The sequence below is a fragment of the Cervus canadensis genome, chromosome 2, assembly GCF_019320065.1.
Source record: "Cervus canadensis isolate Bull #8, Minnesota chromosome 2, ASM1932006v1, whole genome shotgun sequence".
NCBI classification, from domain to species: Eukaryota; Metazoa; Chordata; class Mammalia; order Artiodactyla; family Cervidae; genus Cervus; species Cervus canadensis.
This window is the reverse complement of record NC_057387.1, coordinates 73,254,457-73,326,545: the sequence shown is the minus strand read 5'-3', so window position 1 is coordinate 73,326,545 and position 72,089 is coordinate 73,254,457. Positions and strand designations below refer to the sequence as shown.

The 72,089-nt window shown below is 41.3% G+C and overlaps 1 pseudogene; it reads right to left on the bottom strand.

Annotated features, from left to right (window-relative positions):
• Positions 1-15,817: 15,817 nt before the first annotated feature.
• On the bottom strand, positions 15,818-55,279 carry LOC122429003 (annotated as a pseudogene).
• Positions 55,280-72,089: the final 16,810 nt, after the last annotated feature.

Sequence of the window (72,089 nt, the reverse complement as noted above, 5' to 3'; positions counted from 1 at the left end):
GGCATTCAGATTTCAGCTTTCTTCATTTTGCTAAGTCAATTGCCTTGTCACTTGTTCATCTACTAAAACTTCCTATTTTTTGTCTGCTTTAGTTTTCTCTCCCATTTTCCTTTTTCTTGTTACTTATACCTTTTTGTTTTTCATTGAATATTATTTTAGTGTAGATTTGGGGAAGGAATAAAGAGAATTCTGTGTTCAATCAACTTTGTTTAGTCACAAACCAGCACCTCTCTCTATGGGCACAAAGTTGCTTGTTTGACAGGTAAAAATGGTGCCACCCTGGATGGTGGCAGGATCAGGTCCTGATTTTCTGAGAGTCACATATCTGTGAAGGTGTATTGTTTTAATGACAAGAAGATCAGACGCTGTTTTGGGGCCTCTATTATCATGGCTCATTTTCTTTCTCTATTTCTCTTGGGCCTTAGAACATGTCTCATTTAACCTTCTTGTCCTTCAAATCATATTTTCATTTTCTTGTATTTCTATCACTGATCATCACCTTTTTCTTGCTTTGATACCCATGGTGAGAAAGTACTGCAGACTAAATTCCTAGTTATCACACATATGTGTTGTTATACAGTAAAATAGTGCTTTTTTTAAAAAAAAGTTCGAAGAAAATAATAGGAAGACAAGTAGCTAATATTTACCAAGCTCTTGCTGTGTGCAAGACACTGTCCTATGAGTTTTACATGCATTATCTTATGAAATCCTGCTCTTTCCCATGAGATAGGTATCACTGTCACCTCTGCTTTGGATGAGGTATCAGACTCTATCACCTTATTTTACAAATACAAGACTAAGATTAAAAACTTGCCTAAAGTCTTAACAGAAAATGAGTGAAGTTTTAAAATCTCCATGAAATGAATCTGGTTTCTTTATCATCAGAGTCACAGAGACTCCTTATTAGGAGTTTGCAGTGGAGTTTTGGTGTCCCAAATCTCCAAGGCTCCCAGCAGAGGGAACCACATATCAATAGCCAATTAGAAAGCAGAAAACCAGATTTATCTGATAGAAGAGCAGGGCTGTCTGGTTAGCTGTGCTGGAGGGTTGGGTCTAGAAACCAACAAGGGCTTCCCTGCTCCCTCAAGTGGAGACTGGCTGAGTCTAGAAGGGTGAGACCTGTGCAGCAGGTTCTAATCCATTCACCTAACCTGCTGTGCAAGAGAGAAAGGCTGGCTGCCTCACCCTCCTCACATTGCAGATCAAAAAGCTGGGTAGAGACCACAAGTATTGCTCGGCCTACCTCCAACGGGGACACCCGTGCCCAGGGTGTGATTGCCACTGCTCAAGAGCACACGGAATAGAGGAGAATGCTGGGAATAGATCAGGCAGTCATTAAGAAGTGACTCAGTGTGAATTAGACCCCAACCTTTTGGATTAGCACCTGCTAGTTTCCTCCTTCAGAGAAGGCAATGGCACCCCACTCCAGTATTCTTGCCTGGAAAATCCCATGGACGGAGGAGCCCAGTGGGCTACAGTCCATGGAGTCGCTGAGAGTCGGACACGACTGAGTGACTTCACTTTCACTTTTCACTTTCATGCATTGGAGAAGGAAATGGTAACCCACTCCAGTGTTCTTGCCTGGAGAATCCCAGGGACGGGGGAGCCTGGTGGGCTGCCGTCTATGGGGTTTCATAGAGTCGGACACGACTGAAGCAACTTAGCAGCAGCAGCAGTTTCCTCCTCACTGAGTCAATGGACATGAGTTTGAGCAAACTCCAGGAGACAGTGAAGTTCAGGAAAGTCTGGCAGTTCAGGAAAGTGCTGCAGTTCATGGGGTCACAAACAGTCAGACATTACTTAGTGACTGAATGAGTTTCCTCCTTTAGGCAACTGTGAAGTTGCCCGGAAGTGGAGGTGGAAATGTTCTTTCTCCCCGAAGCTAGGAAAGAGCAATTTCCTTGCTGTGGGTCGAGGTGGAAATGTAGGGAGAAGAAAACAATAGGCTCTTTTCTCAATATTTTTGTTTAGTGGAGATTAAAATGGCACTATTTTAAACATCATTTGTAGTTATTCTAGCTTATCCTTTATATCAGTGCTAGTTGCAATCCACTCAATGAGTTTCTTGACCCACTAATGGGTTGGGACCCTCAAATTGACAAAAATTGTTCTAGGAGGTTTGTTGACAGTTTTAGAGGAAACAATGGCTCTTATTTGCAGAGCACTTCAGTGGACCCTTTTGTTTTGCATGAAACAGGAATTAGAGACCAGAATAGACAGGAGTGGTTGACAAAGACATGTAGCTTGGTACACCTGTGAAGGATAATTCAATTTAAAAGATGTGAATAGATATGGGTAGAGAGATTATTAACACTTCATAATGCTGAACATCTTTTCATGTTCCTATTCGCCATTTGTCTTAGTCCAGGCACCTATACCAGAATAACATGGACTGGGTGGCTAAATGAACAGACATTTATTTCTTACAATTCTGGAAGCTGAGTCTGAGATTAGGGTGCCAGCATGGTTGGGTTCTTGGTAAAGTCCCTCTTCCTGGTACAGAGGGTCATCTTCTCTTTGTAGCCTTACATGACAGAGAAAGAACTAGCTCTCTTCCTAAAAGGGCACTAATCCTATCATGGGGGCAACATCCTCATGACCTAATTATCTTAGAAAGGCCTAGCTCCTAATTCTATCCCATTGGATGGATGCTAAGATTTAACATATAAACTTTGGGAGGACAAAAATATTCTGTCCTTAGAACCGTCTGTATATCTTCTTTGGTAAAGTGGCAACAACATTTTTAATAAGTCATGTGCTAAAGGCAAGTGGGATTTTTTTAATTAACAATAGTAGTAATATTGGTAAAAATAAGCTTTCTTTTAAAAAAATCTCCTATGCATAAAACTCTATGCTAGGTACCAGAGATACAAAGTTTAACCAAACACATATGGCTCTTTCCCTCATGGAACTTATACTCACGAGGTATGTGAGGAATTGGAAAAGTGTTTTAAAAAAACAAATACACAACTGTATAATTATGAAAATGATGTCCCCTAAAAAAAACCGAGATGTCCTAAAAAAGAATACAGGAGACTTAATTTACAGTGAGAGTTAAGTATTTCCAATTCATAGCTGTAAAATAAATGGCGTTATTCAAGTGCTTTAGGGCTAAGAGCATCTAAGTCCATGAGAACAACATGGTGGTAAGGTCCTGAGGAAGGAAATTGCTGAGAATGTTGTATAAATCCAAAAGCAGGCAAGTATAGCTGGGATGCAGAGCAACAACTGAAGAGTGATGTGAGAGGAGTTTAGCAATATAGGCAGGACCCAGATAAGAAGAAAGAAAATCAGTTAGGAAGTTACTATATATAGTTCAAGTGAGAGACAGTGGTATCAATCGGCATTGTCGCCAAGGCAGTGGAGAGAGACGTAGATAGTCTGACGTATAGCTTGGATATAGGATGGATGAAACATGGTGAGGGACTGTATGATGTGGGGCAGAGAGACCAGGTGAGGAGGAAGAAGGTATCAAAAATAACTCCCAGGTTGATGGAGAAAGATGGTGAAAACAAGAGGAGGGCTTGATTTGCGTGGGGGTTGGGAGGCAGTGGATAGTGGTCATGTTCCTTTTAGATGCATGTGAATTCTGAAGACAGGCATGTGTTTACCAAAAAAAAAAGTCTATTTAATAGCACAACACCAACAGGAAACCTACAACTGAATCTGAAAGGGTTGAGGCTAAAAGAACAACTCACGTTCAAAATACATCACCCTTCCCCTTGCTTTTGAAATTTTTTCATGGAGATTTTTTAAAAAGTGTGGGCAGGTGTCCACCAGATGGCAATATTTCTTTATAAAAGCCCAGATTTAGAAACCATACCTTCACCGCCGCTACGTCAAGGTAGATTCTTGAGGGGCACAGAGTCAGAGTCTAGTCCAAATTGTTCAAAGTAGAGCCCCATCTGCTGCTACTACTTCTAGTAATGTGCACAGGCAGTGGCTGTTTTATGAGTACACTTGCGCTAAGTGGGACCAGGTGTTTCACATCATGAAAAGTCCCTTAATCCTGAGTGCTAGCACAGGAGTGACATTGGAAACCTCACATCACCTCTCCCAGCCTCTTTCTCACTGTAGAGTGGTGAACACATTAGTACCAACCTCACTAGGTTACGGTGAGTATGAGATTAGATGATGCATGCCTACAAGGTCCCTAGCATGGTCCTGGTACGAAGTACAAAGTAAGCACTTCATAATTGGTAGCTCTAATTACCATATTATCCCCATAGCAACCCTTAATTCCCCACCCCAGGCTCGACCCATGGCCAGCCTTGGACTGCCTCCAGGCATGAACCTCACAAGGGAAGCAGGTGAGTCCCAGCCAGATGGTGGACTCCCTTTCATGTCCTCTCGGGTGGTTCAGGGTTAAAGAATCTGCCTGCCAAGGCAGGAGATGTGGGTTTGATCCCTGGGTGTGGAAGACCCCCTGGAAAAGGAAATGGCCACCCACTCCAGTATTCTTGCCTGGGAAATCACAAGGGGAAAGGAGCCTGGTGGACTATAGTCCATGGGGTCGAAAAGAGTTGGACATGACTTAGTGACTAAACAATAACCTGGCAGGTGCTTCTCTTTGATAATCCTTCCTCCCCACTGCATTTACAGGATGATACAGTCCTTCTGTAATTGACTTGTCTGATTGGACAGGCAAGCCACAAAGATGGAGAGGGAGGAAGCGCCTGAATGGAACACAAATGCCAGAAAATCAGCCCCTCCTAGCACACCGCGTTGAATTCAATTACTCCCTGTTTAGTTGCTTTTCCTAATCTACTGAAACATGTACAATTGCTATCAGCGGACTTATAATTATATATTCCCATCCTGCCAGGTGGGATAGGTCCAAGAACTCGTTTTGTTTGGAGGCTGATGCAATATGAATGCAGCTCCAATTTGTCTTGGGAGGAAGTCAGCTTAATGCTAGTGTCTGTGGTTCAGCTATAGGGAATATTTCTTTGGCAGGGGTCAGCCAGCACTCCCCTCCCACTGTATTTATCTTCCTCTTAATCTACTAGTTCGACCCACCAGATGCTTCATTTTCTCTTATAAAAGCCTAAAATATTTGTATGCTTTAAAAATATGTTTTCAGAAAAACTACTAATTATTATTATCATTGTCCCATAACATTGTTTTATAGGTGTTGGTTAGCTTCTTTTTATTTCATATAGGGTTTTGAGAAGCAAGTAATGAGAACATAGTGAAAAGAGGATTCGATATATAACTTCTTGGAGGGAAGGAAAAGATATTCTTGGTCTCTAAAGAATCTGTCTGCCAAGCAAGAGATGCAGTTTCGATCCCTGGAGAAGGAAATGGCAACCCATTCCATTATTCTTGTCTGGGAAATCCCATGAACAGAGGAACCTGGTGGACTACAGTCTCTGGGGTCGCAGCAGGGTTGGACATGACTTAGTGACTAAACAACTTGTACTGCAAAACAAATTTTTATGTTTTCAGTCCACACAGAGTGCTAAATTAGCAGAATGTCAAATGTGGCCACATGGAACAAAGGTTCTCAAACTTTCTTACATTTATACAGCCTAGCTTGGTTTACAAGGCACAGTATTTCATTGGCCTCTTAGGTTAATCTTATATTGTAGGTGTGGGTTATTTCTCACATTTATTCAATTGATATTCAGAAAGATTAGGCAACTTGATTCATTCAAAGAATATTTACTGAAAGCATGCTGTGTGCCAGGCAATGTTGTAAGAAGTGACCGGAAGCCCCCCCCCCCCCCTCACAAAGTTTACATTCTAATGTTAACACATTCTAATGTGTCAACACACATGTAGATAAAATATATAATATGCCAGATAGCAATGAGTGGCATGGAGGAAATCAGATGGGGAATTCGGCAGGAGGTTGTGCGTGGGTGTGTTTGGGGGTGGTGTGTTATCGTTTTAACTTTGCTAGTGACATGGTGTTTTGTTAAAGACCTAAAAGGGAGAGGGAGGAAGCCATATGAAAGCCTAGAGGAAACAGCATTCTGGGAGGAAGCAAGAGCAATTGCAAAATGTGGAGGAAGAAGTCCTGCTAGAGCAGAGTGGATAAATAAGAAAGAGCCAGGGGATAAGATTTGGAGAGGGTTGAAGGAAGATTGTTTAAGGGCTTATGGACCATCCCAAGACTTTGAAGAGGGGTCCATAATCTGATCTAGGTTTTTAAAGGATTACAATGCATTGTGCTACAATTAGAATGTAGGAGGGTATGAGGAGAAACAAACTGGCTGGCCAATTAGGAGGCTATTCCAATAGTTCAGGAGAGATGAGTTTAGCTTGGACCAGGGTCCTGTGATGGGGTTGCCAGAAGTGGTCAGATTTATTGGCTTTGCCAATGGATTAGCTGTGGGGTATAAGAGATAGACAGGAGCCCAAGGCAACACAAGGTTTGTGGGAGGATTAGAGTTTCCACTGCCTGAAATGAAGAAGACTATGGGGCAGGCTTGGCAGAAAGAAGATGAGAAATTAGATTTAGACATGATCAATTTGAGCCTGTGATTAGACATCTCAATGGAGATACTGAAACATCAGTTGGATATATAAGTCTGCAGTCCATGTAGAGGTTCTGACTGGAGAAATAAATGTATCAGTCTTCAGTGTACAGATATTATCAAAAACTTTGAGATTAGATAGATGCCCCATGGGAGTGAGTGTAGATGGAGTAGAGGTCTGAGGTCTGAATGCTGGGACCCGCCAGCATTGGAGGGTTGGGGAGATGAAGGATCTAGCATAGGAGAAGCAATGGCTAGTGAGGAAGGAGGAAAACCACGAGGACAGGATCTTCTCAAGGCCATGTAAAGAAAATGTTTCAGAGGGAACAGTCAGTTGCATCAAAAAACTGTTGACAGCTCATGTGAAATGAGGATGGAGAACAGGGTCATTGGATTTAACCAAACAGGTCTCCCCAGTTATCCTCTCATAGCAATCTCTTTTCTTCACTGAAAAAAGATATGGTAATGCCTGCCTCCTTCACTGGGTAGTGCATGTGTGCTCAGACACCAGTCATGCCTGACTCTTTGTGACACTATAGACTGTAGCCTGCTAGGCTCCTCTGTCCAAGGGATTCTCCAGGGAGGAATACTGCAGTGGGTTGCCATTCCCTCCTCTGGGGGGAATCTTCCTGACCTAGAGGTCGAACCCATATCTCCTATATCTCCTGCATTGCAGGTGGATTCTTCACCAACTGAGCCACCTGGGAAAAATATGTTAAGGACTCACTGTGAAATTTGTCTTCCTTTTGCTTTTTGTTTTGCTACGAAACATTCCTCCTTCCTTGCCTTCCCAACAGTGTCCCAAATCACTTTGGGGAATTCTCTGTCTCCTGTTGTATGTACCTTTGATAGGATGGAAAATTCAAGTGCTTGTCTTCTACTTTGGAAGCCAAAAGGGGCAGATGCTGGTCAGGACCCCTACACCAGGGGGCAGGCTCCATCCATCAGAGGCTCCTGAGTTTATCCAATGCAAGAGAAAGTGTTAAGCACCAGAGTCTCTATCCTAACCAGACCCCTCCTGGTGGGAGACCGTTGCCATGGTTCCTGTTTCCTAGGCCTCTTGTTCCTCTGGGTCTTGCTTCTCCAGCCGCTCTTTAGTTTTCTGAGCTCCCAATACCTTTCCTTAAGTAAATCTCGATTTGTTTAACCAGAGCCAGTTCCTGTTCCTTTTAATAAAAAATTGTAACATTTAAGCATGGATAAATGTTTGTTGAATAAATGAAAAAAGCCTGGTTTTCATAAATGGAAAGTCTGAATTTCAAAGAAGTTTAGCCTCTAGTCTAAGTCCTCATAGCTTCCATTATTTCATCATTTCTTTGATGAATCCTTTTCACATTCTCAGGTTTCTGCAATCAGGATGCATTTTATACTTGATGGTGTCTTATAATTAATGGGCAGTATTTTTCTGTTTTTACTGGTATATAAAATAATGCTGTGTCTTACATCAATTTTGATTCAATGAAATACATTACTAAATACTGGAATCAGGATTCAAACATATCTCAAAAGAATATATACATTTGTTTCCCAAGAAGTTTACTATCTAGTTGGAGGGGAAAAAAAAGTGGAAAAAGAAAAGTCTCTTTAAATCTGGAGAGAAGAGCTAACAAAGGCTTCAGGGCTATATAAACTCTGAGGGGTTGGACAGAGGAGCCTCTGGGTGGGCATTTAAATTGATCCTAAAGGATAAGGAAGATTTTGGGAGTTTGGGATTAGCAGAGTTTGGGATGATATTACATATAGAATGGATAAAGAGCAAGGTCCTACCATATAGCACAGGGGACTATATTCAATATCCTGTGATAAACTACAATGGAATATACATATGACTGAATCACCTTGCTATACACCATAAACTAACACAACATTGTAGACCAACTATACTTCAGTAAGAAATAAATTAAAAAAGAAAGATCTTGGTTGATGGAAAGGCGGGAGGAGAGGAGAGATGAGAGGCTATACTCTGGATGTTGGCGACGAAACAGGCCCTTTAAATGCACGTCCGAGACAAGAGGCTGAGGTCAGTGAAGGTCATTGCTTGGTGTTTCCCTCTCACTCTCTTCCTCTTTTCTAGAGTTAGTGATTTCTCCACCTCTCCCTGTTTCCTATCACGATTCTTTTCTGCTGCAACCTTTTTCTGGCAAGCTTCTCCTTCCCGCTTTCTGTCCTTTCCTCCCAGTTAGTTGCACTCGTGTCTGGTAGACAGCATCCCCCTGGGCACCATGAACAGATGAACAGGGGAGAAGATATCCTAGGTGGAGGGGCAACAGTGCATGAGGGCAAAGATACACACACACACACACATACACACGCATATACGATATGTCAGATGGTAGAAGAGCAGTGAAGGGTTAGAGAACCCTTAGAAGGGTTAGAGAACTGAGGATGCTGCAGTGGGAGTTGGTAATTCAAAGAGAATGGCCAGGGAAGCCCTCTTTGATAAGGTGACCTGAGAGGAGGAAGGTGGCAGGTGCACCAGGATGAGGGCAAAGCATAGACAAACACAGTGGTGTGGGGGCGGGGGTCACTGTTAAACACACAGGTCTACAGAAGAGCAGGAGAGGGGCAATGTGACAGCAGATGCCTGTGGGGAGGTGACGTCATTCAGATTCTATAGGCTTTGCCAGTGTCATAAGGGTTTGGGGGTTTTATTTCACGTGGATGTAAAGCCTTTGGAAAGATCTGAGCAGAGGAAAGAGAATGGGAGATAGATGGTGTATGATCGATCACAGAGGAGTTGGAATGCCACCCTAAAAAGTTTGAATGTGATTCTCTAATGTCCCTGTGATGTTCATTTTTGAATCATTTAAAGAGCATGAAATATACTCTAATATATAAATATGATTTTTATTTTGTGGAACCCAGAGAGGCCCCCCCACCTAGAAGAGATGCAGTATGTGATAGTTTGTTTTGACAGAAACAGGCTACAGAAGGTTACACTCCCTCCACTCTGCCTTTGGTTGTCAAGGAGACACCTCTGGAAACCTCTTCTCTTGTATCTAAATGTCACTGTGTAGCACTTAGATTTTTCATGTTCTCCTTTTATTATGTTATTGTAAAGTTCACCATGTAATTTTGTGCAGAAGTTAACAATTTCATCACCGATGTGTCTATTCATGGCAAATTCCCTATTCTGCTCCTTAGTCCTTCTCCATCTTTCTGAAGCTAGTTTCCCAGAGGGGGTTGCACCTGAGAAATAATCCTGTCTCCAGGAGGTCAGACAGGCTAAAAGAGGCCAGTTCATTCTGAGACGCAGACGGCAACGTGGTGAATCAATGAATTCAGCTACAGAAAAATGTTTGGTGCTGGGTTGTTTTCAGTAAAGTGCATTATTTCAACTGCTTATTAATCAGGGTAGATTCTGCTGTGTTCATCTTATAGAGAAGGATATTGAGAGGTGGTGGTAAAGAGACTTAACCAGGTAGTTGGTAGCCTTGAAACTAACATCTCCTCACTGAGTGTGATTTCTACAACACTGCACTTTTTCAAAGATAGGAATCAGAGGTGATAGATTAATTAGTTCATCCATTTATTCATTCACACACTGACTGAGCACCTTCTGTGAGCGGCGTACTGCTCAAAGCCCTGGGAGCAGGGAGGTGAATGAGTCAGACCACAGCCTACGCATGTCCCTCCAGTGCCTACGCAGACATTACTCTTGGCTGTCGGCTGGATGTAGATGCGGAATCCGTTATTGATCAGAGTTGGCCCTTTAGATGAAAATCTGTTTGCTCTCCCTGGCTCAGGCGGACATGATTCAGAGTCCGACAGAGCTGACTCCTAATCAGTTCTCCCTCTGAGAGGAAATTGAGGTTTTTCAATAAGCTTCAGACTAAAAGACGTACGGAGACGAATCTGGAGATTAAGACGGTCATGGATATTGTTGGCCAGGGATCAGACTCTCCCAAAGTGTTGTTCCCTAAACTGTTTAACAATTCTGGTGAGTGGAATGTATTCAAATTGCACATCTTAAAGCCTTACGTCTCTGCGCTGTGATGCACAATCAAGAGTAATGACGCATGCTGCTATCGCTTCCTTTCAGCGCAGAGAGGAAACAGGTTGATGTCTATGGACCTTGTGCATCATTTACCCACAGTAGCAACACTTTCCTCTTGCTGCGGGAGGTCTTGAGGGCTTCCATCTGCTAGCAATTTGCTTTTCACAAATATTTTTAACCAAGGAGAGATTAGAATTTCTATATCAAAATATCTCTCTCAAAGCTCTGTCAGTAGCCAACATATTTAAAGAGGAGTTACACTATCTATGTTACTGTCTGCACATCTTAATTACTCAAGTCTTCCAGGGCTCACCCAAATTAGACAAAAGAGGAGATTAATGAAATGGATTATATTGTTTAAAAGTGAAAAGTGAAAGCTGCTCAGTAGTGTCTGACTCTCTGTGACCCTGTGGACTATACAGTCCATGGAATTCTCCAGGCCAGAATACTGGGGTGGTAGTCTTTCCTTTCTCCAGGTATCTTCCTGACCCAGGGATCAAACCCTGGTCTCCCACATTGCAGGGGGATTCTTTACCAGCCGAGCCACAAGGAAAGTCCAAGGATACTGGAGTGGGTAGCCTATCCCTTCTCCAGCGGATCTTCCCAACCCAGGAATTGAACTGGTTTCTCCTGCATTGCAGGCAGATTCTTTACCAGCTGAGCTATCAGGGAATGTTTAGACAGATCAAATAATGTGTCAGATATAAATAGCTCACACTGCATTATCTGATTTTATCCTCAGCCTTTGCTTTTTCATCTGAAATGTCTGGATGTACATATTATCAACAGTGGCTCATCTGTCATGCTGTTTCTTGAGTGGCCCCTATAATGGTTTAATATAGAGCTCAGAAGCAGTCATTGTTCTGGGGGTGGGAGTTGGGGTAGATCTGAATTTTGTCAATCCAGCAAGCCTGCTACTTGGGGAAATTGATTTGGAGGCAAGGGAGCAGATGACAATTGACTTGTATAAGAGCCCAAGGCATTTTGGAAGACATGAGGCCTACATTCCAAATTCTGTTCCCTGAGGTCTGGTTGGGTAGAGATGCTGAAGAAGGGGAGGTGGAGGGCTCCCATTAAGCCCAGGACAGTGAAGGGTTATGAGATTCCTAAAATAAAGTCAATATTATGGAAAGGAGACGTCTAGGCTGAGGTTCTGGGACTAAGATCTTAAAGTTTGTGACCCAGGGCTAGGTCTTACATAGTGCATCGCTCATAAAAATAGCTCTTCTGGGTCAGCTATCCTAGCACAGTGAAAAGAATATAGGAGAGAATTCCTGAGAACAAGGGTGTCATTGGAAAGACCTGTAATTTCAGAGTAAAAATAAGGGGACAAGCATGGGAAGGAATGGGCAGAACCAGTCTCCATGGTGACACTGGGGAGATGACATGGCAGCTCTAGGCTCATCCATCCACTTGTTTCAACTTGGTGTGGAGGGGCAGGTCTGAACGCTGGTGCATTGTGTAAGCTCTTAGGAGATCACTGGACTAGTTAGAGTTGAGGATGTCCCAAGATATCACTTCTTGCTAATAGGGCATGAGGGTGTTTGAGTATTCAAATACAAAAGAAAGGTGATATGACCATATTTATGCTCTGAACTTGTGGGACAGGACATCCTAGTAGTGTGTGTGTGTTTGTGTGTGTGTTGTGGGATTCAGTAGAGATGTTACAATGCTTTGGGCACCCCATATCGCAGATTGAATACCTTCCCCTAGAAATGGAGCTGCTTAGTGACTGAAATAAGGGCCACCACACTTATCATGGAAAAGGTACTGCTGATTGGGAGGATTCTAGTGGACTGTGCTGAGCACAGCCTAGAAAAAGCTCTAGGGAAAGCTCTAAAACCCCTGGGTAAGCACAGAGTGGTGGGCAGGATATTTAGGGAAGAAGGAAAGATAAGAACTGCAAAGGAGAATGGTAGAAGATGTAGCTTTACCTTCAATCTCCAAGGCAATATATGGAGGGTAATAAGGATTCTCACTCAAACTCTGAATTTCTAAATTATCATGAAATCATTCCTTGGAGGAAGAGCATTCAAGATCTGATGTTGTAGGTGCTGGGTGCGAAAGGATCCCTGTCACCCCAAATCTGGATATCTCCAGAGATATGGGCTCATGCAGGAGTGAGGACATGCAGGTCCCAGTGGAAACCCCGAGGTACTGAAACATTCTAAAAGGGTGTTTTGGGGAATGAATTTATAGCCCTGGTCGGGGGTGGGGGGGACATTTTGACTTTATTCATAAGACATACTTCTAAAATAATGGTAAAAATAATAGGTTTATATATATTTACATATGGCAACCCACTCCAGTGTTCTTGCCTGGATAGTCCCAGGGATGGGGGAGCCTGGTGGGCTGACATCTATGGTATCAGACAGAGTCAGACACGACTGAAGTGACTTAGCAGCAGTAGTAGCATATATATATATATACATTTATATATATATAAAATTTAAAACCATATGCCAGCCCTTGCTTTAAGGGTTAGGATTGCTGCTAAGTCACGTCAGTCGTGTCTGACTCTGTGCGACCCCATAGACGGCAGCCCACCAGGCTCCCATCCCTGGGATTCTCCAGGCAAGAACACTGGAGTGGGTTGCCATTTCCTTCTCCAGTGCATGAAAGTGAAAAGTGAAACTGAAGTCGCTCAGTCGTGTCCAACTCTTCTCAGCCCCATGGACTGTAGCCTACCAGACTCCTCTGTCCATGGGATTTCCCAGGCAAGAGTACTGGAGTGGGTTGCCATTGCCTTCTCCAAGGGTTAGGACTAGGGTCATTCAATTAAGTAATTAAATATAATCCATGTAATCCTTGCAACTATTCTCTGAGGCAGGCCCTAGCATTGTTTCCTCATCTCCCTTCACTCCAGGCTCACTTATGCTCCTCACGGTGCCCAGGCCAGGCCAGATATGCTCTTCCCTGAAAGTTGTCACTCTGCTCTCTCTCTTCCTCCCCATGTGCCCACACGCCCTGTTCCCTGACCTTCCTCGGGTCCTTTCTCCAATGTCTTCTTCTCAGTGAGACTTCTCTTGTCACATTTTCAAGTTGACATTCTCTCTCCTCCTTGCCTGCTACATTTCTCTCCATTGCACTTATTACCCTGAAAAATCTGTCTGTCTCAATCTATCTATCCATTCATCTGTCCATCCATTCATCCACCTACCCATCCATCCATCCTTCCATACACTTATGTGCCTTACTTATTGTCTGTCTCCTCTATCAGGATCATAAAGGCATTTTTTTCCATTTCTTTCCCACTGTTGAACCCAGAGGTCATTATGAAAGCGCCATTAATGATTTCACCCCCACAGGGACAGATGCAGGTAGAAGCACTGGGGCAGGCGTCTGCAGGGCCCCCACTCTGCCAAGCTTCATCCTTTTAGTTGTTAGATTGTGGGAAGTCCAGAGGGTCCTGGGGTAGAGACCGAGACAGACATGAAGTTGGGGCTGAGAGTGTCTGAATTTCTTAATAACCAATGACAATGTCCATGTGTATTCTGGCTGAGTCCCCAGTGGCTAGAATTAGGATGGCTTATAGTAAGAGCTCAATAAACACTGGTCAAAGGAATAATTCATTTTATGGAGGAGGCTAAGTCACAGAAGTAGGGAATTTGACAGTGCTGGTCATGGGTCCAGCCCCTGCTCCAGTCTAGCTCCAGAACATGTACTGTGAACTGCTAGGTTTTACCTTTGCAGGACGGTTTTTATGAAGAGAAAAATAGAGGAGACTGTCATTCCAAAAGTACCTGATCCATCATCCTCATCATATTCTTAAGGACCCATAAGAGTCCTTAAAGTCCTCTTAGAACAAGTTGGGGATATGCATAAGTGAAATAAAATACATTTCTAAAAAGTTGAAAATAAAATCATTTAAGTCAAGTTTATGATTTTTCTCTTCCTCCTGTGACTGAGTAGCCACTAGGAGAATCCAGCTTCAAAACAGAGAATAGGCACCACTTTAAAAACATTACTTCTAATAGATAATAACTCATGAGGATATCAGAACAATGGGCCTCCAAAGATGTCCATACTCTAACTGCCAGAACGTGTGAATGTTACTGTACATGGCAAAAGAACCTTTGCACACATGATTAAGTTAAGGACTTTGAGGTGGGGAATTATGCTGGATGCTCTGGGTGGGTTCAGTCTAACTACAAGTGTCCTTAGAGGTGGAGAACCTTTTCCAATTGTGATCAGAGAGAGAGAGAGTCAATCATGGAAATAGGGTCAGATAGGCACAGAACTGCTGGCTTTGAAGATGGAGGAAGGGGCCACAAGTTGTGGAATGTGGGCAGCCTACTGGAACTGGAGAAGGCGAGGAAATGTATTCTCCCCTATAGAAAGGGGAGCTCTCTTACAGAGCTCACAGAAAGGAAAGTAAGCCTGCCTAGATGGTGGTTTTAGCCCAGAGTCCCACCTGTGTGGGACTTCTGACTTACAGAACTGTGTTTAAGCTTCTAGGTTTGTGATAACTTGTTACAGCTGCAGTAGAGAACTAATAGACCATACCAAGTTCAGGTAAAGTAAAAAGTTAACCAAGTCATCCAAGTGTTAAAAAGACTAAAAAGACTCAACTGTTGGTATTGATTGAATTCATTCAAAATGATTGTATTCATATAGTAAGTACATAGCTATGATTACGGTAACATTTTTGATTGATGTGTTATTGATATCAAATAAGTCTTTCCAGTCTTTTAAAGGAATGCATGATATTCATGACTATCATGTAAGGAAAATCAAATTATAAGGGAACATTCTGCTACATCAATTTATGAGTCTATATTTCTCTATTAAATCAAGCAGCTTGTCATTTACATAAAGCAGACTTCATATAAGTGGGAGAAGATTGTTGCCAAGATTTTGAACTCCCAGAGGTCCACCCTTGTAGCTCTCTCCACAAATTAATCAGCCTCCAACCCTGTTAGTTCTTCCATCACCATAGTCCTTGCATCTGTTCCTCTCACAACCACTGATTCAGGCTCCAGCACTCCACATCTAGACAAATAGGTATCTAACTGGCCCCTTTGTCTTTTACCCTCTGATCTGTCCTGCATGTGCTATCCAGATTCATCTCTCTCAAAAACATTTTTTTTTAGGTCCCAGGCTTCTTTATTTAAGAACAAAGTGATGAGTGATGTGGGGGTTAAAGTCAAGAGCATCATTGAACTTCACCTTCCCTCCAACCAGTTTCCCCAAACTCCCTGCCCCTACACCCATTGTGTTCCCAATTCCTTTCTTAGTGAATGAAAAACTTAATCCCAAAGCCCTGGCACAAACTCCAGGGTTCTCTCCCTAGCTCTCCCCTTCCTCTGCCCCCCCATTCCTGGGGTAAGCAGGCACCTCAGTTTGAATGCCTAGGAGAGCCAAGAGCAGTGACAGACACCGAGGGAAAGGCCTCACCCTCAGGGAATGGGACCGAAGAGTACAGCATAGTGAAGTGAGGGCCCCCCGTAGCCTGGGGTACCAAAATGGGGCTCTGGCACTAGAGGAAAGTATACGGGTCGCCCTGCAAAAGGAGACCCAGCAGCCTCAAAATCCTCTTGTTGGGAGTAGTCACTGCTTGATCGTTTGCCCTTCTGGTGACGGTTGCAGAACCACACTCGGACTACGTCCTTCTCCAGCCCGAGCTGCTGGGCGATGTGGCTAATTTGCTGCAGGGTGGGCTTCGGGCACTGCAGGAACATGCTCTCCAGGTTGCCTCTCACTCAGTTCTCGATACTCGTCCGCTTTCTCTTCCGGGCCTGCACCAGGGTCTCTGCCTTGCATATCTCCTGCAGATTCTCGTTGTTGTCAGCTTCCTCCACCCAGAAATATCTCACTGTGTTAAATACAAGGCAAAATATTCAGACAGGGGGAAGAAATAGAATGACTGGTGGCTACTTTGGACTAAGTAATCAGAGAGGACTTCTGGAAGGAGATGACATTTGAGCTGATGTCTGCAAAGATGTGTGAGACATGAGTATTCCAGGAAGAGAGAAGGGCAAGTGCAAGGGGTCTCAGACGGATGTGATCTTGGAGTGTTCAAGGAACAGAGAGAAGGACAGTGTAACTGGAGGGGGGTAGGTGAACCGGCAAGGAAAGACAAATCATATCTTAGATCTCAGGAACAGAACACTGAGCTTTGATTTTTCTCTTATTGTGATATAAAGCCACTAGAGGTTAAGTCCAAGAATTGGCGTATATTTGTCTTTAAAAGCTCACTTAGATGACTGGGTTATTGTGGAAGGCAGTCAGGAGCCATCGCTGTGTCCCGGCAAGAGACTATGGTGGCTTGGACAAGGGTGATGAAGGTGGAGGTAAAGAGCGGTGTGTGAACAAATCCAGAACACATCTTGAACTTACAACTGATAAGACTTGCTGACGGATTAGACTTCTAGAATGAGGCAAAGAAAGTGACCTCTGATTTTTTTGGCTTGATCCAGTGGGTGATACTATTTGTTTTGATGAGGGGACTCAAAATTATCCACCATGCTTTCTTGGTTTACAAGACATCTGGGGAAATTTGCCCTGGTATGAAATAATCAAGACAGCTTTTCTTTATAGGACTAATCTTTTTTTCTTTTTTCATTTATTAGTTGGAGGCTAATTACTTTACAATACCGCAGTGGGTCTTGTCATACATTGACATGAATCAGCCATGGATTTACATGTATTCCCCATCCCGATCCCCCCTCCCACCTCCCTCTCTACCCAATCCCTCTGGGTCTTCCCAGTGCACCAGGCCCGAGCACTTGTCTCATGCATCCAACCTGGGCTGGTGATCTGTTTCACCCTTGATAATATACATGTTTTGATGCTGTTCTCTCGAAACATCCCACCCTTGCCTTCTCCCACAGAGTCCAAAAGTCTGTTCTGTACATCTGTGTCTCTTTTTCTGTTTTGCATATAGGGTTATCATTACCATCTTTCTAAATTCCATATATATGCGTTAGTATACTGTATTGGTCTTTATCTTTCTGGCTTACTTCACTCTGTATAATGGGCTCCAGTTTCATCCATCTCATTAGAACTGATTCAAATGAATTCTTTTTAATGGCTGAGTAATATTCCATGGTGTATATGTACCACAGCTTCCTTATCCATTCATCTGCTGATGGGCATCTAGGTTGCTTCCATGTCCTGGCTATTATAAACAGTGCTGCGATGAACATTGGGGTGCACGTGTCTCTTTCAGATCTGGTTTCCTCAGTGTGTATGCCCAGAAGTGGGATTGCTGGGTCATATGGCAGTTCTATTTCCAGTTTTTTAAGAAATCTCCACACTGTTCTCCATAGTGGCTGTACTAGTTTGCATTCCCACCAACAGTGTAAGAGGGTTCCCTTTTCTCCACACCCTCTCCAGCATTTATTGCTTGTAGACTTTTGGATAGCAGCCATCCTGACTGGCGTGTAATGGTACCTCATTGTGGTTTTGATTTGCATTTCTCTAATAATGAGTGATGTTGAGCATCTTTTCATGTGTTTGTTAGCCATCTGTATGTCTTCTTTGGAGAAATGTCTGTTTAGTTCTTTGGCCCATTTTTTGATTGGGTCATTTATTTTTCTGGAATTGAGCTTCAGGAGTTGCTTGTATATTTTTGAGATTAATCCTTTGTCTGTTGCTTCATTTGCTATTATTTTCTCCCAATCTGAGGGCTGTCTTTTCACCTTGCTTATAGTTTCCTTTGTTGTGCAAAAGCTTTTAAGTTTCATTAGGTCCCATTTGTTTATTTTTGCTTTTATTTCCAATATTCTGGGAGATGGGTCATAGAGGATCTTGCTGTGGTTTATGTCAGAGAGTGTTTTGCCTATGTTCTCCTCTAGGAGTTTTATAGTTTCTGGTCTTACATTTAGATCTTTAATCCATTTTGAGTTTATTTTTGTGTATGGTGTTAGAAAGTGTTCTAGTTTCATCTTTTACAAGTGGTTGACCAGTTATCCCAGCACCACTTGTTAAAGAGGTTGTCTTTTTTCCATTGTATATCCTTGCCTCCTTTGTCAAAGATAAGGTGTCCATAGGTTCGTGGATTTATCTCTGGGCTTTCTATTCTGTTCCATTGATCTATATTTCTGTCTTTGTGCCAGTACCATACTGTCTTGATGACTGTGGCTTTGTAGTAGAGTCTGAAGTCAGGCAGGTTGATTCCTCCAGTTCCATTCTTCTTTCTCAAGATTACTTTGGCTATTCGAGGTTTTTTGTATTTCCATACAAATTGTGAAATTATTTGTTCTAGTTCTGTGAAAAATACCGTTGGTAGCTTGATAGGGATTGCATTGAATCTATAGATTGCTTTGGGTAGAATAGCCATTTTGACAATATTGATTCTTCCAATCCATGAACACGGTATGTTTCTCCATCTGTTTGTGTCCTCTTTGATTTCTTTCATCAGTGTTTTATAGTTTTCTATGTATAGGTCTTTTGTTTCTTTAGGTAGATATACTCCTAAGTATTTTATTCTTTTTGTTGCAATGGTGAATGGTATTGTTTCCTTAATTTCTCTTTCTGTTTTTTCATTGTTAGTATATAGGAATGCAAGGGATTTCTGTGTGTTAATTTTATATCCTGCAACTTTACTATATTCATTGATTAGCTCTAGTAATTTTCTGGTAGAGTCTTTAGGGTTTTTCTATGTAGAGGATCATGTCATCTGCAAACAGTGAGAGTTTCACTTCTTCTTTTCCTATCTGGATTCCTTTTACTTCTTTTTCTGCTCTGATTGCTATGGCCAAAACTTCCAAAACTATGTTGAATAGTAGTGGTGAGATGGGGCACCCCTGTTCTTGTTCCTGATTTTAGGGAATGCTTGCAATTTTTTCACCATTGAGGTTAATGCTTGCTGTGGGTTTGTCATATATAGCTTTTATTATGTTGAGGTATGTTCCTTCCATTCCTGCTTTCTGGAGATTTTTTATCATAAATGGATGTTGGATTTTGTCAAAGGCTTTTTCTGCATCTATTGAGATAATCATATGGTTTTTATCTTTCAATTTGTTAATGTGGTGTATTACATTGATTGATTTGTGGATATTAAAGAATCCTTGCATTCCTGGGATAAAGCCCACTTGGTCATGGTGTATGATTTTTTAATATGTTGTTGGATTCTGTTTGCTACAATTTTGTTAAGGATTTTTGCATCTATGTTCATCAGTGATATTGGCCTGTTAGTTTTCTTTTTGTGGCACTTTGTCTGGTTTTGGAATTAGGGTGATGGTGGCCTCATAGAATGAGTTTGGAAGTTTACCTTCTTCTGCAATTTTCTGGAAGAGTTTGAGTAAGGTAGGTGTTAGCTCTTCTCTAAATTTTTGGTAGAATTCAGCTGTGAAGCCATCTGGTCCTGGGCTTTTGTTTGCTGGAAGATTTTTGATTACAGTTTCGATTTCCTTGCCTGTGATGGGTCTGTTAAGATCTTCTATTTCTTCCTGGTTCAGTTTTGGAAAGTTATACTTTTCTAAGAATTTGTCCATTTCATCCAAGTTGTCCATTTTATTGGCATAGAGCTGCTGGTAGTAGTCTCTTATGATCCTTTGTATTTCAGTGTTGTCTGTTGTGATCTCTCTATTTTCATTTCTAATTTTGTTAATTTGGTTCTTCTCCCTTTGTTTCTTAATGAGTCTTGCTAATGGTTTGTCAATTTTGTTTATTTTTTCAAAAAACCAGCTTTTAGCTTTGTTGATTTTTGCTATGGTCTCTTTAGTTTCTTTTGCATTTATTTCTGCCCTAATTTTTAAGATTTCTTTCCTTCTACTAACCCTGGGGTTCTTCATTTCTTCCTTCTCTAATTGCTTTAGGTGTAGAGTTAGGTTATTTATTTGGCTTTTTTCTTGTTTCTTGAGGTAAGCCTGTAATACTATGAACCTTCCCCTTAGCACTGCTTTTACAGTGTCCCATAGGTTTTGGGTTGTTGTGTTTTCATTTTCATTCATTTCTATGCATATTTTGATTTCTTTTTTGATTTCTTCTATGATTTGTTGGTTATTCAGAAGCGTGTTATTTAGCCTCCATATGTTTGAATTTTTAACAATTTTTTCCTGTAATTGAGATCTAATCTTACTGCACTGTGGTCAGAAAAGATGACTGGAATGATTTCAATTTTTTTGAATTTACCAAGACTAGATTTATGGCCCAGGATGTGATCTATTCTGGAGAAGGTTCCGTGTGCACTTGAGAAAAAGGTGAAATTGATTGTTTTGGGGTGAAATGTCCTATAGATATCAATTAGGTCTAGCTGGTCCATTGTGTCATTTAAGGTTGGTGTTTCCTTGTTAATTTTCTGTTTGGTTGATCTATCCATAGTTGTGAGTGGGGTATTAAAGTCTCCCACTATTATTGTGTTACTATTAATTTCCTCTTTCATACTCGTTAGTGTTTGCTGTACATATTGCGGTACTCCTATGTTGGGTGCATATATATTTATATTGTTATATCTTCTTCTTGGATTGATCCTTTGATCATTATATAGTGTCCTTCTTTGTCTCTTTTCACATCCTTTATTTGAAAGTCTATTTTATCTGATATGAGTATTGCGACTCCTGCTTTCTTTTGGTCTCCGTTTGCATGAAATATTTTTTTCCAGCCCTTCACTTTTAGTCTGTATGTGTCTCTTGTTTTGAGGTGGGTCTCTTGTAGACAGCATATATAGGGGTCTTGTTTTTGTATCCATTCAGCCAGTCTTTGTCTTTTGGTTGGGGCATTCAACACATTTACATTTAAGGTAATTATTGATAGGTATGGCCCTGTTGCCATTTACTTTGTTGTTTTGGGTTCACGTTTATACAACCTTTCTGTGTTTCCTGTCTAGAGAAGATCCTTTAGCATTTGTTGAAGAGCTGGTTTGGTGGTGCTGAATTCTCTCAGCCTTTGCTTGTCTGTAAAGCTTTTGAGTTCTCCTTCATATCTGAATGAGATCCTTGTTGGGTACAGTAATCTAGGTTGTAGGTTATTCTCTTTCATTACTTTAAGTATGTCCTGCCATTCCCTTCTGGCCTAGAGGGTTTCTTTTGATAGATCAGCTGTTATCCTTATGGGAATCCCTTTGTGTGTTATTTGTTCTTTGTGTTTGATCTTTGTTAATTTGATTAATATGTGTCTTGGGGTGTTTCACCTTGGGTTTATCCTGTTTGGGACTCTGGGTTTCTTGGACTTGGGTGGCTATTTCCTTCCCCATTTTAGGGAAGTTTTCTGCTATTATCTCCTCAAGTATTTTCTCATGGCCTTTCTTTTTGTCTTCTTCTGGGACTCCTATGATTTGAATGTTGGGGCATTTCACATTGTCCCAGAGGTCCCTGAGTTGTCCTCATTTCTTTTGATTCTTTTTCCTTTTTTCCTCTCTGCTTCATTTATTTCCACCATTTTATCTTCTACCTCACTTATCCTATTTCTGCTCCGTTATTCTACTCTTGGTTCCCTCCAGAGTGTTTTGATCTCATTTATTTATTATCATTTTTAATTGACTCTTTTATTTCTTCTAGATCTTTATTAAACATTTCTTGCATCTTCTCAATCTTTGTCTCCAGGCTATTTATCTGGAACTCCATTTTGTTTTCAAGATTTTGGATCATTTTTATTATCATTATTCTAAATTCTTTTTCAGGTAGATTCCCTATCTCCTCCTCTTTTGTTTGACTTGGTGGGCATTTTTCATGTTACCTGTTGGGTATTTCTCTGCCTTTTCATCTTGTTTAGATTGCTGTGTCTGGAGTGGGCTTTCTGTATTCTGGAGGTCTGTGGTTCTTTTTTATTGTGGAGGTTTCACCCAGTGGGTGGGATTGGACGATTGGCTTGTCAAGGATTCCTGGTTAGGGAAGCTTGCTTTGGTGTTCTGATGCGTGGAACTGGATTTTTTCTCTCTGGAGTGCCATGGAGTGCCCAGTAATGAGTTTTGAGATGGGTCTATGTGTTATGTGTGACTTTGGGTAGGCTGTAAGTTGCCACTCAGGGCTATGTTCCTGTGTTGCTGGAGAATTTGCATGGTATGTCTTGCTCTGAAACTTACTGGCTCTTGGGTGGTGGTTGGTTTCAGTGTAGGTATGAAGGCTTTTGGATGGTCTCTTATTACTTAATGTTCTGTGTAGTCAGGAGTTTTCTGGTGTTCTCAGGTTTTGGGCTTAAGTCTCCTGCCTCTGGATTTCAGTTTTATTCTTCCAGTAGTCTCAAGACTTCTCCAACTATACAGCACTGATAATAAAACTTCTAGGTTAATGGTGAAAAGATTCTCTGCCGTGAGGGACACCCAGAGAGGTTCACAGAGTTACATGAAAAAGAGGAGAGGGAGGAGGGAGATAGAGATGAGCAGGAGGAGAAAAAGGGGGACTCACGAGGAGAGAGACAGATCTACGCAGTTATCTGTTCCCAAAGTGTTCTCCATAGCCCAGACACCCACAAAGATTCACAGAATTGGATCGTGAAGAGAAGGGGAAAGGAGGAAACAGAGATGTTCTGAGGTAGAAAACGGAGAGTCAAAAGTGGGAGAGAGTAATCAACACACTCCTGAGTAAAAATGGGAACTGAATATTGGATTCTTAAATGCCCAAAATTTATATCACATACTGAAAAACAAAGATTAAAAATCTAGAGTAGAGGTTAGACTCTTAAAAATACAATATTAAAAACAAAAACACAGAAAATTTTAGAAATATATATGAAGTTTGGTTTAAAAATAGGGCTTCTTTTTTTTTTTTGCAAGGTTTTAGTGAAATGAAAATTAAGGAGTAGTAGAGGAGTAATAGAGGACTTTAAAAGAAAATAAGAGAAAAAGAAAAAAAACCAAAAAAAATTTTTTTCCTAATTAAAAAAATGATAAAAATATATGAAAATGAAAGTTAAGGAGTAATGGGGGAGTAATAGAGAATTTTAAAAGAAAACAAAAGAGAAAAAAGAAAAAAGAAAAGAAAAAAAATTTTTTTATAATTAAAAAAAAAAGGTAAAAATATATCTAGGAATTTCTCTGGAGCTGTTGCGGTCAGTGTGGGTTCGGCTCAGTTTCAGATAGCTCCTCGTTCCAGCTTACGCTTCTCGATATCTATAGGCCCCTTCCGGTGTAGTCGGTGTTTTCTAGAGGGATTTTAATCTGTTGCACCGGTCCCTTCTGAAGCGGTTCCCTTTGTTTATTTGGCTTCTGTTTGCCGGTCTCTTCAGTGCCTAATTTCCGCCCTGACACAGGCGGGCGGAGGTGGTCTCTTGTTCAGGTTCGCTAGTTCAGCCGTGCTGCGGGGAGGGGGGGCGGGGCACTGTTTTCCCCGTCTACGCTGCTCAGGCTCCCGGCTGCTCTATATGGAGCGTGTCCTGCGTTGTGTGCGGTTCCAGTTTTCGGGTACTCCACAAAAGCGTGGACTCAGTTGCGCCTGCGTTTTGTGCCTTCCCAGCGGAGCAGCTCAGGCAGCCAGGAGCTTGTCGGGCCCACTCTCCCCAGGTGCGGTGCGCCTTCTCCTCTCCATGGTCCCAGCCTCAGTTTCAGCTCGCGCTGGTCACGTGCGCCCTGTGTTTAGCCGTGACCCTCCCAGCGGATGTCAACCATCCAGAATCTCAGGAAGTCTTTGGTTAGAAACTGGAGGCCTGTTTGCAGTGTAGTAGGGGATGCCGCCTTTGGGACCGGGTTTGCCCCTTTCCCCTCCCCCCTGCCTCCTGCCTCCGGTGGGGCTGGGCTGGTCTGCAGCCGGCTAGCTCCTCTGGACTTGCTCAGACCCTTTGTTCTGTGAACGGCCGGCAGTGTGATTGGCCGGTTAATTTTCTCTCTCTCTTTTGCTGTCCCACAGTTTAATTTGGTTTCTCACAAAAGCTCCCTCCAATTGCCCTCAGTGCACTCAGGCCCGGTCCTTACCCTAAGCAATGCTGCCCGCTCCTCTCCGTTCCGCCCCCATTTGCTGGTGGCGGATGCGGGCGTCTGGGGTACTTTTCTGCTGGGAGTTGCTTTTAAGCACGTAATCTGTGGGTTTTATTTATTTTCCTCCCAGTTAGGTTGCCCTCCGAGATTCGAAAACTTCCCCCAGACCCGCCAGTGCGAGGGTTTCCTGGTGTTTGGAAACTTCCTCTATTAAGACTCCCTTCCCGGGATGGGTCTCCGTCCTTAGCTCTTTTGTCTCTCTTTTTATCTTTTATATTTTGTCCTACCTCCTTTCGAAGACAGTGGGCTGCTTTTCTGGGCGCCTGATGTCCTCAGCTAGTGATCAGAAGTTGTTTTGTAAAGTTTGCTCTGCGTTGAGTTGTTCTTTCAATATAGGACTATCTTAATACAGAATAGAAAACTAAACAAAGGAACAAAATAATATTTAGTCAAATACTCTAAGTGGGACAAATTTATAAAGGCTTTAAACTAAAACTATAAAACACATTTTAGAATTAAGACTTTATATTTTATGTAATTTTATAGTACTTTTGGAGAAGGCAATGGCAACCCACTCAGTACTCTTGCCTGGAGAATCCCAGGGATGGGGGAGCCTGGTGGGTTGCCATCTATGGGGTCGCACAGAGTCGGACACAACTGAAGCGACTTAGCAGCAGCAGCAGCATAGTACTTTTTTGGGGACAGGATTCCCACCAAGGAAGTCTTCCCTTTCTCCTAAAATCTGTCATGGGCTAAGAAATGAAATACAAATGTTCGTTAAAATCGCATATAAGATAAGAGCAAACAGGGTCTGTTATAAATCACTTTGCTGTACATCAGAAACTAACACAACATTGTCAATCAACTATACTTCAATTTTAAAAGTTTAAAAGAGTAAACATGGTCTGAATGAAGAGATGAAAAGTTGCCTATGAGTAAAAGATAAGTATTTCTCCCGTGGGATTTATTGTGATAAATAATATCACAGTGATTTATTGTGATATGCTCAAAAACCTTGTTTGTTTACTTATGGAGCCAAAGAGACTACTGAATAAATGATCTCTGGATAGATAAGGAGTTACTGACTTCAGGTTCGATATGTTTATGAGTTGCCTGTCTGCCTTTCCTAGACATCTTCTCTATCACCAGCTGACAGCTTGATCTTTGTGAGTAGGTTTGGTCCAACTCCACTGCGTCTCACTTGCTGCTAGTTCAAAGCTGATTATCTGTCCCAGTTTTAGTTACTGCATTTCCACCCTGTTATTATGACCTGATCTCCCATGTGTACCTTGTTCTGTATACAGGCTTTTGCCTTGCTTTGCTGGATGCTTGCCTTGATACCATGGTCTCCATAGAACTGTGACTGTAATTTTTCCATTTCAGTTCTCATTCATGTTGGAGCAGTCATTCTATTCCTGAACCAAAGGCTGGAAACAGACTCTACTACATCTATTTCTACTAGCTAGCATTTTTTGAACATTTATTATGTGCCAAGCACTGTGATAAACACATTACATAGATGATCACACAATTCTATCCAGTGAATCATGCTGTTGCTTTTTTTCTTTTTTTTAAATGATGAAGCTGAAGCTCAGAGAAAATATACAACTTTTTTAAGTTCACACAGCTAGTTAATGGGGGATGGAACAAGGATTAGGATTTAGGGTGACTGAAAAATCCCTGCTTCTCATCACTATCTGCACTGCCCACTACAGACTGATACACAAACTTGAGCCCCCTAGCTTCCTTGACCAGGGAATAATTTGATTTGGGAATAACTTTCCTTCCTGTCTTCTTTCTACCCTTTAGTTGATGTCTCTCCATGATGGGAACCAGACCCATATCCCTTCACTGACATGTGTCTCTGACATTCCCTTTTCCTGGTCAGATCATTTCATTAGGTACCTGAGATGGCCAGAAGCCAATTCTAAAGGGGAAATTTGTATTTGTATTTAGTCCCAGACTTTATAGATACCAAAAAAGCAATTAATAGACCGCTCACTGGTTAACTGTCCCTATAAAGTAGGTGCTGTGGTTTCTAATTTTGAAAAGATAAAGGTGCAGATCAGATCATGTTGGTATTTTATGCTGGGTCCTAGATTTCAAACCACGTCTGACTGACTTCAGTGTGTCCTCATGCTAATTTCTGGGAACTGTCTCCTAAATGGATCTAGTTTTGGGCTTACAGGCTTCCTATTTTACATGCAGCATTGCGTTTCTATTTTATTTCCTTGTAAATAAATGTCCCTGTATGAGTTTTTATGGTAATGGAAATTCTTTTAATGCAGTTTTCATCCTCTTGTCCACTCCCTTGAAATAGTAGAACTGATAAACTGTTTTTGTTCATCTCATTTTGGAACACAGTTAATCTTTTTCTTATTTTGGATTTGTGCTTTTGAGTGCATATTTTGTCTGATTCTTGCCTTGGAATATTTTTTAATCTGATTATATTACTGTCTTAGGAAAGGGGAGCTTTTTCTTAATAAAACAGAGTAATGCAATTTCTATGATAACAATTGCTTAATTATTCCAAAATAAACACAATATATCATGTGCAATGCATCATTGAACAGATTTACCACATGAATGCTCAAAACCAAGAGAAAAAGTTATAAAGGCCAATTTTATGGAAAACCTAAAAGGATTTTGGAAATTAAAAGAAAAAAGAAATCCTTTGGCTACATTCTTGAGTTGACATGTACCTGAAAGAATGAGTTTCAAAGATGTTACTGGCTAAGGGGAAGCTTTAGATTCCAAACTTATTCTACAGGTATTTTTCAGACCCCTGCTATATAATTGGCCATGTTTTGTGATGCATGTGCAGAAAGTAGTAAGATATTCAATCCTTGAACTCAGAGTCTAATAGAGGGTAGGAAGCCATGATAAACAACAACAATAACACAATAATAATAATAACAATAATAATAATAATAACAGCAGCAATATAGTATGGTAAACGTGCCAACAAAAGTATCTATAGTTTGAATCCTGCTCCCTGGTGCTACCTCGGATTTTATGGATGTATTTTTTAATATCCTTTGACTTTGAGTACTTTTTTGTAAAATGAAAATCAAAGACTTATTGTTAAGCCATTAAACTTAGATTACCAGAAAAGGATCAGTTTTGTTAACTAATTTTTTGAATTGGCAAGAAGTAGAATTTTCACTGTTACCTGTTCTATTCAATTAATTTTTTAAAATCTCCAAAGTATTGTGTTGAGTCACTTCTACAGTAGTTCCCAAATTTAGTTATGTATAGGAATCTCCTCAAGGACTTGTTAAAAATAGACCCCTGGGACCCCAAATTTTTTAGTGAGGTTCAGATTCATTAGGCCAAGACAGGGCCCAGGAATCTGCACTTTAAACAAACTGCCCAGGTAATTCTAATGCAGGTAATTTGCAGGAGACTATAGCTCCTCTAAGTCATAATGTCATGTAGTCTGCCAGTCCTGGGCCTATTTTCTGTTACTGTGATTTGCTCTTCCCTGCTCTGCATCCTGGAGAGCAGGCTGGTTTCCCAAACTCGTACCAAGTGGCTTCCAGCTGGTTTTGACCAATGGGAGGAAGACTGGCCACTGGTGGAAGACTGTAGGACAGGAGGAAGGAAGAAGCCTCTGTTTGCCTCCTGTTGGGTCCTTGCGTTAAAGTGTTAGTCGCTCAGTCCTGTCTGACTCTTTGGGACCCCATGGACTGTAGCCCACCAGGCTCCTCTGTCCATGGAAATGTCCAGGCAAGAATACTAGAGTGGATAGCCATTCCCTTCTCCAGGGGATCTTCCCAACCTAGGAATCATATCCTGGTTTCCTGCATTGCAGGCAGATTCATTACTGTCTAAGCCAACAGGGAGTGTCTAAATGTCATTCAGTTAGTCAGTTCAGTTGCTCAGTCATGTCCAACTCTTTGCAACCCCATGGACTGCAGCACCCCAGGCTTACTTGTCAATCACCAACTCCCAGAGCTTGCTCAAACTCATGCCCATCGAGTCGGTGATGCCATCCAACCATCTCATCCTCTGTCACCCCCTTCTCCTCCCACCTTCAATCTTTCCCAACATCAGGGTCTTTTCCAATGAATCAGTTCTTCGCATCAGGTGGCCAAAGTACTGGAGTTTCAGCTTTAGCATCAGTCCTTCCACTGAATATTCAGGACTGATTTCCTTTAGGATGGACTGGTTGGATCTCCTTGCAGTCCAAGGGACTCTCAAGAGTTTTCTTCAACGCCACAGTTCAAAAGCATCAATTCTTTGGTGCTCAGCTTTCTTTATGGTCCAACTCTCACATCCATACATGACTACTGGAAAAAACATAGCTTTGATTAGAGGGACCTTTGTTGGCAAAGTAATGTCTCTGCTTTTTAATATGCTGTCTAGATTTGTCATAGCTTTCTTCCGAGGAGCGAGCATCTTTTAATTTCATGGCTGCAGTCACTGTCTGCAGTCATTGGGAGTGACTAAATGTCCTCTATGACTCTAGTGTCTGCCAAACAAGAACAAGTGTACAATAAGCATCCCAGCTTCTACATGTGTTCCTGACTTCTGGGACCCAGTAACCCCAGCCCCAGCCTCTGGAAGTCAAGGCCAGGGGTAGTGGCAGTTATTGATTTTGTTAACTTCTGAGCTGCCTCGCTATAGCTGATGCTATCAGTGCTCCATCTGCATCTTCAAGAAATCACTTACCATTTAGTTCACCAATCTAATTTCCAAAGGTAAGCTCTTGCCTGTATCTTTGTTGGAAGACTAACCAAATCTGCTGAAACCCACTTTGTGTGTATAGCAGGCTATAAGTGCTTAAGAGTTAACATTCCCTTAGGGGATAGCCCTTAATCAATGACTGACTAGTATAAATACCCCAGCTCCCTTACCCCTTGGTCTATTTTGTGTTATTTTGTGGAGCATCTAGGCTAAATAGATGCCTCTTGTGGGCAAGCTGCCTTGCCTTCCTGCAGCACTTCCCTCTCACCTACCTATATTCCCTGCATTTTCAGATAAATTGGCTGCATTTGAATTTTGTCTCAGAGTCTGCTTCTTAGAAACCCAAACTAAGATGCTCACTGTCCTTGGTTGGCTTCTCAGCTTCTTCTATTACCTATATATTCACTTCCTGGCAATACAGTTCTTCTGTTTGAAACTCTTGGAGGAATTTTTCTTATCCTGGTTAGATGAAACTAGGTACTAAACACCACAAGTATTCAGGTGAACAAACATTAACTTTATTCTCAAGAGGCTCATCTGCTATAAGGGAAGACAAACAAGTTTATACGTATATATGTGTGAAGAGAGGTTGGAGACAAGATGGCAGAGTAGGACGAGCTCACCTCCTCACATGAAAACACTGAAATCACAACTAACTGCAGAACAGTCATCAGCAAAAAAGACTGGAACCTACCAAAAAAGATATTGTACATTCAAAGAAAAAGATGAAGCGACAACAAGATGGTCAGAGGGCATATTCACAATATACTTGAATCTCACACCCACCAAATGACCAATCTGCAAACTGGAAAATAATTTTATGACAGAGTTTCTCCCACAAAAATGAAAGTTCTGAGCTCCCAAGTCTGGGGGTCTGTAATCAGGAGGAAGAACCCCCATAACATTTGGCTTTGAAGTCCAGTGGGGCCTGATTGCAGGAACTCCACGAGACTAGGGGAAATCAAAACTCCACTCTTGGAGGGCACATGTAGATCTCATGAAACCAGCACCCAGGGAAAAAGCAGCGACTCCACAGAGGCCTGGGCCAGACCTACTTGCTGGTCTTGAAAGGTCTCTTGGGGAGGCAGGGAATGACTATGGCTCACTGTGGGAACAAGGACACTGGTGGTGGAGGTACTGAAAAGTACTCACTGGCATGAACTCTCCAGGAGGCTGCCACTTTGACAGTAAGATCTGGCCCCACCCAACAGTTTGTAGGCTCCAGTGCCGGGATACCTTAGGACAAACAACCAGCAGGGCAGCAACACAGCCCCACCAATCAGCAGGCAGGCTGCCTAAAGTTTTCCTGAGGCCACAGCCACCTCTAAACACACCCTTTGACATAACTCAGTCCACCAGAAGGACAAGACCCAGCTCCATACATCAGAGGGCAGGTACCAGTTCCTCCAACCAGGAATCCTGCACAAGCCTCTAGATCAGCCTCACCCACTAGAGCGAAGACACCAGAAGAAGAGGAACTACAGTCCTACAGCCTGCAGAATGGAGACCACAACAGCAAGCTAGACAAACTGAGACAGCAGAGGAGTATGTTCCAGATGAAGGAACAAGATAAAACCCCAGAAGAACTAAGTGAAGTGGAGACAGGAGATCTACCTGAAAAAGAGTTCAAAGTAATGCTAATAAAGATAATCCAGGATCTCAGAAAAAGAATAGAGGCACAGACCAAGAAGACACAAAAAATGGTTAACAAAGAGCCAGAGGATATAAAGAACAAACAAACAGAGTTGAACAATACAATAACTGAACTGAAAAATATACTCGAATGAGTCAATAGCAGAATAAATGAGGCAGAAAAATGAATAATTGAGCTGGAAGACAGAATAGCAGAAATCACTGCCATGAAACAGAATAAAAAAAAGGAATGAAAAGAAACGGGGACAGTTTAAGAGACCTCAGGAACATTAAACACACCAAAATTCACATTATAGGGGTCCCAGAATGAGAAGAGACAGAGAAAGGGCCTGAGAAAATATTTGAAGAGATAATAGTTGGAAACTTCCCTAACATGGAAAAAGAAAAGTCACAGGATAAAACCAAGGAGGAACAGGCCTTCCCTTGTGGTACAGTGGTTAAGAATCTGCCTTGCGATGTGGGAGACACCAGTTCGGTCCCTGGTCTGGGAAGACTCCATACACCATGGAGCAGCTAAGCCCGTATGTCACAACTACTGAGCTCACACAGCCTAGAGCCTGTGCTCGACAATTAGAGGCCAATGCACTATAACTAGAGAGCAGCCTTCGCTCACCATAACTAAAGAACTTTTTCATGCAGCAACAAACACCCAAAACAGCAAAAAACAAATAAATAAATAACCCCAGAAAACCACCCCAAGACACACATTAATCAAACTAACAAAAATTAAAGATAAAGAGAAAATAATAAAAGCAACAAGAGAAAAGCAACAAAAAAGGTATAAAGGAATCCCCATAAGGTTATCAGTTGACTTTTCAGCAGAAGCTCTGCAGGCCAGAAGGGAATGGCACAATATATTTTAAGTGATGTAAGGGGAAAACTGGAAAGCTACAATCAAGAATACTCAGCAAGGCTCTCATCCAGATTCAACAGAGGAATAAAAAGCTTTACAGGCAAATAAAAGCTAAGAGAATTCGGCACCATCAAACAAGCTTTAAAACAAATGTTAAAGGAACTTCTCTAGGTGGAAAAGAAAAGGCCGCAACTAGAAATAAGAAAATTACAAATGGGAAAGCTCACTGGCAAAGGCAAACATATAGTAAAGGTAGGAAACCATCAACACACAAATGTGATATCAAAACCAGCAATCATAAGGAGAGTACAAATGCAGGTGAATGGAGATGCATTCGAAACTAAGAGACTAGCAACTTAAAACAATCTTGTTTATATATAGATTGCTATATCAAATCTTCATTGTAACTGCAAAACAAATTCTACGCTAGATATACACTGAAAAAAGAAAAAGGAATCTAAACACAACACTAAAAATAGTCATCAAATCACAAGAGAAGAGAACAAAAGAGGAAGGGAAAAAATACCTACGAAAACAAATCCAAAACAATTAACAAAATGACAACAAGAACACACATATTGATAATTACCTTAAATGTAAATAGATTAAATGCTCCAACCAAAAAACACAGACTGGCTGAATGAATTAAAAAATAAGACTTGTATATATGCTGTCTACAAGAAACCCACTTCAGATCAGGGATACATGCAGATTGAAAGTGAGGGGACAGAAAAAGGTATTTTATCCAAACGGAAATCAAAAGAAAGCCAGAGTAGCAATACTCATGTCAGACAAAATAGACTTTAAAATGAAGACTGCTATAAGAGACAAAGAAGTACACTGCATAATGATCACGGGAGCAACCCAAGAAGATATAACCATTCTAAATACAAATGCAGCAAACATAGGAGCGCCTCAATATATAAGGCAAATACTAACAGGCATAAAAGGAGAAAGTGACAGTAACACAATAATAGTGCGGGACACACACAATGGAATATTACTCATCCATAGAAAGAATGAAATACTGCCTTTTACAGCAACATGAATGGACCTAAAGGTTATCATACTAAGTGAAATAAGACAGAAAGAAAAATGTCAGATGATACCTCTTTTATGTGAAATCTAAGAAAATGATACAAATGAATTTATTTACAAAACAGAAACAGACTCACAGACTTAGAAAACAAATTTATAGGTCCCAAAGTGGAAAGGTGGGAGGGGGTAAATTAAGAGCTTGGGATTAACATATACACAATGCTATATATAAAACAGGGAATTAAAAAGGAATTTCTGTATAGCCCAAGGAACTCTACTCAATATTCTGTAATAATCACTATGGGGGAAAGAATCTGAAATAGAATAAATATATGTATATGTATATTGGAGAAGAAAATGGCAACCCACTCCAGTATTCTTGCCTGGAGAATCCCAGGGATGGAGGAGTCTGGTGGGCTGCCGTCTATGGGGTTGCACAGAGTTGGACATGACTGAAGTGACTTAGCAGCAGTAGCAGCATGTATATGTATAACTGAATCATTTTATTGTACACCTGAAACTAATACAATTATCTTTTTTTAAAAAAAAGAACAACATGTAATGAACACAGCAATTCATAAATATGCAAAATTCAGAGGAAAGAGATTATCTGGAGAACTGGGTGAGATGAGGGAAAACTTCACAGGGAAGTTAATAGTTAAGCTGGATTTTGAAGATGAAGTTTGTGAGTGGCTAAGAGAAGGCACAAATAGCATTTCAGACATAGGAACAGTGTTGGCAAAGTTAGAGAAGAGCAAAACAGCCTCCATATTTGGAGACTTATAAGTCATTTTTCTGGAACATAGGTGGGGTTGGGGAATTGCAGGGCAGGTGGTCAGAAGGGGCATAGGAAAGCTGTGTATACTATGCTCCAGAGTTTATGCTTATAGGCCTGAGATAAGTATTAGAGAGTGTAAGGTATAGGAGGGACATGTAATGTTTTCCCTTTAGCGCTATGACTGTGGGGCTCTGTAGAGGATGAAGCTTGCTCAGATCTTATTGAACACAATATAATTATCCTAACTAAATTTTCCTTTGATGAGTATGGCTCTTGCAATGCCTCATGCAATTCAGACTTTCCAAGATGAAATATACAGATAATATAAACATATTCCTTCAGTGCCTCCATTTACTGAGTGTCTTCTTTGTGCCAGGTCTATTCTAGGCATAGGAGATTCAATGGTAAATAAGACAGGCAATTTCTTACCCTTAGGGGCAACAATACATACTGAACAAAAAAGTGACATGGTCTAATTCCCCTAAAGGTGTTCTTGAGATATTTAATATGAAGTTCACTTGGTCTAACGTGTCATCTAAGGCCAGTGTTTCCTTACTGATTTTCTGCCTGGATGATTTGTCCATTGATGTAAATGGGGTGCTGAAGCCCCCCACTGTTACTGTATTACTGTCAAGTTCTCCCTTTATGTTTGTAATATTTGATTTATGTATTTAGGTGCTATGTTATGTACATACATATTTCAAGTGTTATACCTTCTTGTTGGACTGAGTCCTTTATCGTTATGTGATGCTTTTGTCTCCTGTTAAACTCTTTGTTTTAAAGTCTATTTTTTCTGATATAAGTATTGCTACCCAGATTTTCTGTTTGTTTATATTTGTATGGAAAAACTTTTAAAAATCCCCACATTTTCAGTCTGTGTGTCTTTACAACTGAATTGAAGATTTTGTAGGCAGAATGTATATGGGTCTTTTTTTTTTTTTTAATCCATTTGGTCATCCTATGTCTTTTGATTGGAGCATTTAGTTCATTTACATTGAAAGTAATTATTAATAGATATGTGCTTGTTATCATTTTGCTAATTGTTTTCTGGTTGTTTTTGTAGTTCTCTGTTCCTTTCTTCTCATGCACTCTTCCCTTGTAATTTGATGTCTGTCTTTAGTATTATGTTTGGATTCCTTTCTCTTAATTTTTGTGTATTTTTTATAGGTTTTGGGTTTGTGGATTCCATGAGGTTCATATATATCCATGACGTTCCATATATAGTGATATACATCTATATCTATGCATTTTAAGTTGATTATTCTTATATTAGAACTCATTCTAACAGCAATTCAGACTTTGCTATATTTTTTACTTTCTTCACCTACATTTTATTTTTCACATTATATTTTATATCTTTTTATTTTATGTATCCCTTAACTACTTATTTGTAGACATAGATGATTTTACTACTTGTCTTGCTCAATATTCTTACTAGCTTTATACGTAGTGATTTATTACCTTTACTGTATGTTTCCCTTTGCCTTTACCTAGAATTTTTCCTTTCATAGTTTTCTTATTTCTAGTTGTGGCCTTTTCTTTTCTGGTTACAGAAGTATATTTAACATTTTTAGAAAGGCCAGTTTGGTAGTGATGACCTCTTTAGCTTTTGCTTATCTCTAACACTCTATCTTTCCTTCAAAACTGAATGATAATCTTATCAGGAAGGTAGTCAGGATAAACCTGGAGTAATAGGCCAGTTTGGTCTTAGAGTACAAAATGAAGCAAGGCAAAGGCTAACAGAGTTTTACCAAGAGAATGTACTGGTCATAGCAAACACCCTCTTCCAACAACACAAGAGACAGTTCTACACACGGACATCACCAGATGGTCAATACAGAAATCAGATTGATTATATTGTTTGCAGACAAAGATGGAGAAGCTCTAAACAGTCAGCAAAAATAAGCCTGGGAGCTGACTGCAGCTCAGATCAGTTCAGTTCAATTCAGTCCAGTCACTCAGTTGTGTCCAACTCTTTGCGACTCCATGAACTGCAGCACGCCAGGCCTCCCTGTCCATCACCAACTCCTGGAGTCCACACAAACCCATGTCCATTAAGTCAGTGATGCCATCCAACCATCTCATCCTCTGTCTTCCCCTTCTCCTTCTGCCCTCAATCTTGCCCAGCATCACGGTCTTTTCAAATGAGTCAGTTCTTCGAATCAGATGGCCAAAGTATTGGAGTATCAGCTTCAACATCAGTCCTTTGATGAACACCCTTTGACTGTCTGGATCACAATAAACTGTGGAAAATTCTGAAAGAGATGGGAATACCAGACCACCTGACCTGCCTCTTGAGAAACCTGTATGCAGGTCAGGAAGCAACAGTTAGAACTGGACATGGAACAACAGACTGATTCCTAATAGGAAAAGGAGTATGTCAAGGCTGTATATTGTCACCCTGCTTATTTAACTTATATGCAGAGTACATCATGAGAAACGCTGGGCTGGATGAAGCACAAGCTGGAATCAAGATTGCCAGGAGAAATGTCAATAACCTCAGATATGCAGGACACCACCCTTATGGCAGAAAGTGAAGAAGAACTAAAGAGCCTCTTGATGAAAGTGAAAGAGGAGAGTGAAAAAGTTGGCTTAAAGCTCAACATTCAGAAAACTAAGATCATGGCATCCAGTCCCATCACTTCATGGCAAATAGATGGGGAAACAGTGGAAACAATGGCTGAGTTTATTTTTCTGGGCTCTAAAATCACTGCAGATGGTGATTGCAGCCATGAAATTAAGACATTTACTCCTTGGGAGGAAAGTTATGACCAACCTAGATAGCATATTAAAAAGCAGAGACATTACTTTGTCAACAAAGGTCCGTCTAGTCAAGGCTATGGTTTTTCCAGTGGTCGTGTATGGATGTGAGAGTTGGACTATAAAGAAAGCTGAGCACTGAAGAATTGACACTTTTGAATTGTGGTGTTGGAGAAGACTCTTGAGGGTCCCTTGGACTGCCAGGAGATCCAACCAGTCCATCCTAAAGGAGATCAGTCCTGGGTGTTCACTGACTCAGATAATGAGCTCCTTATTGCAAAGTTCAGACTTAAAATGAAGAAAGTAGGGGAAAACACTAGGCCATTCAGGTATAACCTAAATCAAATCCCTTATGATTATACAGTTAAAGTAACAAATAAATTCAAGGGATAGACCTGATAGACAGAGTGCCTGAAGAACTATGGATGGAGGTTCATAACACTGTACAGGAGGCAGTGACCAAAACCATCCCCAAGAAAAAAAATGCAAGAAGCAAAGTGGTTGTCAGCGGATGCCTTATGAATAGCAGAGAAAAGAAGAGAATTAAAAAGCAAAGGAGAAAGGGAAAGATACACCCAACTGAATGCAGAGTTCCAAAGAATAGCACGGGACACAAGAAAGCCTTCTTCAGTGAACAATGCAAAGAATTACAGGAAAACAATAGAATGGGTCAATCCTAAAGGAAATCAGTCCTGAATATTCATTGGAAGGACTGATGCTGAAGCTGAAACTTGAATACTCTGACCACCTGATGCAAAGAACTGACTCTTTGGAAAAGACCCTGATGCTGGGAAAGATTGAAGGCAGGAGGAGAAGGGAACAACAGAGATGAGATGGTTGGATGGCATCACCGACTCAATGGACATGAGTTTGAGTAAGTTCCGGGAGTTGGTGATGGACAGGGAAGCCTGGCATGCTGCACTCCATAGGGTCGCAAAGAGTTGGACATGACTGAGCAACTGAACTGAACTGAACTGAATAGAACGGGAAAGACTAGAGATCTCTTCAAGAAAATAAGAGATACCAAGGGAACATTTCATGCAAAGATGGGCACAATAAAGGATAAAAATGGTAAGGACCTAACAGAAGCAGAAGATATTAAGAAGAGGTGGCAAGAATACACGGAATAACAGTACAAAATAGGTCTTACTGACCTGGATAACCATGATGGTATGGTCACTCACTTAGAGACAGGCATTTTCATTTTTCTGTTCAGCTTCAGTGATTTCCACTACTCTGTGTTTTAGTGCTTACTTTTTCTCCTGTGTCATCTAATCTACTGTTGATTCCCTCTATAATAGCATTTTTCATTTCAGCTATTATATTGTTATGCTTTGCTACTTTTTAATATTTTCTTTGTTGAAATTCTCACTATACTCACCCACTCCTCTCCTGAGTTTGCTATGCATTTTTATGATCATTACCTTAAACTCTTTACTGAGTAGATTGCTTATCTCTGTTTCATTTAGTTCTTTTTTCTGAGGCTTTGTCTTGTTCCTTCATTTGGAACATATTCTTCAGTGTCCTCATTTTGCTTAATTCTGTATTCTCATTTCTATGTATCAGGTAAGTTGGTTATGTTTCCTAACCTTGGAGAAATGGACTTATATTGGGGACATCTTATGGAGCCTAGCAATATACCCCTCTCTGGGCATCAGAGCAAGTTGTTCCAGAGCTATCCCCTATGTGTGTTGCATGTACCCTTGTGTTATGGTCCAGTCAACTACTGTGGGCATGCCTGTTGATGGGGTTGGCTCCCAGCCCTGCAATGCCTGGTGACATGCAACCACTGTGGGCCTGCTTGTGTGTGGGACAGGTCCCTGGCTCTAATAGCCTGGAAGGAGGATTCCAAAATGGCTCTTGCCAGTGCCAATATCCCCCAAATGGCTGCTGCCTACATTCTGTCCTGAGTGTGAGTCCCATCTGCCTCTAGCCTCTCCAAGTGGCTAAGATCAGCAAGAGGTTCTATCCAAGAACCTTTCAAAGCACTGGCTCTGTGCTGGGACTCAGAGCTTGTGAAAATTTGCACGTACCCTTTAAGAGTTGACTCCCTGTTTTCTCTAGCCCTCTGGCTCTTCTCAACATAAGCCCTGCTGGTTTTCTAACCTAGACATTCTGGTGGCTCATCTTCCTAATACAGGATCCCTGGACTAGGGAGCTTAATGTGGCAGTCTGGCCCTTTGGTCCTTGGGGAAGACTTCTGTGGTTATAATATCCCTCCTCCTATTTGTGGGTTACCAGCCTGGAGATGTGGGTCCTGAGGAGCCCACATTTCCAAACCTCTCCCATCTCATTGTGGCTCCTTCTTTATAGCTTTTGTTGTGGAAAATCTTTTCTGCTTATCTTCAGGTCATTCTCAATGTATTTGCTCTGTGAAAGTGAAGGCACTCAGTCGTGTCCGACTCTTTGCGATCCCATGGACTGTAGCCTACCAGGCTCCTTAGTCCATGGAATTTCCCAGGCAAGAACACTGGAGTAGTTTGCCATTTCCTTCTCCAGGGGATCTTCCCAACCCAGGGATCAAACCCGGGTCTCCTGCCCTGCAGGCAGACGCTTTACCATCTGAGCCACTAGCTTTAATTTTGGTGTGCCCATGGGAAGAAGTGAGTTCAAGATTTCCCTATTTGGCCATCATAATCAATTTAGTCTCTAGAAATATTTCTGTCAAAAAAAAAGGTTATATGCAAAATAATTGAGAATGTTACATATTTTATTTCCTATTAAAATTCATAAAACCAAAGTTTTCTAATAAAAGGCTCTGAGAAGTCCTACAGTAAAGAAATTGAATACCTAATTAATTGTTCTGTGGTAGCCATCTGGTGGTTTTACCTATTTAGCATGGGTTCTCCTTTCTAAGAGCAGCACCCTAATTTTGCTCTGGGGAACTATTCCTCTTGCTTGAACACAGTGCTGGAGGGATGTTAATCAGCTTTCTCTGTCCTGGCCAAAGTATGGACACATGGCCCAAGAAATGGCAATCAGATGCTTTCAGTCTGGAATTTGTATCTTTAGTAGAGCAAGGTAATAATTAAATATAGTTGAAGTCTTTTATCCCAGTCATGGTGTCCTGCTTCCTGGATTTTTTTATATTGCTCTTTTTCTTATGCCTTTAATATTTGGTTATTCAGCTTTTCCTTGTACTGTCATTCATGTTGTGCACTGTGCAGAAGATGGAAAGCATTCACTTATCAGTTCAGTTTAGTCGCTCAGTCGTGTCCAACTCTTTGTGACCCCATGGACTGCAGCACACCAGGCTTCCCTGTCCATCACCAACCCCCAGATCTTACTCAAGATCATGTCCATCGAGTCAGTGATGCCATCCAACCATCTCATCCTCTGTTGTCCCCTTCTCCTCCTGCCCTCAATCTTTCCCAGCATCAGGGTCTTTTCCAATGAGTCAGCTCTTCGCATCAGGTGACCAAAGTATTGGAGTTTCAGCTTCAGCATCAGTCTTTCCAATGAATATTAAGAACTGATTTCCTTTAGGACAGACTGGTTGGCTCTCCTTGCAGTTCACCTTATAGACTTATTTTAACTCCTGTGAGGATAGGGATAGATTGTGGAGAGTTTGGGACTTCTGGCTGCATGTTGAGGCAGCAGAGAAAAGCTCTTGATACAACAGACTTGCACTGGTATCCAGGAATGTACACTCACCCTGGAGACCTGTATGTCCACTTACTGATGCCTGCACATGCACTACAGGTCTTGTCCTATGCAACTCGAGTATTCCCTGAGGTTGCTTCTCTTGCCCCCCCAGAGCTTTCAGAGGTACTGATACATCTGAGACTCCCCATCTAAATCCAGTCCCCCTGGCTGGGGAGTCATCCTGAGGGCATGAAGCATGCCTACTGCCAGGGTATGTAACCTCCAGTATCAAGATGTGGCTGAGCAGCTAGAAATATGAGCACATATATGTGTGCATGCCATCACAGCTTCTGCTTGCCAGGGCCCCTGCAAATTTCCTTTAGGAGGGTCTGGAAAACCAATGTTATGTATCTGTAGTAGTCTGTTTGAGCTGATAGAACAAAATACCACAGACCAGGTAGCTTATAAACAATGCAAATATATTTATCACAGTTCTGGAGGATTGTAAGTCCAAGGTCAGGGTGCCAGCATGGTTGGGTCCTGCTAAAAGTTCTCTTCCAGGTTGCAGACTGCCAACTTTTCTCTGTGCCCTCACATGGTGGAGGGGATGAGGGATCTCTGTGGGGCCTTTTTATTTTTTACAAAATTTATTAGGCTGCCCCAGGTCTTAGTTATGGCATGTGGGATCTGTAGTTGTGGCACCTGAAGTCTTCAGCTGTGGCATGAGAAATTTCAGTTGCAGCCTGTAGGATCCAGTTCCCCACACAGGGATCGAACCTGGGTGCCCAGCACTGGGAACTCAGAGTCACAGCCTCTGGACCACCAGGGAAGTCCTATTCCCATGTGAGGCTTTTTTATTAAGGGCACAAATCCCATTTATGAGAGCTCTATCCTTATGACCTAATCATCACCCAGAGGACTGACTTCCTATTCAATGTGTGAATTTTGTGGGGCACAAGCATTCAGACAAGCGAGTGTCCAAGCAAGAGGCTTTAATTTTACTTTATTTTGAGTGGCTTCCCAGGTGGGGCAATGGTAAAGAATCGCCCTACTAATGCAGGAGATGCCACAGACATTGGTTTAACCCCTGGGTGGGGAATATCCCCTGGAGAAGGAAATGGGAAACCACTCCAGTATTTTTGCCTGAAAAATTCCATGGACAGAGGAGCCTGCCGGCCATAAGGTCACAAAGAGTCAGACATGACTGAGCATGCATGCACATACAGATAAACATACACATATATATTTATATATACAAAAACATACATATGCTCGATGAAGCTCAAGCTGGAATCAAAATTTCCAGGAGAAATATCAATAACCTCAGATATGCAGATGACACCACCCATATGGCAGAAAGCGAAGAGGAACTAAAGAACCTCTTGATGAAAGAGGACAGTGAAAAAGCTGGCTTAAAACTCAACATTAAAAAAACTAAGATTATAGTATCTGATCCCATTACTTAATGGAAAATAGATGGAAAACAATGGAAACAGTGAGAGACTTTATTTTTTGCACTCCAAAATCACTGTGGATGATAACTACAACCATGAAGTTAAAAGATACTTGTTCTTTGGAAGAAAAGCTATGCAGACCTAGACAGCATATAAAAAGCAGAGACATTACTTTGCCAACAAAGGTCCATGGAGGCCTTTGTGCCTTTGTGCCATAGAGGCAAAGTTACGGTTTTTCCAGTAGTCAAGTACAGATATGAAAGTTGGACCATAAAGAAGGCTGGGTGCTGAAGAATTGATGCTTTCGAACTGTGGTGCTGGAGAAGACACTTGAGAGTCCCTTGGACAGCAAGGAGATCAAATCAGTCAATCCTAAAAGAAATCAACCCTGAATATTCATTGGAAGGACTGATGCTGAAGCTCTGATACTTTGGCCACCTGATGTGAAAAGCTGACTTCTTGGAAAAGACCCTGATGCTGGGAAAGACCAAGTGTAAGAGGAGATGGGGACGACAGAGGATGAGATGGGTGGACAGCATCATGGACTCAATGGGCATGAGTCTGACCAAACTCTGGGAGATAGTGAAGGGCACGGAAGCCTGGTGTGCTGCAGTCCATGGGGTTGCAAAGAATCAGACACTACTGTTCAACTGAACAACAATTTGTTATATATATATATGTATTGGCCAATTTGAAAGATAAGTTTGATAGAATCCTGCCTCTCCTTTCATGTATTCACTCCTTTCTCTTTCCCTACTCTTTGCCTTCCTTTACTGATGAGAAAGTTACATGCCTGGTTTCTACTTTCCCTGGGTGGTATGGTATTTATTTGTGCAATAATAAACAGTAATTTTTTGCTTGAAGGAGGAGCATCCTTTTTAATTTGTACTAATTGCAGTCTTGTCTCTGAGCTGCCTCAGATCCTTCTAAACCATCAATACTTCAGCCTGAGTCAGGCAAGGTTGCTCATACCTGAACCTTAGGCAATTCCTCCCATGCCATATTTTAATACTCCTCTAGTTCCTTAAAACCTTTGGTTCCTGGTCCCTAGAACAGGACTAGAAAGGAAGATACCCAATTTTATTAATGAGAAACGGAAAGCCCATTAAAATGAATAAGAGGCAGGATTTCTAGGAACACAGAGTAAAGAAGATGCCAAATTCTATGCCTGGAAAACTGGAGAAAATGATCTGAAACAACCATTTCAGGGCTCTGAAAACTGACAGAGGCAGATAACAAATTGATAAACATTTATTCATGAGAGGCTGCTAAACTTTGGGTAAGAACAATGGGAGTCTGTAGCATGCTTGCCTGGGGCTGCTCCATACCCCTGGCCCAGATAAATCCACACGGAAGAGTGCTAGGGTGGGGCTGCCTGGGAAAAGCAGCAGCTTAGCTGCCAGAGGGGACTGACTTGATTTGGAGTGAAGGGCACTGTCAGTAAAATTAGAAAACTCATTAGAAAACAAATAGGAAAAGCCTTGCCTGCCTGAGGTTATGGCCCAAAATTCAACAGGGAGACCTAGGAAATTAGACTAGCTCTTCATCTATCATTGGCTGACCGAGAGGATGTGCACACACAAGAAGCCCAGCCTGGTGCTCTATGATGACCTAGAGCGGTGGGATGAGGGGAGGGAGGCTTAAGAGGCAGAGGACATACAGATAATTACATGGTTTGTGTTGTCGTATGGCAGAACTCAACAACATTGAAAAGCAATTTTCCTCCAATTAAAAAATAAATTAAAAAAATACATACAAAAAGAAAACTCCTGGGAGGTGACGAGTGGAAAATAAAAGCTGGGGCACACTTGAAACTGACATGTATACATACAATAACAACACCAAGAAGGAAGAAGGGACTGGAGCTATCCTGGAACAAAGTTGCTATATTTCACCAGAATTAAGTTGGTGTTAACATGAAATGAATTGTAGTAAGATGTATATTGTAATCCCTAAGGCAATTACAAAGAAAATAACTTTAAAAACTAGAGTTAAAAAGTGAACTGATTTGAAAGCATCGTCTGACCAGTTAGTGGGAATGGAGACAATTCACCTGCCTACCTTAGTTTCTCCTTATGTCAGTTCAGGACAGTCGCACCAGCCACACATCCTCACTCAGGTTCTGACTTCCCATCTTACATTTGACTTAGGTCTCTGGAACACCCAGTGCACTGAGGCTACTTATGTAATGAGCAGAAGGAGCAAGCCCCTTTGGGGCCTTCCTGGGATAGACTCCTCACCATCCCTTGCTTTAGCTTCTCTCTGAAGTACCTAGATAATATTGGGTTGGCCACAACGTTCATTCAGGTTTATGATATGGAAAAACCCAAATGAACATTTTGGCCAACCTGGTAGTATCTGGTATATATTCCCTGAGTTGTTTTTCAGGTGCTAAAACCACCACCAAAGAAGATGGTGGTTAACAACTTGGTGACCATGAGCACATAGTCCCCAGCTTCCTGGAGCTCAAGGACTGATCGTGTTAACTCCTGTGACACTGACCTGTTAGCTTACCATCAACCAACCAGAGAACCGTGCACAAACTGATCACATACCCTGTGACTCCCCTTCTTTACCTGGCCTTTAAAAATGCTTTCCTGAAACTCATCAGGAGTTTAGGTTTTTTGAGTATTAGATGTCCCAGGCTCCTTCTCTGGCACTTTAAAATAAACACTTCACAGCAAGTCAGAGTTAGTAGATTGACTTTATTGCACTTGAGCCAGTGGACCCAAGTTTGGTTCAGTAACACTTGGCCTCTAACCAAAATGAGAAAATCTGCTGTGGCTGGGCTGTTCATTCTCTATGGTTCCCCTCCCCCAAGCAGGCCATGAACTTGGCTACCTCTTCCTGAAGCTGAAGGGCTCAGCGGTGATATCAGAAAAAGTCAGGGTGCTTTGGGGAAACTTGAGTATCACAGGATTTTCCATCTACTTTTAGTGCAGTAGAACCTAGGAGAGGCCTTGCATCATATTTCAATGCACTGACTGTAGCCTCCTGCATTTCCTATGGTTCCTGTTATTCCAGATGGACTGTACTACTGTTCCCTCCACCCCATACACATACACACCATTCCTCTCCCCATAGCCTCCATTCTTCACCTCCAAAGCTCACATTTTATGTTCGAACATATCAAACTTTCTTCTGCCCCACCTTATTCTTCTCCATTAGAAGGACAATACTTGGGTTTATCATACTTTGCTTGGGCTATGTGATTGCAGAAGCCCTGTTTTTCCATTCATTATTATTCCTGTGTTTCTAAGACTTTACCTTGTATGGGAATCATCTGGGGAACTTATTAAGATGCAGATTTTGGCTTAGTAGGTCTAGGGAGGAGCCCGAGACTCTGTATTTCTGATGTCAGCTGAAGAAAAAGACACGACCTAAAAGTTGTGAGTTAAGTTTTATTCTGTGACCTTATTGAGGACTTCAGCCTGGGAGGACAGCCTTTCAGATAGCTCTGAAGAACTGTTCAGAAGAGGTAAGGGAGGAGATAGTATTCATAGAAGTTTTTTGCAAGGAAAAAAAAATGTGTGGTGAAACATCAAAAGATTACAGCTAATCACAAAACCAGTCATCTCAAGTTAATAATTTTATTACTTTTCTTTATATGAGAAAATGTAAGAATATGGGCTCATTAAAATTATTCCTTAGATACGCATCTTAACTATCTAGGGCCAGGATCCAAAGTGCATAAGGCTTCTATTTTTCTCTATTCTGAATTCCATTCAAGATGCACCGTGGTGGGCAGGGCCACTGCAGTGGCTAATGGATTAATTCTTGTTGACTGGGATGGCAGCAATGTTCCCTGTCCACACTAATACGGTCTCAGGACATGGGATGTTGCTGTTCAGTGGACTGTACTTTGAGTAACTGAGTTCCAGACTTTGGAGCAAATATTGACATAACATTCTTTAAGGGTACTGAAATAAAAGAAATGAAAAATAAAATTAAAAAGTATTATAAGGAAAACACTGAATCAGGGTTATTGACTTCAGAATGTAAATTTTTAAACAAAACTTTCAATGCTAGCATGTTTTGTTGTGTTTTGTCTAGGTTCTACTATCATCCCTGGCACCTTGCATCTCTCTTTCAACAGAATTTAATATTATACTGATTCCTCTTGAAGCCCTTCCAAAGGAGTGTATTGATTGAGATAGCAGAAATAACTCATTGCATTCATCCACCCTGACATCTGTACAATCATTTTTTTAAGCTTCCAAACCACTACCTCTTCATCCATCCAATGGTTCCTAGAGTCTACTAAGACATGCCAGTGCTGTGAAGGATGTAGGTGTTAGTGAGACAGTTTTTGCCCCCAAGAAATTTCATCTTTGGTGGAGATGACACAATTCTTAAGATATATTCTGAAGGACAGTATTGATGTAAAGCCTTAAATGTTGTCAGAGTGCTAGTTAAGGAGTTAGCTGTAAACTTGGGTCATTCATGATCAGGCCATTCAACAAACAATATTTTCAACAATACGGACAAAACAGAATTTTATTTTCTGGCTAATACAGCTTTTCCGATTTTTCTCCTGCCTCTTTGCACAAAGGATCAATTTGAATTAAAAAAGAAATCTGAACTCTACCTTCTTTGTTTTCAGAAAGATGTATTCTTTTCTATAACAAAGGCAAAAATGAGGGAAATTGGCAGGAGTGTCTTTAAGAAGCTAGTTATTACCAGTATACAGAGTAGTGTTTGTTGATTTATTTGAGTCAGGAAGCTTTATAGAGACTGCAATAACTCTGGGGTGCTTCCAGTTTGGAGTGCAGGGGTAGAATTGCAAAACTTTAGAAGGAACTTCTTAAAGTTCATATTACCCATTGCCTCCAAGATTGCTTAAGTCAAACATCCTATTAGAGATATTGGGTTGGCCAAAAATATACTTTGGGCTTTTCCGTACAATGTTACAGAAAAACCCAAACAAACATTTTGGCCAATCCAATATATCTAGGGTTTCTATTCTTAGTCTCTCCCCCACCACCCCTCCCCACCAGACAAATCAGTATATGCTAGCAGTGTCTCTAGTAGTATTTTCATTAAGGCAAATCAATTGTAAAAATTCATATGCATTTGATGGTGATGATCAATACCTCCTGCTTAATAATACCACTACCCACAGGTCAGCTTCCCCATCACTCTTATCTTCCTTTCCTTTACTCACACTCTTTCATCTACTACAAGTTCATGAAAACAGAAGGATTTAGCTTTTCAAGTGACTGCAGAAGGAGAAACCACATGTAAACAGACTTTAGAGCATTCACACGGACAGAAGAGGAGACCATAACACTCACTGAGGGAGATTTGCCAGTCCTTGCCCCTCTGCTCGGCCAAGGCCAGTCGCTTCTCATGCGTCCTCTGCGTTTCCCATGACTAACCCAGTTCTCTCAGTGCCTTACTTAATACCCCCCACGGGAGAGCTGTTTGTGTAGTCAAGAGTCCAGGTCATCTCACTGGGCTATGCTGACTAGTGGGTAAGTTTGCTGCTGCTGCTGCTAAGTCGCTTCAGTCGTGTCCGACTCTGTGCGACCCCATAGAAAGTGGGTAAGGTTACTGTACCTTAAAATGCATGAACCTCTTCTCTTTCTCTTCTACTTCTCACAGCTAGATGAGTAAGTGAATTCTAGATAATTCTATTGGCTCATTCTCTCTTCAACTTTCCTCCTGCCTGTATTCAGCCAAACTGATAAGATGTCAAGATGGAAAAGTAGAGCAGGGGGTCCCAGGCCCCACTGTAACCTTTATCAAGGTGTTGCACTTGGGTTCTAAGCTTGGAACAACTATCAATAAAGTGGTAGCTTGGTTTTTATGTATTATTCCTTTTTTAGATTGCTCCCTCAGGATCTCCAATGGAAGGAGAAGACATGTGGAGCAGGATTTGGGCATTTCTGAGTCCCTGGCTATAAAATCATTAATATCTCACTTTAATTCCCTACTGCTACTAGAGATAGAAAGTAGAACAGTGTATTGGTTAGGGTTCAGTGCAGGAGAGAGAAGCCACTTTAGCTATTTAATGCAAGAAAAAACGAAGGAAGGAAATAAGGTGCTGAAAGACAGGGAAGTCAGGCATGCTGCAGCCCATGGGGTCACAGAGTTGAACATGACTGAGGAACTGAACTGAACTGAAAAATCACTGGAGGGTTTCCAGTGGTTTATCACTGGTGGCTCAGTGGTAAAGAATCTGTTTACTAATGCAAGAGACATGGGTTCAATCCCTGGGTCAGGAAGATCCCGTGGAGGAAGAAATGGTAACTCACTCCAGTATTCTTACCTGGGGAATACCATGGACAGAGAAGCCTGTTGGGCTATAATAGTCCTTGGGGTCATAAAGAGTTGAACATGACTGAGTGACTAAACAACAACAACAATAAAAATCACTGGGAGGGTAGGAGGAGAGGAATCGTTCCTGCTAGAATAGCAAGACCAACCGCTGGAAAGTTATCACCTCTGAGGACATCCCCAGAGATTCTGAGTAGAAAAACTCATCGCTCTGGAGCCAGGGATCCTACACTGCATGATCTGAATGCGTCTCCAAGGATCAGAATTAAAGTCAGGAGGCTACTATCCCCACTGCCTCCATCACAACTGCCTCTCTTACCCCCACTGGGGCTCTGCTATAGCAACACCTTCTGTCTTTGAAATAATATTGGCCAGAAGAAAAGCAGTCAAAAGGGGCAAGGAAAAGGCCTCTGCTCCATTTCTGCCTTCTATATTTTGCACAAGTATCTCTAATTGGTGAGTCATAATTTGAATCCACACCCTAACTGAAAAGAAGTCTGACAATGCAGACTTATACCTTGTGTAGTACAGACAGGCATGGCAGCAGGAGGGAGGAAAGGAAGCTGAACAAGGAATCAGTCCATCATCACAGGGAACGAATGAAGGGTAGCACTGTGTTATGGACTGAATGTATGTGGCTGTCAAATTCATGTGTTGAAATCCTAACTCCCAAAGTGATGGCATCAGGAGGTAGGACCTTTGGGAGGTGATTAGGTGATTGAGAGTTGGGAGGTGATTAGGTGATTGAGGTGATTAGGTGATTAGGTGATTGAGAGTGGTGTTCTCATGGATATGACCAGTATTTTTGGAGCTTCCCTGGTAGCCTGGTGGTTAAGAATCTGTCTGCCAATGCAGGGGACATGAGTTTTATTCCTGATCCAGGAAGAACCCTCATGCTGCAGAGCAAATAAGCCCATATATCACAACTACTGAGCCCAAGCTCTAGAGCCCTTGAGCTGCAACTGCTGAAGCCTGTGTGCCCTAGGGCCTGTGCTCTGCAACAAAAGAAGCCACCACAATAAGCGACCTGCGCATGGCAATGAAGAGTAGCCGCCACTCACTGCAACTAAAGAAAGCCTGCACACAACAACAAAGAACCAGCATAACCAAAAGTAAATACATTTTTTTTTAAAACTAAAGAAAAAGAAGACCCATGAGAAAGCTCCCTTCCTCTGCTTTCTGCCATGTGAAGATATAAGAACACAACAGTCTGCTGTCCTGAAGAGACTTCTCACCAGAACCCAACCATGCAGACACTACTAATCTTGGACTTCTGACCTCCAGAACTGTGAGAAACAAACTTCTTTTGTTTGTAAACCACCCAGTCTATGGTATTTTGTTACAGCAGCCCCAGTAGACAAAGATATGATGGTGTATTACTTTGTATTTTAAAACATGCTCTAATTAAGTATTACATACTCAAGAAAAACCTGGGAAAACATGAAAAGTATAAAGAACATAATAAACATCAGATATTGGTTGCAAATAGGAGAAACCCTCTAAAGTGACTGGAATTAACAGAAAAACATGTGGGCAAAGGACAATGCAAGAGCTCCTAGAATAATGAAAAGACTTTAAAAAGGACAAGGTCAGTTGTCTTGGTTCTTTATGGTTTCCTGGTTCCTGTTTCAAGCTCCTGTGAGATTTTACCATTCATCTTCTCTTCCTCAGATTGGGTGGATGCTGGGCCATTTTTCAAGATGAAGAATTTGGAAAAAATTACTCCTTAGATCCTGCATCCTTGATAGTCCTCAATTTTTTAATCTTCATCAATTATATAATGCTCTGATGTTTAATAATTTTAAGCCCCTCGAGGGTCCTATACTTTGACACTTCAAAAATTATGCTTAAACAAGGTAAAAATGGTGCTAGGGGGTAGTTTCCTGGTGGCCCAGTGGTTGAGAGTCTGTCTTGCAGTGTAGGGTGGGGCATGGGTTCAGTCACCGGTCAGGGAACTGAGTTTTCCACATGCTGTGCAGCAAATGAGCCCAGGCTATGCCCCAATGAAAAAGGTCCCACATGATGCACTGGAAAAGACTGAAGGCAAAAGGAGAAGACGGTGGCAGAGGATGAGATGGTTAGATAGCATTACCGACTCAATGGACGAGAATCTGAGCAACTCCAGGAGACAATGAAGGACAGGGGAGCCTGGTGTGCTGCAGTCTATGGGGCTGCAGAGTCGGACACACAACAATAACAACAATGATGCAATGAAGATCCTGAGTGCCACAGCTGGGACCCAAGGTAACCAAAGAAACAGATAAATAAATATTAAGAAAAACAAGGTTAAAGGCTTAAAAGCCAACCAACCTAAAATAATATAGAAGCTTGGGATGGGTAGGGAAGACAGTCAGGTGGTTGTTTGAAAATAAGAGTCAGGGCCAGAGTGACAAGGTTGAAAACAATTAGTTTTGATGTTGTGGTTGGAGACTATTGAGGTTGAAGGGGACGTTAGCTCATATTCCTCTTTCTCTGAATTAAAAACTAATAGAGAAATTAAGATGTAAGTAGATGGACAGCAATGTTCTGTTTCATTACTGGCAAGATAGGCCTGGTAAACATGGTGAATGTAGCTTAGATCCATTGCTTCAATTGGGTTTCCTAAAACTCCTTCTGATTTGAAATGACTAAGGCCTACAGTTAAGTTTAGTGTATGGAGGAGAGCAGGTCTTGGCTTCAAAATCTTAACTTCTCCCTAATAAAGGCCTGTATAAAAATGTAGAGACAAGTGTCAAAGTTTATTGTCACTCAATTACATATAGCAATTCTCCTTCCATGGAAAGAAAAGGTTCCATTCAGGTGGAGTTTTCCAAAACTGTTTTCTTTTCTGGAATAGAAGTTCTTTATCTAGAAACATCAGGAGAAGAGCATAAAGTTTTCTCTAATAGAACTGAAATAATGGATGTAAGAAAACTGGGAGAACAAGAATAAAAGAGGACCCAAATAGAGAAATAGAGAAATTAAGTAAATAAAATAAAAGCAGAGACTTCTCCATAACTACATGATTTAAAAAAAAAAAAAAAAAAAAGGTTAGACTAGCCTAAGAAACTATAAGAATGGTCAGAGGAATAGGTGAAAAACCAGAAAAAAACTGATGCTCAAGAAATCAAGGAAGGGACTTCCCTGGTGGTCCAGTGGTTAAGACTCTGTGTTTCTACTGCAGTGAGCACCAGTTGGATCCCTGGTTGGGGAACTAAGATCCTACATGCCATGCACCATGTCCTACCCCCACTAAAAAGAAATCAAGGGAAGGAAGAATTAGGGACATAGATGGTTAGTCACTGGTAGAAAGTATGAGTAAGTTGAGTACTGAAATGAATTTTGTTTTTTTGATTGAAGTATAGTTGATTTACAGTGTTGTGCTAATTTCTGTTGTACAGTATGGTAAAGTGACTCAGTTATACACATATATACATTGTTTTTAATATTCTTTTTCATTATGGTTTATCTCAGGATATTGAATATATTTCCTTGTGCTATACAGTAGGACCTTGTTGTCTACTCATTCTTTATATAACATTATAGCTTGCATTTACTAACCCCATCCCTCCCCTACTCTCCCAAAATGGATTTTTTAAAGCAATTTATTGAGGTGAAATTCACATAACATAAAACTGTTTTACAGTGACAAATTCAGTGGCTGCTGCTGCTGCTAAGTTGCTTTAGTCATGTCTGACTCTGTGTGACCCCAAAGACGGCAGCCCACCAGGCTCCTCTGTCCCTGGGATTCTCTAGGCAAGAATACTGGAGTGGGTTGCCATTTCCTTCTCCAGTGCATGCATGCATGCTAAGTCACCTTAGTCATGTCCGACTCTGTGCGACCCCATGGACAGCAGCCCACCAGGCTCCTCTGTCCACAGGATTCTCCAGGCAAGAGCACTGGAGTAGGTTGCCATTTCCTTCTCCAATTCAGTGGCATTTAGTATATTAACGAGGTTGTGTAACCATCACCCTATCTAGTTCCAAAACATTTCCGTTACTTCAGAGTAAAACCCTATATGCATTAAGTGGCTTCTCCCTTTTCCCTTCCCCTAGGCCCTGGTAACCACCAATCTGTGTTCTATCTCTATAGATTTAACTATTCTGAGTATTTCATATACATGGAAGCATACAGCATGTGCCCTTTTATGTCAGGCATCTTTCATTTAGCATAATGGTTTCAAGGTTCATCAATATTAAAGCATTTATCAGTGCTTCATTCCTTTTTATGGCTGAATAATATTACATTCTCTCTATAATACACACATATATATATGTCAAGATTTTTTATCCCTCTATCCATTGATGGATATTGGGTCTGTTTCTACTATTGACTACTACGAATAGTGTTGCTGTGTTCACGCACGTGTATGTACCTTTTTAGTATCTGTTTTCAGTTTTTTAGAGTATATATGTAGGAGTGGAAGAGTGGGATTATATGATAATTTTATGCTTAATTTTTGAGGAACTACCAAACTGCTTTCTGAAAACTTATTTCAGATTTAGCAATTTGATATTAATTGTTGATCCTAGTTAGAAGAGTACCAGGAGAATAATGACTACAAAACAGATGGCAAGGGATTAAGAAGTAAATGAGTTTAAAAATTAAAAAAAAAAATCAACAGCTTTATTGATGTATAATTGACATATGCTAAATTGCACATATTAAAATCACAGGTTTTATTTAGTATAGGCACTTCTTCCTCTGAGACAGAAATAAGCTAAGAGGAAGCGGGTATTCTATATACAGATAAGTTAGAAGTGGAGGGAAGAGGTATTAAGGGATTTGACATCTAATGGGTTTTTTTTCCTTGGTAAAAGAGATCATACTGAAATGAGAACAGTAGTGTGGGAATAAGAGGGGTTAGGAAGACATGATAGAGGCAATTAGATGCTTATTCCAAATTCATTTTCCTCTTCCTTTTTAGTAATAGAGTCTTGATTTTGTTTAGGTAAGTGACATAGACAGCTAAAAGACTTCATTTCCCAGTTTCCCTTACAACTAAATATGACCATGTGATTATAGTGTCTGCATATATACATGTATGTGTGTGTGTGTGTGTGTGTGTGTGTGTGTGTGTATTATAAGGAGCTTCTAGGAAGGCTTCCTAAAGGGAGATAACTTAGCTTTGAGGGGAACCCATTTGCTTTCCTGGCCTTTCACTTTCTGGCTGTTTAGGACATGATGACTGGTGCTCCAGCACTCATCATTTTGAGTCATGAGGTTATCTGCAGGATGGATGCCATCTGCTGAAGATGGCAGAATAGAAGGATAGACATTGAGGTTCTGACGATTTTGTGTTGGTGTCTCCAGAGCACACTATGAATCTCTGATTCTCTTTTACCCAGTTAAGAATTAAACTGAGATCAAGTGTAGGCCAGTGTTATTTTGTGTTTCAGTTACAATCAATACAATCCCAAGTGAAATAGGATCATATTAAAGCTTTAGTACATTCTCTATGGTAAGTGGGAAAGAGAATCATGGGCTGAGGCCTCAGTGGGAGGGAGTCATCAGTCTGCAAGATTATATGCTTTTCTCCACTGTAGGCAGCCTGGAAGCAGAAGCAGAGGCATAGACTTAATGGAGCCATTCTAGCAGAGGCAGCTAAACACCTATTGAGGGAAGAACTGAAGATGGTGCAGTTATTGGGTTTGAAGCCTTTGACCTTGGGATCCAGGTCGAACAGGAAAGATAGTAAAGCCAGGTGATGACTGATTACCTGAAGGTACTGGATTCTTGAAGAGGGCTTTGGAAGAGTTTTTATGGCTCTCCAGGTAGAGGCTTAGGAAACTGTGATCAGATGGCAGGAGTCATGCTAAGGCCCGTGTGTGGCTATGGGAGTGAGGAGATTACTGCAGTAGGATGGAAATGAAGTTACTGGCACAAAGAAGGGCCAGAGAATGTTGGCTTTCTTTGAAGGTGGGGTGGGGAAGGTAGGGGGAGGATCCTGTTTACTGAAGTGACCCAGCAGGATATCAACTTGAAATCTGCTAAGATAACTGAAAAGGAGAGGAACAACCGTTTTAGCTTAGGCAGGTCACACTGAAAATTTCTGGAAATAATTCCAAATGGCCTGATGAGTGCTTTACAACAGGGCCGCTAGAGACAAGAAGAATGCAGGAACCACCACCATGACCAAAATACAGTACAAACATCTCCAATTAAGTGAAAGAACCAAGGGACCTCTGGCCAAGATCCCTGAGGTGGACAGCGACTTTTGGAAAGGCATCAACAAATTAAATTAGACATATTTCCTGTTCAGCTGTCTTCTGAACATGAATAACATTTCAATTAGTGTCATTCAGGGAGGATCATTTCTGTTAAAATCAGTGATTCTTCTCTAGTGCTCAGATATGACGTTGAAGAAAAGAACAGACCAGGGACAGGGATGTTGTGTGTGTTTTTAGAGAAATCACTGTGATTTTGTATTGATTTGTACCAGAGAAATAAAGTGTAATTTAATGAAATACATAATGTTCTCAGCCAGGGTAGCACATCAGCCTGGAAATGAGGGGAAAATGGTCAGTAGATTGAATTCTACAGATGATGGCAGTGCTTTTAGAGCAGAGGCTATTAACCTTTCCAGGATAGAGATATCCTCTCCTCAGAACATCAGGAGGCAGCGAGACATGGTGGTAAGGTTGAGTTCTATGATTAGATTCCCTAATTCTGAATCCCTGCTTTTTGAGATATTCACCAGGTATCCTCGGGCAAGTAATTTAACCTTTGAATGCTTCAATTTCCTTATCTTAAAAATTCACCTTCTTGTCATTTTCACTGTCCACACCGAAACCCTCCTCAGAGGTCAGCAGTATCACCACGTTTGGTGTATACCTCTGAAGATATTCTATGCACTTAACAGGCCACAGGTGTATTAATTTTTTCTCTTTCTGACACACATGAAAAAGCACTTTTCTGTAAGCTTCTAAAAAAGAAATTAACAGCAGTTTCTTAGAGATCATTCCAAGTGTTGCACAAAAAGCCTCCTCAAGCATATTAAAACAGCTTTCACATTCATTATTTTATTTGGAAATGACTGGTTGACTCTCTCCTTGTGGGACAATCAGCAGGGTTAATAAACTTTCCTGCTGACACACAGGGAGAAAATTTCAGAGCTTGAACTAGGACATAGAACTTCAAACTTCACATCCGTTGTTGATTTCCTTAGACCAGCCTATCCCTGAATTGATCTGAGATGCAATGTTTTCTCTATAACAAGTCCATCTGGATGTTTGCATTGAGTGGCGCTGTTATCCTGGCCCAGTGTCTAACTAAATATGATTGTTCCATAAATGTTTGTTGAGTGAAATAGGATTGGTTAATTCCTAACCCTGGATGATGATTCACAATTTTATCATTAATCCCTCACGTTTCCTAGGAGATATAGCCTTAGCATATGTGCTAATGGAAATGCTGGGCATGAGTGCAAATACAAAATGTCCTGGTCTCAGCCAAACGCAAATTGTTTAGCAAGCTGGAAATATTTGCACGGTCTTCCAGCTATCACAACCGTGAATCAGCTAGCACCCCTCCTGGCCCACCAGGCCTCCAGCCTGTTAGTTCTACTTCCCAGAAACGGTATCTTTAATCTCCAGTCCTGTCCTCCTGTGATTCCTATATTTATTGAACGGAGAGATGAACTGAGTAAACTGTACATTGCTTATAAAAGCCCTTTTTTTGCAGGAATCTGCAAAATGTGTTTGTTTTCTTGGAAAATGATTACAGAAATTCACCTAGCTGTGTATTTGTACAAATGTGTGTATTAAGAATGAGTGACATCCTCCTGTTTACTGTGAACATATGCTCCCATGTGAAGGAGGAAGCCCAAGCCTTTCAAAGTCCTATATCACTTACTTGTCTGCACGTGATGGCTAAGGGGGGCATCCGTTAGGCAGCGTTTTGTTAGGCTTTCTGCTTGGGTAGCTTCTGTTTTCATCTTTTACTTATACTGATAATTGAGGTATACAGTGCATGTAGGAAAACCAGGTAGACACAGGTTGAATACCCTATTTGAGCAATGAGTTGACTAATTTCCAATCAGTTGGGCATTTTCTTGGGCCTCTCTGATAGCTCAGTTGATAAAGAATCTGCCTGAAGTACAGGAGATCTGGATTTGATCCCTAGGTCGGGAAGATTCCCTGGAGAAGGAAATGGCAAACCTCTCCAGTATCCTTCCCTGGAAAATCTCATGGACAGAGGAGCCTGGTGGGCTGTAGTCCATGGGGTCACAAACAGTTGGGCACAACTGAGCAACTAACACTTTCACTTTTGGGGGCACTTTCTAGTAATCTTTTTGTTATTCATCTCTAACTGAATTCCAGGGGATATACTTTGAATGATTTCAATATTTCAAAATTAGTTGAGACTTGGTGTATGATCTAGCTTATGGACAATTTTTATAATCCTCACAACCATACTATGAGATAGATGTTATCATCCCTCCAATGTACAGATAAGGAAATTGGCACTGGAGAGGCTGAAAAAGCTTACTCAAAATTGAGTTAAAATTTGAATGCAGGTATCCTGGCTCTTGGGCTTCTCAGGTGACACAGTGGTAAAGAATTTGCCTGCCAAAGCAGAAGATGCAGGTTCGATCCCTGGGTCGGGAAGATCCCCTGGAGTAGGAAATAGCAACCTGCTCCAGTATTCTTGCCTGGAAAACTTCATGGAGAGAGGAGCTTGGTGGGCTACAGTTCATAGGGTCACAAAGAGCTGGACACAACTGAGAGACTGAGCACACATTAGCTCTTAAGTCCCTCATTTTAAGAACCATGGTATAATGTCTCTACCCACAAGAGGGGGAAAAAAAAGCAGCCTCTATAAAAGATCCTATATATGAGGTCTTATGATATTTGTTCTGGGTGACGACTCATACTTAGCACAGGTAATACACGATGAACTTATTTTCAGAGTCTTATGCTGTTATCCGGGAATGCAAACTTATCAATGGAAAGGATGGGTCCATTGGTCCAAGGATCCTCATTGGAAGGAATTTAGCTTAAGAGATGAGACCATTAAGAAAAGCATGTCTGAGCTGTGGACATAGGATCATTGTTGGGGGGGGAAGTATGATAGGAGATATCCTACTCACATTTCTGTTGGTTCTACCCCTGTACCAGGTCTTTTTGCCCAAGACCTGAAAGGGGAGTGAAAACAAGAATGGAATTACTTTGCAGGTGAGGAGTATTTCCCCACTGGACTTGAAGTGGCCACATCTCAAAGGGAGAAACCTGTGGAAGAATGGGTCAGGGAGCCAGACTTCCCAGACCACCTCCCATAAGTCACAACATTGGCCCCAGAGCTCCTCAAGGTCACTGGTAGCTGTATGAAGGAAACAGCAATCTGGATTCCATTTGCACACCCCACAAGAACAGTGCCCAAACAGCTGTGGGGGAGAATCACACTGACACAGAGATCTGGGTTTGAGAACTAAGAGGTATCAGCTGGAGTCTCCTCAGCTCAGAAAGCACAGGCAGAGACAGAGATCTACAGCTTGGTTGTATGCCCTCAACCTTCCCTTTTGGCTGCTAAGGCCTGAGAAATATTGTGTGCATGTTGCATTTTTAAGGCAGGCAGAACACCCAACAGACCCCCACTGTGGAAAGATAAAAGCAACCTCATGTTTGCAAAACACATTCAAGATTTTTTTTTATGTTTTTCAACACAAATTCATAATAAAAGATACTGTAATTTATTTGTAATATAAGATAACAGTGCTGTAAACATAACTAGTTATCAAAATTCACTCCTACTTGCTACTTTGAAGACAACTTAAACTGTGGTTGATGCTAATGTACTTAACTGTCTATATTTTTAGTCTTTGACCTATCTTGCAGAGGATGAGAGTATTTTTGTCATGGTATCAGAGAAAGAAATTATCTGAATGCTTCTGAATACAATTTATGTGGAAAGCTTTCGTGTTACCATTTGATTCCTTCTTCTTCTTTTTTTTTTGTAGGTTCTTTAGAGTTCATAAAGCACTTTCACATAAAATACAGTTGATTTTCAGAACAATCTTAGGTAAGGCAGCTCCTACTATCCTCATTTCTCCTTTGGAGAAATTGACACCCAAAGAGGCATAAGGCATGCCCAGGATCACAGTAGGAGAAGCAGAAGAACTGGATTTGAGCTCCATTCCTTGGAATCTAAGTCCAAAGTTTTTCCACTTCACCTCATATTCCCTACCTTTCATCGATCCGTCCATCCACCCACCTACCAATTAATCATCAGTTCATTCAACAAAAATATTTGAATGACTATCATAAGCTAGGCATTGTACTAGGTGCTCTGGCAAATAGAAATATGAGTCAGCCACAGATCCTGTTCTTAAGGAATTTATAATACACTGGAGATATCAGCTATGAAGCTGAGTAATTCTAAACTGAGACAGAAGGTGGTATGTACAATAGAATCAGGATGTCCTTACAGGAGTTCTGATGCGGGAGGAATAACTTGGAGCTGGTAGTTAGAGGAATAAAAGATGGAACATGGAATGATGTATATGGAAGGAGGCCATAATATGGGAATGCTATGTGTAGAGAAAAATCTTTTGAAATTGATTGGCTATGAGAATGGTTCAGGGAGAACCTGAAATCACTTAAGGGGGCAAATACAGAGAAAAGGGAGAACATATCTAAGAGGGAACAGAAGTGGAAGAGTTCCAACAAGTGAAATAAATGATTATTTTAAAATAATGTATACAGTATCAAATAGAGGAAAACAATAGAATGGGAAAGACTAGAGATCTCTTCAAGAAAATTAGAGATACCAAGGGAACATTTCATGCAAAGATGGGCACAATAAACAACAGAAATGGTATGGACCTAACAGAAGCAGAAGATATTAAGAAGAGGTGGCAAGAATACACAGAAGAACTGTACTAAAAAGATCTTCATGATTTAGATAACCATGATGGTGTGATCACTTACCTAGAGCCAGACATCCTGGAATGTGAAATCAATCAGGCCTTATGAAGCATCCCTACGAACAAAGTTAGTGGAGGTGACAGAATTCCAGTTGAGCTATTTCAAATCCTCAAAGATGATGCTCTGAAAATGCTGCACTCAATATGCCAACAAATTTGGAAAACTGAGCAGTGGCCACAGGACTGGAAAAGTCAGTTTTCATTCCAACCCCAAAGAAAGGCAATGTCAAAGAAGGTTGAAACTACTGCACAATTGCATTCATCTCACACACTAGTGAAGTAATGATCAAAATTCTCCAAGTCAGGCTTCAACAGTACGTGAGCCATGAACGTCCAAATGTTCAAGCTGGATTTAGAAAAGGCAGAGGAACCAGAGATCAGATTGGCAACATCCATTGGATCATTGAAAAAGCAAGAGAGTTCCAGAAAAACATCTATTTCTGCTTTATTGACTATGCAAAACCCTTGACTGTGTGGATCACAACAAACTATGGAAATTCTTAAAGAGATGGGAATACCAGACCACCTGACCTGCCTCCTGAGAAATCTATATGCAGGTCAGGAAGCAACAGTTAGAACTGGGCATAGAACAACAGACTGGTTCCAAATAGGGAAAGGAGTACATCAAGGCTGTATATTGTCACCCTGTTTATTTAACTTCTATGCAGAGTACATCATGAGAAATGCTGGACTGGATGAAGCACAAGCTGGGATCAAGATTGCTGGGAGAGATATCAATAACCTCAGATACACAGATGACACCACCCTTATGGCAGAAAGCAAAGAACTAAAGAGCCTCTTGATGAAAGTTAAAAGAGGAGAGTGAAAAAGTTGGCTTAAAGCTCAACATTCAGAAAACTAAGATCATGGCATCTGGTCCCATCACTTCATGGCAAATAGATGGGGAAACAATGGAAACAGTGACTGACTTTATTTTTTTGTGGCTCCAAAATCACTGCAGAAGGTGACTGCAGCCATGAAATTAAAAGACGCTTACTCCTTGGAAGAAAAGCTATGACCAACCTAGACAGCATATTAAAAAGCAGAGACGTTAACTTTGCCAACCAAAGTCCATCTGGTCAAAGTTATAGTTTTTCTAGTATTCAAGTATGGATGTGAGAGTTGGACTATAAAGAAAGCTGAGCGCTGAAGAATTGATGCTTTTGAACTGTGGTGCTGGAGAAGACTCTTGAGAGTCCCTTGGACTGCAAGGAGATCCAACCAGTCCATCCTAAAGGAGATCAGTCCTGGGTGTTCATTGGAAGGACTGATGCTGAAGCTGAAACTCCAATACTTGGGCCACCTGATGCAAAGAACTGACTCATTTGAAAAGACCATGAAGCTGGAAAAGACGAAGGTGGGAGGAGAAGGGATGACAGAGGATCAGATGGTTGGATGGCATCACCAACTCGATGGACATGAGTTTGAGTAAGCTCTGGGAGTTGGTGATGTTTGGGAAGCCTGGCGTGCTGCAGTCCTTGGGGTCGCAAAGAGTCGGACACAACTGAGCGACTGAACTGAGTACAGTATCAAAACAATCTTAGTGTTCACCATTAATAGATGAATGGATAAAGATGTGATATATATGCAACGGAATACTACTCAGCCATAAAATAAGGGAATTTTGCTATTTTCAGCAACACAGATGGACTTGAAGTATATTATGCCAAGTGAAATAAGTCAGAGAGAGAAAAGCAAATACTGTATGATATGGTTTATTTGTGGAATCTAAAAAAAAAATACAACAAACTAGTGATATAACAACAACATCAACAACAACAAAACAGACTCACAGATTTGGAGAACAAGCTAGTGGTTACCAGTGGGGAGAGGGAAGTGGGGAGGGGCAATATAAGGGTAGGGGATTAAGAGGTACAAACTATTAGATATAAAATAAGCTGCTGCTGCTGCTAATTGCTTCAGTCATGTCTGACTCTGTGCGACCCCATAGATGGCAGCCCACCAGGCTCCCCCATCCCTGGGATTCTCCAGGCAAGAACACTGGAGTGGGTTGCCATTTCTTTCTCCAATGCATGAAAGTGAAAAGTGAAAGTGAAATAGCTCAGTCATGTCCAACTCTTAGTAACCCCGTAAAATAAGCTACAAGGCTATATTGCACAACATGTGGAATATAGCTAATATTTTGTTCAATATAATTACTATAAATGAAATAGAACCATTAAAAAGCATGATTCACAATATTGTGCACCAGTAATTTATACAATATTGTACAGCTACCACACTTTGGGGAGAATGGAGGAGAGGGTGAGATGGATGGAGAGAGTAACAGGCAAACTTACACTACCATACATAGAATAGATAGCCAATGGGAATTTGCTATATGGCTCAGGAAACTCAAACAGGGGCTCTGTATCAACCTAGAGGGGTGGGATGGGGAGGGAGATGGGAGGGAGATTCAAGAGGTAGGGGATATATGTAAACCTATAGCTGATTCATGTTGATGTTTGACACAAAACCAGAAAATTCTGTAAAGCAATTATCCTTCAATTAAAAAAATCAGAAAAAATTGTAAAAGAATTTAAAAAAATGTGTACAGGTTTGAAAGTTCTGAGTCAAAGGAAAAGAGCCTAAAAACTGGCCACTAACATCTAGATGGTATGGAGAAATAGTGCTTCTAAACTCAGGGACCATTTTCTGTTCAGTCTAAATATTTGGAGTATCTTGTGGACCAGGGCAACATAAAATCTGATATAGGTGCTTCCAGAGAAGGTTTAGGTAGAATCTAAATCAACAAATATAGTAGAGTTAAGATAGCTAAGATAATTGGAAATCTGAGACTTTGGAAATTAGTATTAGAAATTAGTATTAGCAGTTGTGGTAGGCAAAGTGAATGAGCTTTAGAAGCTGGGATCTTGAAGGAATTCTCAGTGTCTAGATGTGGTCTGCATATTTCATGTGAAATGTATATGTTATACAGCATTTTCTCTTAAATATACATTTTAGTTGGGCAGTAAACCAGGTGGTTCAGTGGTAAAGAACCCACCTGCCAATGCAAGAGACCTAGGTTTGATCCCTGAGTTGGGAAGACCCCTGGAGAAGGAAACGACAACCCATTCCAGTATTCTTGCCTGGGAAATCCCATGGACAGAAGAGCCTAGCAGGCTACAGTCCATGGCGTGACAAGAGAGTCAGACACAACTTAGTAGCCAAACAACAGCAACATACATTTTAGTATAATTTTGTATTGGCTACTTGTCCTGTATATTTGATATTTCCTATAGTGGTAAGAAAAGAAACTAGGGAAATATACCAAGGAGAAATTACTATTATGCCATGAAGCTAATTGCCCTGAGGAATTAACCTAAAATTTGTCCAGATAAAGGTATTATGTACATGCTATCTCATCAAAGGGCCTGAGACTAGTTCAGGAATTAGGTGCAACTGACCCCAAAAGGAGCAAATGATGGTACTTTCCAACTATCCAATTCACCCAAGGGAGAAAAATGTGCCTAAATTTGTGTTTTCTCAAGAACCCATGAAAGGAGGGACCCTTTTTGATCAACTCTGCATTCTCTATGCCTAGCACTACACCTAGAAGGTAAAGCTGTTTCTCTGAACACAAGCATACAGCTTCATCTGTCAGTACCTCATAAATTCCTTGTAGCTCTTCAAAGACTACATAGATGGAGGGGTATTTAAGAGATACAGATGTTAAGTGCCATAGGAATTCAAACTAGGAGAAATTTCTTCTGACTGGAGAGGTCCTGAAAGGCTTAGACAAGGTAGGACCTGGTGAGATTTACATTGGCGAAGGAAACAAGGGGGATTCCCTAACACTTTAGTGTCCAGTGGATAGCTGGGACTTTGGAGGGAACCAAGAGAGATGGAGCTAGAGATACAGAGCTTTGGAAGTAGTAGCCATGCATTAGAATTGTAGTCTGCAAGGAATCCCTTGTGGCTCAGATGCTAAAGAATCTGCCTCCAACGCAAGAGATCTGGGTTCAATCCCTGGATGGGGAAGGTCCCCTGGAAAAGAAAATGGCTACCAACTCCAGTATTCTTGCCTGGAGAATTTCATGCACAGAGGAGCCTGGAGGGCTACAAACCATGGGGTTGCAAAGAGTCAACCATGGCTCAGTGACTAACACTTCTCTTTAGTTCCTTCAAGGAAGCTCTGAGACCACTTGCTCTGCATAGAAATGAAAATTTGAGCATTAATGGAGAGGAAGAGAAGAAAGGCAGGGAAAAGGGACAAATCTCTGGGTAAATTCTCCTTCAGGGGATGAGAAGTCAACTGAGTCAAATTCAGCAAAAGGTAAATGGGATAAAGACCTCATATTGGTCAAAAGGGTTTCTGGGTAAAGGAGGGAAAATGGAAGCAGGGTTTCCAGTGAGCAGGGAGGAAAAACTGATAAGGTTGATACAAATTGGTCATCTTATGTGCAAAGTTAAAGTTTAAAAAAAAAAAAGTATGTTAGAGCAAGCAACTGGAGATAAAAAGAAATAAACAGATCTCCAGTAAGGCACTGCACATTTCCTAGTGTGGCAGCTCTTCACTTTCTTCCCTGTTTCCCTGAGCAACCATTCACCACTGGAGTCCTCAGTGTAGTTTCCTTGTTGGGGCGGTGCCAAGTTACCAAGCTCTAACGTCAGCCCTTCCCCTATCCTTGGCCACTGCCTCCTTAGTGCTGTGAGAAAAATTAATTTACTGAAAAGCATTTTCTTTGTGGTTGCCGTTACATTCTTCCAGGGCTAAAATGTCCATGCATTTCAGGGAAGAAGCTGAGAAACACTGTCTCCAAAGTCTGACTAAGCATTTGTCTGAAACAAAAATGTGATGCTCCTTTATTCTTTCCCTTCCCCACTTCTAGCCCCCACCCCACATCCAGCCTGGGGTCTTTTCTGAAAAAGAGGAAGACAGGTTTTCTTGGAGAAGCAACCTGCTAGTTGGCAAAGCATTCTTACTAAGTGTGAAGACTGATATTTGCATATTTCCCATGATGCTGTGCCTCAGAGGCTTGAGAAAGCACATGTCCTGTGTCGTATAAACCCAGGGTCATTATTTGCAGTGATCATTGCAGGGATCACTGCATGAATGGAGAAGGAATGACTTTTAAAAGACTCCCCAGGAGCCAGGGTAGGTGATAGAGGCCTCTGACAGCAAGGGCAGAGCAGAAGCAAGAAGACACTCCTGGGTAATAGGGAGTTATTAAATTTCTAATGCGTAAGGTGACAAAAATACTCCCAATGATGTGTGTTTGAATAGTTAGTGTGGGATAGGCACTGAATGCTTTATGCATATTCACTCATCTAAAACATACAACCATATGAGTTGGGCCCTGTCATTAAGACAATTTTATGCAAGAAGCAGGGTGGGGGAGAGGAAATAGTGCAGATAAAGCAGTTCATTTTTTTTTTTTTGTTTTATGGCCACAGCCATGTGGGACCTTAGTTCTCCAACGAGGGATGGAACTCATGCCTCCTGTGGTGGAAGCAGAATCGTAACCACTGGACCTCCAGGGAATTCCCAATGCAGTACACTTTGACCACCATATACCCATTCCCCTGGGCTTCCCTAGTGGCTCAGATGGCAAAGAATCCACCCGCAGTGTGGGAGACCTGGGTTTGATCCCTGGATTGGGAAGATCTCCTGGAGGCAGGCATGGTAACCCACTCCAGTATCCTTGCCTGGAGAATCCCCATGGACAGAGAAACCTGGTGGGGTACAGTCCATGGGGTCACAAAGAGTTGGTCACGACTGAGCGACTAAGCACAGTGTTTTTCTCTGTATTTACATATAGGCATTTGATAGCTATTTAGAATTTGCCCAATTTTTTCCTGTTGTAAACAGCATGGCATTACAAGTCATTCTTCAATGTAGAGACCAGAAGTGGAATTGCTGGTGGGAGAGAATGTAAATTAAAAAAAAATTGATTAGCTACTCCAAATTGTCCTCCAAAAAGGCTTTTTCAATTTATTTCCTCACCAACTGTGTACAAGAATACACCTTTTGCTATTTCTCAGAAAGACCTGTTGTTATCAATCTTTTTACATTTGTGCCAATCTCATGTGTGAGAAATGATGCCTTGTTATTATTTAATTTGCTTTCCCTTGATTACTAGTGAGGCTGTGAATCTTTTCTCATCGGCTATTTGTCTTTCTTCTACAAATTACCTCCTCATGTCTTGATTTGCTTTTATTTGGGGCTATTTGTCCTTGTTTTGTTGATTTATTAGACTTCTTTACATAGTCCACATTTCTATTTCTTATATATGCAATAGATATTTCTTCCCAACCTATATTTTAAAATGTTTAGTCTATGGACTCTTTTGTCATTTAAAAGTCTGATGTATTCAAATGTATTTGCTTTTCTTGCTTTTGCATTTTGTGCCTTTGTGTATTCTGCTGTATTTTATACATTTATGGTTTACTTTCATGGTTGGCTCTTCAAAACATCTGAAACCTGTTAAACATATGTGGAAGTTTCTCTGTTTTTACTCTAGACAGAACATCTGAAGAGAATGCTAATTCTATAATGGCAACCAAACCCAAGAGAGGTAAGCAGTAGTGGCCATCATCTCATCTGGGAATGAGCTGTCAGATTCTGGTACTTTGCAAGAGTATTTCCTAAGGCATAAACTGACATCCCCAAACAGCTTAGGGAATCAAGTTCTTCAAAATTGTTTTTTCGAGGTGGACCACAAATGGGGTGTTTTTCAGAATACGTGAGTACTCTGGGATATTAACAGGATCTTCATAACTATCACACAAGGAGAGGCTTTCATTGGTCACACCTGAATGAGAGAAGCTTAGTTAGACAATGTTAAATGGGTTTCTTTGGGGACAGCTCAATTAATAAACATCTATTTTGATCAGAGGCTGCAAATTGTCTTCAGATGGAAGTGCACTGTGTGTTGAAAAATCTAAGTGATTATTTAGTTCAGAGCCAATATTCTCAATCTTGGCTACATTTTCGAGTAGCCAAGGGAGCATTAAACAAACATGGGTGAATCTGAATCTTCTAGCCCCAGAGTCTGGATTTTACTGTTGCAGGGTGTAGTTTGGGCATGGGAATTTTTAAAAGCTCCCTTGGTGATTCTAATGTGCAGCCCACGTGGAGAACCACTGATTCATCCAATGGTTTCATTTAGTAGTGAGGGAAACAAACATTTGAAGGGTGGTGAAGTTTTACAAGCTAGTTTTGGGGAATAGCTGGGATCAGACACAGATGTTTGGAACCTTAGACCTGGCCTTAGGTGTGTAGGGTCCAACTTGGAGCATACGTTACAGGTACTGGCTTTGGTTTAGACAATATGCTTCCTTCTAGTGTCATTGCTTTGGAATGTCCTCAGATTCTTTATCTAGAAAAGGGGCATAGTAATACCTCTTCTTCCTCACCTCATACTTAGAAAATTGAATGAGTTAATGCATATTGCCTCATTCCAAAGTGCTTTGAAAAGTATATACTGTACAGATGAGAGTCATACAAGTAGAGAAAGGTAGGCAGTAATGCTCGACACAGTACCCAGTTCATTAAAGGGATTTTGAAAGAGCTATTGGTGAACAGTGATTGAAAGTAGAGATAAAAAGCAGCTGCTTACAGAAGAGTTCCTTCACAAACACACCTGGAACCCCTCACGTCTCAGGCAAGTTGTCAACATTACCTCCCTCAGGGAACCCTTGATTAAAGTTACCATATTTCCAGCCCCAGGAGGTCAGAACATAAATTTCATATAATTAACATTCACATGCATATGCATGAACATTTGTATAATTTTGCATGCTGTGTTCAATAGTCTCTGACTTAATAAAGTAGTATACCCTGCGGTGGTCATGCTGGGGGTGTCTTTTTCCCTGGGCCAGCCCCTAATATACGGGATAATTGTCAGGGTCCAGAGAGACCAGACACATGGAGGAAGCTAAAGAGAAGTCGCAGGCAAAGAAGGAGGCATCCAGGTGCCGAAAAAGAGGCCTCACTCTTGCTACAACAAAGCGGTTGCTCTGTGGCTTGCCTAGAGAGTCATGAAACTGTCATGCTTTCCTGAAAAGACTTTGGAAACATTTAGGGCTCTTCAGAAATCTGGAAAGTCAACCTGTAAGAGGACATGTGCCTGGGAGACCCACTCACCACTTAGCCACAGAAGGAACTAGAGATGAAGGGGTCTGAAGGAGGCAGACACATCACCACAGACTTTCCCTTCAGCTGGAGACCCTGAAACCACAGTTTGTGCTATTCATAACTAATTCAAAATATTTACATGGTAGATGCTGGGACACAGCAGTGAACATACAGACCCCATCCCTGTACTTGTGGAGGGTACACTGCATACGGATGTGGACAAAATGTAACAATTTATAAGCTGTTGGTGATCACTGTTAATGGGGACAAACAGTAGTTATGGCAATTTCTAATTCAGCACTTTTATTCTGAGGGCGTGTGCACACATGAGGACACATACAACCCAGGTAGTCCTCCAGGCCAAACGTTCTCCATGTTGTCTTGCCCCTCTGCATTTGTGCACATAAATGCTGTCATTTGCGGTGTGCTTCCTGTTGACACTGCATGACTTAGTCACTCTCGTGATCCAGCTTAAATACCTAACTCTTTCAAAGCACTCTTGATTTTCCAGCTAGATATGAACTTTTCCTACTTTGAACTCTCTTTCGCCATAGTTGGACTTCACTGTGGTTCTTTCTTTTTGAATTAGTGGGAGTTGCAAGGCAATCAGTCTTTCCTATTAGACTGAAAACAGTACCTTAAGGCCAGAGAACATGTTATTTATCTTTGTGTATCTCCCAGTGTAACCTGTCTTACACTCTGATGTAAACAAGCCTTGTTAATAGTCTGCAAAGAGAGACTATTTATCAGTCCTGCCAGTCTGCACACCCAATACTGATGTGAGGCTCCAGAAGAGTTGACTGTAGTGGGGTTGGGGGCTCCTGAGAGGCTCTAAGATAAAGATTGATAAACTGCAGTCACAGAAAAGGGAGGTGACATCAACAGAGCAAATGAGGTCGCTCCCTTACAGGGAGGCTGTGAGCATTGGTAAGAGGTGAAGTAGACTGAGGACTGAACCTTGAGCAAACAACATTGAAAGAGAGAAAAGAAAAAGAGGAGCCTCTGAGAGAATAACTAGGATGCAGAGGAAAAATTAGGATAGAGTGGAGTCACTGGAGCCGGAAGAAATGGTGAACAGTGTCAAAATTCAGGGAGCTCAAGGAAGATAAAGTTTAAAAAGTGTCCATTGGATTTAAAAACAAAGATGACCTTTGCCAAAAAAATTCTATGAAGGGGTAGCTAAGGTGACCAATGGTTCCCATTGCTTGGGACTGGGGTGCGGGGGTTCCCCAGACATGGAACATGCAGTGTTAAAGCCAGTAGAGTTCTAGGCAAACCAGGATGAGTTAGTCGCTATAAGTAAGGCAAAAGAAAAACAAAATCAGACTCTAGGGCTGATGAATGACTGGGAGTTCAGTAGTAGCCAGAGGAAGTGGATTTGGTTGTTTTAATTGTGTGTCAAAGGGTAGAAAGAGATTGAGGCTGAATATATACAATAAGACAGAGCACATGAGACCTTTACCCCTGTTAGAATAACTATTATCAAAAGCAAGAGATTACATGATGGAGAGGTTATGGAGAAAACGGAACCTGCATGCCTATTGGGGGACATAAATTGGTACAGCCACTATGGAAAACAGTATAGAGGTTCCTCAAAATATTAAAAATAGAACTACTGTATGATCCAGCAATCTCTCTTTGGGGTATATTGTCTTAAAGAGATATTTGCACTCTCATTTTCACTGCAACATTATTCACAACAACCAAGATATGAAAACAACTTAAGTGTCCATTAAGGAGTGAGTAGATAAAGAAGACATGGTATTACACACACACGCACACACAGAGGAATATTATCCAACCCCAGGAAAGCAGGAAATTCTGCCACTTGAGACAACATGGATGGACCTTGAGGGCATTATGTTAAGTGAAACATCAGAGAAAGATGAATATTATATGGTCTCACTTGTATGTGGTATCTAAAACATTGGCCTCATAGAAACAGAGAATAAATGGTGATTTCCAGGGACTCAAGTATGGAGTAAATGGGGATGCGTTGGTCAAAGAGTATAAACTTTCACCCGTAAGATGAATAGCTTCTGGAGATCTAAAGTACAGCATGGTTCCTATAGTTAACAAGACTAGATTATATACTTGAAAGTGAAAGTTGCTCAGTCATGTCTGCCTCTTTGAGACCCCATGGACTATACACTTCACGGAATTCTCTAGGCCAGAATACTGGAGTGGGTAGCCTTTCCCTTCTCCAGATGATCTTTCCATCCCAGGGATTGAACCCATGTCTCCCACATTGCAGGTGGATTCTTCACCATCTGAGCCACCAGGGAAGCCCATATACTTGAAAGTTGCTATAAAAGTAGAGCTTTAATGGCCTCATCATAAGCAAAAATCTGTAATTTTGAGAGGTGAAGGATGTGTTAACTAACCTTATGTAGTAAACATTTCTCAATACATGCATGTATCAAATCTTAACATTGTACACTTTAAACTTACAAAAGTTTATGTGTTAATTATATTACAACAAAACTGAAAAAAGAAAACACACAGGCAATATATATATATATATATAAAATTAAAAAACCAAAAATTTCAAACCCTAAAAGACATCAGATTTATGGTTACCAGAGGTGGGGCTGGGGGCAGGGGAAATTGAAGGAAGGCTGTCAAAAGGTACCAAGGAAGTATCAGGCATGTAATGTACAGCATGGTGACTGTTGTAGGTTATATATGAAAACTGTTAAAAGAGTAGATTCTAGGAGTTCTCATCACACAACATTTTCTTTCATTTTCTTTTTTTGTATCTATACGAGAGGGTAGATGTTAATTAAACTTACTGTAGTAATCATTTCACAATACATGCAAGTCAAATCACTGTGCTACACATTTTAAACTTATAAAGTGTTGTATGTTGACTGTATCTCAATAAAACTGGGGGGACGATATCTAGGCTGAAGAATAGAGAGATGCTTTCTCAGAGCCTAGGAGGGAGCAAAAGCCTAGGTGAGCCTGAGGTCAGGGGAAGAAGGATCCTTAAAGCAGGAAATCTGAGGGCTGAAGGCCAAGGGTAGGGTCCTGGATAAAACAACATTTAAAGGATAGGAGAAAGGAAAAACATTCCACCTGGTTAGTCCTTTCATTCCTCAAATAATAGACCTGACTGAGCAACTGAACAATAGTAACAAAATGGCATGTGGCAAAATTGCATATTTGTCCAGTGATATACCTATGCAATATACCTTGCTTCTGGCAAGATGGCAGAGTAGGAGGATGGATGCTCATCTTCTCCTAGGAGAACTCCATAATTACAACTCACTGCTGAACAACCATCGATAGGAGAATGTTGAATCCCACCAAAAAAAGATATCCCATGTCCAAGGGCATAGGAGAAGCCGCAGAAAGATGGTAGGAGGGGTGAAATCACATGTAGAATCAAACCCCATACCTGCCAGAGACGCTTGGAGAGCTTAAACAAAATGTTGTGCATACCAGGAGACACCACAGAAACTGAGCCAGACCTGCCTTTGAGTGTTTGAGTGTCTCATGTGGAGGCACAGGCCAGCAGTGACCCATCACAGGAACAGGGGCTCTAGGTGCAGAAGACCTGGGTATGGCATAAGCCCTCTTGGAGTAGGTCACTATTAACTCCACCCTAGAGCTGCCAGAACTTACACAGGACTGGGGAAACAGACTCTTGAAAGGCACAAACAAAACCTTGTGTACACCAGGACCCAGGAGAAGGGAGCAGTGACCCCACAAGAGACTGACCCAGACTGGCCCGTAAGTGTCCAGGAGTCTCTGGCAGGGGCATGGGTTGACGGTGGCCTGTTGCAGGGTTGGGGGCACTGAGTGATCACCATCATCTTCATTACCTTCACCATAGTTTGGCCTCAGGTCAAACACAGGGAGGGAACACAGCCCACCCATCAACAGTAAACTGGATTAAAGATTTATGGAGCATGGCTCTGCCCATCAGAACAAGGTCCAGTTTCCCCCTCAGTCAGTCTCTGCCATCAGGACACTTCCATAAGCCTCCTATCCTTATCCATCAGAGGGTAGACAAGACGAAAACTATAATCACAGAAAAATAATCAAGCTGATCCCATGGACCACAGCCTCGTCTGACTCAATGAAACTATGAGCCATGCTGTGTAGGGCCACCCAAGACGGACAGGTTATGGTAGAGAGGTCTGACAAAATGTGATCCTCTGGTTTCATTCTTTTACAAGTGGTTGACCAGTTTTCCCAGCACCACTTGTTAAAGAGGCTGTCTTTTTTCCATTGTATATCCTTGCCTCCTTTGTTGAAGATAAGGTGTCCATAGGTTCGTGGATTTATCTCTGGGCTTTCTATTCTGTTCCATTGATCTATATTTCTGTCTTTGTGCCAGTACCATACTGTCTTGATGACTGTGGCTTTGTAGTAGAGTCTGAAGTCAGGCAGGTTGATTCCTCCAGTTCCATTCTTCTTTCTCAAGATTACTTTGGCTATTCGAGGTTTTTTGTATTTCCATACAAATTGTGAAATTATTTGTTCTAGTTCTGTGAAAAATACCGTTGGTAGCTTGATAGGGATTGTGTTGAATCTATAGACTGCTTTGGGTAGAATAGCCATTTTGACAATATTGATTCTTCCAATCCATGAACACGGTGTTTCTCCAAAAAAAAACAAAACAAAACAAAACACCCAGTTGTGGATGTGACTGGTGATGGAGGTGAAGTCTGAAGCTGTAAAGAACAATAGTGCATAGGAATCTAGAATGTTAGGCCCATGAATCAAAGTAAACTGGAAGTGGTCAAACAAGAGATGGCAAGATTGAACATTGACATTTCAGGAATCAGTGAATTAAAATGGGCTGGAATGGGTGAATTTAACTCAGATAACCAATATATCTACTACTGTGGGCAAGAATCCCTTAGAAGAAATGGAGTAGCCCTCGTAGTCAACAAGAGTCCAAAATTTAGTACTTGGATGCAATCTTAAAAATGATGGAATGATCTCTGTTCATTTTCAAGGGAAACCATTCAAAATCACAGTAATCCAAATCTATGCCCTGACCAGTATGCTGAAGAAGCTGAAGTTGAATGGTTCTATGAAGACTTACAAGACCTTATAGAACTAACAACCAAAAAAGATGTCCTTTTCATTATAGGGGACTAGAATGCAAAAGTAGGAAGTCAAGAGATACCTGGAGTAACAGGAATATTTGGCCTTGGAGTACAAAATGAAGCAAGGCAAAGGCTAACAGAGTTTTGCCAAGACAATGCACTGGACATAGCAAACACACTCTTCCTACAACACAAAAGAAGACTCTACACATGGACATCAACACATGGTCAATATCGAAATCAGACTGACTATACTCTTTGCAGCAAAAGATGGAGGAGCTCTATATAGTCGGGAAAAACAAGCCCAGGAGGTGACTGTGGCTGAGATCATGAATTCCTTATTGCCAAATTCAGATTTAAGTTGAACAAATTAGGGAAAACCACTAGACCACTCAGGTATGATATAAATCAAATCCCTTATGATTATACAATGGAAGTGACAAATAGACTTAAGAGATTACATCTGATAGACAGAATGCTTGAAGAACTATGGGCGGAGGCTCATGACATTGTACAGGAGGCAGTGATCAAGACCATCCTCAAGAAAAAGAAATGCAAAAAGGCAAAATGGTTGTCTGAGGAGGCCTTACAAACAGCTGTGAAAAGAAGAGAAGTGAAAAGTAAAGGAGAAAAGGAAAGACATAGCCATTTGAATGCAGAGTTCCAAAGAATAGTAAGG